This window comes from Sminthopsis crassicaudata, chromosome 3 (genome assembly GCF_048593235.1).
Source record: "Sminthopsis crassicaudata isolate SCR6 chromosome 3, ASM4859323v1, whole genome shotgun sequence".
Lineage (NCBI taxonomy): Eukaryota > Metazoa > Chordata > Mammalia > Dasyuromorphia > Dasyuridae > Sminthopsis > Sminthopsis crassicaudata.
The window spans coordinates 646,847,466-646,919,554 of NC_133619.1; the positions used below are offsets into that span (position 1 = coordinate 646,847,466).

The 72,089-nt window shown below is 38.3% G+C and overlaps 2 protein-coding genes across 3 annotated transcripts in view; one reads left to right on the top strand and one right to left on the bottom strand.

The window, feature by feature from the left end:
• VN1R1 (vomeronasal 1 receptor 1) overlaps positions 1-484 on the top strand; it is a 930-nt gene extending 446 nt beyond the window's left edge. The window contains exon 1 of the mRNA XM_074302634.1: positions 1-484. This exon is cut by the window's left edge and continues 446 nt beyond it. Coding sequence (XP_074158735.1) covers positions 1-484 — 484 coding nt within the window.
• A 12,871-nt stretch (positions 485-13,355) lies between these two features.
• On the bottom strand, positions 13,356-19,894 carry LOC141564564 (uncharacterized). 2 transcript variants are annotated; one of them, XM_074307174.1, is made up of 3 exons: positions 19,772-19,894; positions 18,765-18,833; positions 13,356-16,163 (listed from the first exon to the last, which is right to left on the bottom strand). In XM_074307174.1, the coding sequence occupies exons 1-3, from the start codon at positions 19,803-19,805 to the stop codon at positions 14,101-14,103; spliced, it is 2,166 nt and encodes a 721-aa protein (XP_074163275.1). In that variant the 5' UTR covers positions 19,806-19,894; the 3' UTR covers positions 13,356-14,100. The 2 variants fall into 2 exon arrangements, with proteins under 2 accessions (XP_074163275.1, XP_074163274.1); XM_074307173.1 differs by lacking the exon at positions 19,772-19,894 and having other exon boundaries at positions 18,765-18,908.
• Positions 19,895-72,089: the final 52,195 nt, after the last annotated feature.

A 72,089-nucleotide genomic window follows, 5' to 3' on the forward strand; every position in this document is an offset into this window, starting at 1 on the left:
ACTTGAAGGACCAAGGAGCACCAGAAATACTTCAGAAACAAATATATATGGATACTGCTCTGTGAATGCTGCAACTTCTATTAGTACCTCACTTCATGGAGTTGTGTTCTCCCTCCCTGATGCTGTGTGTATGACTTTCATTAGCTTTACCAGTGGCTACAAGGTTTATCTTCTACACAAGCATCACAAGAGAGTTCAACAGATTCACTCTAATAGCTGTTTTACTAGATCCTCCCCAGAAACCAGAGCAACCCAAATGATCCTCCTGCTAGTGAGCACTTTTGTCACTTTTTACTTACTTAATTCTATCTTGACTGCCTGCATGCACTCAATGACACCTAGACCCTGGCTGTTGCATAGCTCTGCCCTCTTGGCTTCCTGTTTTCCAATGCTTAGCCCTTTTGTGCTGATCAGCAGTGACTCACAAATCCTGAGGTATTACAGGGCTGTCCATGGAAGAAAAAGTTCTCAACCTGAGAAGTAACACCAGGGACCCAGTCCTTAACATCTTCCCAGACTCTTGTCAAAAAGAATAATTCCCTAAAAAACTGTACTTCAGAAAAAGATCCAGAATCCTCATGTAGCTATCTAGACTAGGTCCAATCACAGAAGTCTTTTGATTTTTTTGAATCATTCATATTTGTCATTACTTATTATATGATCACATCTCATTACATTCATATCTAAATGGATACTCTTACTATGTACTATGCTACCACAAAAAGGGTGAATATTTTGGCCTGTCATCCATGACCCAAATGAAAGCTCTTCTCACATTTGGATTTTAGTTCTGATTAAGTGGATCGGGATTCATTTGGAGGACAACCTGACCAAAGAAGAGAAATTCATGCTTTTTCTCTCATAATTCTGATTTACACCCAAACGAGACTAGAACTCCAGTGAATATATCTGAACATAAGATTTAGATGTGTCTCATGACTACAGTTTCCACAAAAGGAATCAGTATTTCCCTTCAAGAAAAGTACTCAGACATTTAGAGGCGGTATCAAATCTGGAACAGTTATTTTCTCCACCATAAAAACATATAACACAAAAGATCCATAAAAAATTAACGAATACTTAAAATATGAACAATATTGCACAATCATTGGGTTCAACTCACTCTCAAAAAGTTTTTGTGGGCATGCTGAGCAGCTATTCCACCCTTCCCTGACTTTTGTGATTAACCCATTTCTCAAATTGCATTGTTAAAACATAAGTAAGTGAATTTGGCACTAGCTATTAGAATCAAGAAGTAAAGGGATCAAATGGGGGAGGATTTTAGAGACTGGTGAACAAGAAAGGGAGTAGGAAGGAAGGAAAAATGACCATAATTTGACCATACAAAACATCAACAGGGCAATCAAGGACCCTGGAGTGGTTCAGAAAAGCAATTAATGAATGAAAAGAATACATAAAACATTAAGAACAGAATTTAGAGGTCTCTAGGAAGAAATGAGCATGTCTAACCAGAAACTATTGGTGTGCCACAGTTCTCTTTTATTGTCTTGACTCAATTTCTCTAATTATCCTGACTCAGTTTCCCTAAATTGTCCAGCCTCAGTTTCCCTGAATTGTGACCTAATTGTTCTGGTCAATCCTGCAATCACTCCTCCCTCTTAATCATCAGAATACTTGATAAGGGTAAATGATCTCATATTTTAGAATATCAGAATGCCTCTCCCCATTCCAATTTATCAGAATAACAGATACTGTCTTATCAAGATGCCTCTCCTCATCTGGGGGTTGCCTCCCCTCATTATGTCATCCCCATCTCTGGTGGCTCTCCTCACCCTGTCACAATTGTATTGTCCGAGTCCTATTCCCACTCTTAGCACCCTGACTCTTCCCTGCCTCCATCTACCCACTGTGTCTGAGCCATGTGCATATATGTCATTGAGAATTCACATTGTTTGTTGAATTCTTAGAGATGATAGTCTCCTTCAGCCCTGGGACCAAACCATGGATCCATTGGATCCCAGGAAATCTCTCCCTTTCAAATAAAATATTAAATACTTTCTAATCTCTATTTTGCCTCAGTTTCTCCAGCATTACACTACCAAAAAACAGGCAGTCTTTAATAGTAGATTTTCTGAAAAAGAAGGCAAGAGGGAAAATAATAGAACAAAATATTTGTTAAAGAGCACTTGAGAACCATACAGAGTTTTGGTCTTCCCTGAGTCTTCATATTTCTGGATCTCTCTGTAGCATTTCACACTTTTGGCCACCTTCTCATCTGGGACACTCCCTCTGAATTTTTGAGGCAATGCATCCTCTTAGTTCTACCTCTCTGACCATTCCTTCTCAACTGCTTTTACTTCCCCTAACTGTGTTTGTACCATTATCAAAGTTATGTCCTACACTCTCCTTATCTCTATATCCTCTCATATGAAAATCTCAGAAACATTATCTCTTTTTGAATGTCTTTCAGATCTATATATCTAGTTTTAATACAAAACTAGATGTCTTAAAGGCAAATGAAGTTCAATATGCCACAATGTAACTTCATTAGCTTTACACCAAAACTCAAAATCAAAGTCTGATTGTGAAGGGAATAAAGTTAAGAGTATTCTGGAGCCAGAGACAATTGTGTTTTTAGGAGGTTTTTGTCAGCATTTTTTTGTTTGTTTGTTTTTAGTTTTTATTGTCAGTATTTACACCTTGGAAGTCAGTAAATGCTACAAACTAAGGCTTGTTTTATGTGTTTGTTAATGGCCCAGGCTTAAGAAAATATTAATAATAGAGATTAATTGGAAACTAGAGAGAGCTAGAATATTCACAGGCATACTTCTAGGTAGGAATCATGGAAGACTTCAGAAATAAATGAGGTCTGAGATGTATGACTGGCTTGTATTTTTATATAGTCAATGGAGAGTAATTCAAAGTTTAGAAACAAGGGAGTGACCTACAAATGCTTGGTGGTACATTCAGAAGATTATTTTGGTAGAAGGAGAATACTGAAGAAGGGGAAGCCAGGCTCAGGTAAGAAATAATGAGGTTGGGGAAGAGACAAAATGAATGGAAAGAAGGTAAAAGTGACCCTGGCTAGTCTCCCTCTACCTCCTAGTCCCTCCCACAATTCTCTGTATACACTAAATGATTGGGCCAGCACAGGATAGTGGGAAGGGCCATTTTCCAAGCATACTCTAGAGAGTATTGTCCAATCGGTAATTCGCCTCAAGTGCGCGTTTGTCCAACCTCAATGCATTGACTCAAGAGTTTCAGCCCTTTACATGCCTCCATATCACTTCCTAAACATTTCTAAAGCATTTTTACTTCTCTTCCCACCTCCAACTCTTCTTTCTTTATGTTCTCTCTACTCCTCTTAAAATGAAAGCTCCTTGAGGGCAAGGGATTGTCTTCATTAAATTTGATTGCACTCCCAGCACTTACCTGAGTATCTGGTACATAGAAATCGCTTGATTAATATTTAAACATTCATTCCCAGGTAACATCCTTTACCTAAAGAAAGAGATGGTGTAACACATTTGAGGAGAAAACAGGTCTATCATATCCTTAATGGGAATTGTGAGGCTCATTTAGAGATGAAGACTATCCAAGAGAGCCAAAATGATTGGGGATTGTGTTTGTCTGGATAAGGCCCCAGAGTTGTGAGCTGCAGATTTTTAGTTCACTTACTAAACTATAGGAATTTAACTAATGGCCCAACACCCTTCTTTTGACTTACCATGGTGACCAAATCCAGACTGACAGAGGTGACAAATAAATGGAAAGACTTCAAAATATTTTTGTACCTCTACAGGAAGCATTTGTTCAATAGGAGCAGGTGACTATCTTCTGACCATTTAGAACCAATTTGTGATAGCTTGTGCTATTTCTTCCTTCCCAACCTGAGGAGAAGCCTGTCCATCTTGTATGGAGATGTTCCTTACTTCACCTAATTTGTAACCCTGCTGATATATTATTTTCCATATTTTGGTTTATGTGTCATATATCAATCTATGGAACTATTCTGTATTTGATATAACTGTTTTTCAATAACTGGATATCTAGCCCTATAAAAATAGGCCCCTTGAAGGAGGAAGCATCTCAAGTCATGAGAAAGATCTGAGAGTCACTTCATTAGAGCAGAACATGGACTCTAATAAAGTGCTATTGGCTCAGTGCTATTTCCTCCCCACAGGCTTTACATCAGATTAAATATGCAAGACTAGAGAGCTGAGATTAAATTAGGTCAAGATACAACTTCAATGTATACTATTCCAGGTATAAATTCATAATCTCAAATCATGACAGAAATATTGCCATATTATAAATAAACTTGTAAATCCCCCCCCCCACCACCATTGTAAAAGAATGTTTGTTTTAGAAGAAGAGATCCCATTTTTCTCAAACCAATTCACAAATTCTTTCCCAGGAATTATTGGATGTCCTGATCTTAACCAGATAGTCTCAAGAAATTTGGCAGGTTTATCAATAAAAAGATTTTACAAGGTCTTTTCTTTTGTACTTTCTCCCACACAGTAAGTAATTATTAATTTCCTTTTTTAATATATACCAATTAAACATTTAGGGTTTTAACATAATGGCAATGACCTCTAATAAATTAGTTAATAGTTTCACAGTAACCATGTCAAAAAAGTTTAAATTTTATTAATACAATTGTATTACATTCCTAATTGCATTTCTTATACAATATTTTCCCAGTGTGTATAATACCAGTTAGGGAAGTAATAATGTCAACAGTATCTTTAATTTAAAACATGAAAGAAAACTCATTCCTATTTCACACTTTGCTTATACTTTTTTCAAAGAGAAATCCTCAATCTCCAGTCCTTCCAGCTGAAAAAAAGTCTTCCTAATGGGTGCTCAAGAATTTGTTACCCAGGAGCTCAGATTAAGAATGAGCATCTCTCCCCCAATACTATTGCTGGAACCAATTGTTTCAATAAAGTTTAATTAATGTAAACAGAATTTGAATTAGATTTACATTTTTAATAAAACTTTTAAACTTTTTAGGTGTTTCTGATTTACATAAATTTGTCTCTTTTTTTATTAGCCAGAAAAGAGTTAATAACAAGCAAGTAGTTTCTAAAAGTCATTTAAAATTTAAAATGCATGGTGCGATCTATTTCTCTTTTACTTTGGAATTTCACTGCTACTTTGTTCAAACTACCTTCAGGAACTCACTAGAATATTTCAGCAATTTCTTTAGCATTTATTCAACATTTTAAAAAATATTCAAATCACAATTTGGAAATTCAAAGCAAAATGTACATTGTAGTCACAAACTGAATTTCTAATCAGTTTCTAATGTTATATATTTCTGCAAAATGGGGAAAAGATTGCATCTCTTATCTGTCTTCTAACTTAGCCATAATTAAAAGACAGAGAGATATGCTTTCTCAAGAAAAAGTTTTCATTTTGTTCTTAATCTTTGGGCTGATAATGACCCAGGTAAAAGCTTATTTGGCTTTCACAAGTTATATGATAAGAGAGACACAGAGAATTATTTACTGGCAAGGACTTCTTCCTTATCCCTCACTAGAGATTTATGAGTACTGAGTCCCTATTAACTGGTTGAGCTGTTTTAAAAGTCTATTGTTCCAAGTGTTCTGACCAAAAGCATTTAGACACAGACACATATACTAACATAGAGCTAACAAGAAGTGGATTGCTATTTTCAGATGGGTTACTAGATGATTTCAAAGACTATGCTACAAAATCAAAGAGATACCATTACAAATACATGGTATTCCTAAGAATGTAAGTATGACAAGAAAAAATGCTATCTGTTGGAGGAGATGTTGGAAAGCTGGGATGCTAATACATTGTTGGTGCAGTTGTGAACCATTCTGGAAAGCAATATGGAACTATGCCCAAAGTTCTCTCAAACTGTGGATATTCACAGACACAGTAGTATCTCTACTGGGTCTGTGTCCAAAAGAGATCATAAAAGGATAGAGGACCCACATGTGCAAATTGTTTATAGCAGTCATTTTTGTAGTGGCAAGGAACTGGAAACTTAGTGGATGCCCATCAGTTAGAGAATGGCTCAATAAGTTATGGCGTATGAATGTTATGGAATATTATTGTTCTATAAGAAACGGCCAGCAGGATGATTTCAGAGAGCCCTGGAGAGACTTAAATGAACTGATGCTGAGTGAAATGAGCAGAACCAGAAGATCATTGTACATAGCATCAGCAAGATTATACAATGATCAATTCTGACAGTCATGACTCCTTTCAATTGGGAGATGATTCAGGTCACTTCCAATCATCTTGTGATAGAGAGAGCCATCTGCATCCAGAAAGGACACAGGGACTGAATATGAATCACAGCATAGTATTTTTACAATTTCTCTCTCTCTCTCTCTCTCTCTCTCTCTCTCTCTCTCTCTCTCTCTCTCTCTCTCTCTCTCTCTCTCTCTCTCTCTCTCCCCCCCAAGGCAACTGGGTTGGAATACACGGGAGCTGTTGGAATACATGGGAACCACCTGACAGTGGCTGCTGTAGATCCAACCCAGAATGGATCTCTTCTTGTGAGACCATGATACAAGGAGACTGAGAGGCAGTTGCTGGTCTCTGACCTTTCTGACTGAGAGGCTGTTGCCTTGTCTGACCTCCCTCCTCTTCCCTCAGCCTCCAATTTATCTCATTCCCAGTCTACAACACCTGTGTCAGCAAAGGCTGCCTTGAAACTCCTTCAGATGTTATGATTCACAGCTGTGGAGGCTCTCAAAGAATTGACCTGTCCCTTAACAATAGGTGTTAAGTGACTTGCCCAGGGTCACACAGCTAAGAAGTGTTAAGTGTCTGGTACTCTATTCATGGCACCACCTAGCTGCCCCTTTTTCCTACTTTTTAATCTAATTTTTCTGGTGCAGCATCATAAATGTGGAAATATGTCTTCAAGGGTTGCACAGGTTTAACATATATTGGATTACTTGTCATCTAAAGAGTGGGGTGGGGGAAAGGAGGAAAAAAATTGGAATGCAAGGTTTTGCAAGGGTGAATGTTGAAAAGTATGCATATGTTTTGAAAAGAAAAAGCCAATTATGGGAACAATTCTTAATACCAGGAATTTCTAAAGGTGTGAATGTGTGAACTAAGATGTGAACTCCTCTAAAGGTGTACTAAGTACAAGCATTAGCATCTTGTTTCAAGTTCTGGCCCATAACACCAGACAATATTATATTTTAGAGAAGAACATTACAATTCTGGACTGCAACACAGCTGACAGACCTATGCTCACTGTTTATATAATGGCATACCACTAGAAGGATTGGTAGACACAGGTGCAGATGGTACAATCATTACAGGTGCTAACTAGTCCAGTCACTGGTCAAAGATTAAGAAACACCTATATGTCTGGCTTAGGAGGATCAATAGTAGCCGAAATTAATGCTAACCCTTTGAGATGAACATTTGAAGGTGAAACAGGAGTTGTTCTCCCTTCTATACTTGAAAACATCCCTATCAGTCTGTGGGGAAGAGACATTTGCAGCAGATAGGATTACAAATCAGTACTTGGCTTTTTAGGCAGGGCTGCTGTTGAAGGCCTACCTGCACTCTCACTGGTTCCTATTCAGTGGAAGACTGATTCACCAGTGTGGGTAGAACAGTGTGGGCCCTTAACAAGCGATAAAATTCAGGCCTTATTAGATATAGTGCAAGAGCAACTTGACCAAGGACACCTGTGACCTTCTCTAAGTCCTTGGAATTCCCCAGTATTTGTTGTAAAAAAGAAATCTGGAAAATGGAGGATGTTGACTGATCTAAGAAGAGTAAATGATCAGATGGAAACTATGGGAACTCTTCAGCCTGGACTTGCATCTCCTACTCAATTGCCTAGAGAATGGCCTCTTGGTTATAGACATAAATGATGGTTTCCATTCTATCCCTCTAGATAAGAGGATATGAAAAGATTTGCCTTTTCAGTGCCCAGGTTAGCTTAGGTGAGTCCTATAAAAGATATGGACAGTTTTGCCACAGGGAATAAAAAATAGCCCACTATGTTCAAATATATGGTGCTACTACTCTTACTCCAACAAGAAAAGCATTTCCAGAAGTATTATTATTACATTATATGGATGATATATTGAGATGTGCACCTGAGGAACAAATGCTAGAAGCATGTCTGCAAAATACCATGGAAACACTAAGGAACTACAAATTGCATGTGGCTCCAGAAAAAATTAAAAGACATGCTTCTTTTCAATATTTAGAATATAAAATATACCTCAAAGTGCTTATAATACAAATACTTTTCTAAAGAACAGAGAAGCTAAACACCTCAAATGAATTTCACAAAGGATGCGTCCAGTGTTAGCCTTGACTACCTATCAAATGCAACCATTATATGACATTTTAAGGGTAGACAGTGCTTTAAACGCACTATGCCAGCTTACAAAAGAAGCTAAAGAGGCTTTGAGAGAAGTCAAACTGGCTTTATCCAATGTGGTTGAGTCACTCAAAAACCCTTGGGAATAAAAGTTTTTGCTACAAAAGAGGCACCCACAGCAGTCCTTTATCAAGGAGACAGTGTGATAGAGTGGGTGAACCTCTCAGCACAAGCTGACCAAAGCCTTACATATTGCTTGTGATCAGAATTTTATTAAAGGCACTAAGCCAGCAGTACAATTATCTGGGATAAGACCTGACAAGACATACACCTTTTATACTAATGCACAAATTAATGTATGCTGTGAAACCATCCCAGAGAAGCAAATTTTATTGACCATGGCTCCAAATTTTATACATGGGTCTCCATTAAAGATAACCAGACTATTACATAATTGATGATGGATTCTTGAAGAAAAGTTTTCTAAAAGTCCTCTTAAAGGACCAACTACCTTTATAAATGCATCCAAACATAACATGTGCTGTGTTCTCTCGTGACTTAACTATAGAGTAGTCACAACTCCTTTTCAGTCCACTCAGCAGAATGAATTATATGCAATCATTCTAGCTCTTAATTATTATCCAGGAGATGTAAATATAATATCTAATTTGGACTATTCAGTAGGTGTGGTGCAAAGAATTGCCACAGCCCAAATAAAATTTGTAGCTTCCAATATATAACAGCTCTTTAAGGAACTTCAAGAGAAAGCATTCAGGTAAGACTTATATCTTGCATGTTCATTTTCATAGTGGACTTCCAGGTCCTATTTTTTGATGGAAGTTAAAAGGCAGAGAGCCTTCTAACCATGTTGGCCAATACTCCTTTATTTCAGGCAACTCAAAAATCTCATCCTAAATATCATCAGTTTGCTCCAGCTTTACATTTACAATTTGGGAAAACAAGAGAAAAAGCTAGGAACATAGTAAAAGCCTGTACAGCTTGCCTTCCTTTCCATGCTCTTACCCTCCCTCCAGGGAAGAACCCTTATGGTTTGAGACCCAATGAAATTTAGCAAATGGATGTGACCCATTATAAATCTTTTGGTCATCTGTCTTTTATCCATGCTGTAGTAGATACCTTTTCAGGATTCACTTTTGCAAGACCAACAGCCAAAGAGACAGCCTGAGTGGCCACAGAATTCCTTATATAAGCATTTGCAATTATGGATGTGCCACAAGCAATAAAAACAGATAATTGACCTGGATATACTTTTAAACATTTTGCACACTTTTGTGCACAGGATCAGATTTTACACACCACTGGCATACCTTTTAATCCTCAGGGACAGGCAGTATTAGATAGGAGAAACAGAGACATCAAGACACTCCTCCAAAAACAAAAGAAAGCAGGAGGCACAGGTAACTGTAAGGGCCCTTTAAATGGGCAGCGCCAGAGTGCAACAGGAGATTGAGGCCCGGAAATATTCTCTGTAGATATTAGGACTGCCCAGTGGGTGGGATCTTGGCCACATTGAGATAGCTTCGTAATGGGTGACTCTCTCGCTGATTGGCTGTGTGTGTGACCTCACAGAACCTTTATAAGCCCACTGCAGAGAGCAGTTGCTCTCTTTAACTTGGCGGTCTTTAACCTGGCTCCCTGAGACAAGCAGATGAATAGCCCAGAGAGGTACGGATTTTGGTAGTGAACACATGGGTCTTCTGACCAGGTGTTCACTCGGGAACAACAAGTCAGGGCATGAAGTCAGGGCATTATGTGAGTAGGTATAATAAAGGCTTTTAAGATTACACGTGGCTGTTCTTGAGTGTGCTACCGGTTATTAAGCTATAGATTTAAGAGATCATGGCTAGAGATCTTTGAAGGCCTCAGAGGAGGCTAGCCGGGTAGAGTTGACACTGCAAAGGTCAATGGTCAAAGGTACTCTATTGGGCCTAGGACAGACTAGTAATTGTAACTACCAGGAGTGCATGTTACAGGTAACTGTAGAGAATTTCTAATTTTAGCTCTTTATCCTATTAAGTTCTTGATTTTTGACAAAGATGCACTGGCTCTAGCAGACAGGTTTTATGTAATGTGCTGTTGTCTCCAGAAACTGTAGATTGCTCTCTGGGAGGAGATCTGCTGTCTCAACTGCCACCAACTCTGACTTCCTGTAGAGACTCTTTGTCAATCTCTCAAGTGCTGCCCTCTTTTATCCTCCCAGAGAATGGGCGTGGGATAACAAAAGGGCTTCTGGAAAAAAATACTTCAACCAATGAACTTGCTCCTGCTAAACATGTAAGCTCCTCCCCAGGAGTTCACAGGACTAAAACTTCCCTAAAGGCCAGAACTAGAGAATTGTTTAAGTACCGACTTAGCACTTAGTAAGAATTTAGTATCTCATTATCTCATTAGTACTTGGTAAGAACCTAACAGTTTTATAACCCAGGAGAAGGGCAGTGTTCAGTGTGAGCAGCTCCACTATTTTTAGATAATCACCAGGTGATGTGGGAAGATCCAGAAAGTGGTGAATGGAAGGGACCATATAGGTTAATTGCTTGGAGGAGAGGGTTTGCTTGTATCTCTACAGATGGAGAAAGAATCAGATGGGTGCCAATGAACCGTATTCACCTTGCCCATCAGAGACAGATGGAGAAGACCCTTAAAATGAAGAACACCCAAGAAACATTTCATGGTTCCATTGATGATTGTGCCCACAACTGAAAGAGCATGGCAGTAATGGCAATTGACTCATACACATCAAAATTTGATAAAGAGATTAATGCAGGATTTCAAATCCCTCAGAAATCATTGGAATCCCTGAGATATGATAAGACTATTTCAAGACTTCAAAATCTGCAGGAATCATTGCATTTCCTAACAGTGAAGCAATGGACAATAGATTGGTTTTGGACTATCTCTTGGCTGCTGAAGGAGGTGTATGTGTGATTGTTGTTTACATGCTGTCCTTCTAGGACTTCAGGACATCTTTTACAACATCATATTGTTTCATGTTATTTGTCATATTACTTCTTGCATGTGCAATTCATGTTTGTTATACCACATTGTGCCTACACCAGCTGTGGGGGGAGTCATTACTGCTAGCCTGTGCTTTATTGCTATGTGTATGTGCAATACCTCCCTTGTTGAAGGGTTCGTGTATATTTGTTTCTATTAAGACCCTGCAGCTCAGAAACCCACTAACAATATCTGGCTTGACTCCCCACTTCCATTTCGTGTTTTTTACCTCCTTTCCTGAGAAGTCAGGGGGGTGTGATCACATCCTTTTTGGTTTTCGCCTCCTTTCCTGAGAACTCAGGGAAGGCATGGTCACCTCCACATTGGGGGGTTCTCACCTCCCTGAGAGGTCAGGGAGGGCATGACCACCTTGGTTCTAAAACAAAAGCAAGCAGTAGATGTAGAGGGCTGAAACTCAAAAAAGATATGCTTGAATCAGACAACTAGCATGTAAGATTAGTCACCTGTTAGACATGAGACAATGGCTCTATTTGCATATGTTTGGATAAATGGCTCTTCTCACAAGTGGAGCTTGCTGAATGTTTGGTGTTAAGATAATTGTAGGCAATAATTGTAGAGAGCAGGATGAAAGAGGCCACAGTCACTTGGCAGCAGGATGAGAAGGAATGAAGCTGGGGATTCTGGACTCCAGAATCAAAGAGAGATTTTTGACAAGCTTCATGGCAGCTTGCCTAGGTCCTTCACTTCCCCTTAAAGACCAAGGGCTTTAATTAAAGACCAAGGACTTTAATTCATCCTGACTCTGGCTGACCCTGAATTTGGGAATGTGATTATCACTATTCCTTTATCTAGATAACTACTTACATATATTCCAACTCTTAACAACTGAACTATTAAGCAAATATTGAACAAGCTATAGGGTGCTGCATTCTGAAAATACTTCATGGGAAATTATTCAATTGTCTAAGATACAACATAAAGGAGGTGATTCTCAGATGGACGGTACTAATCCTCATGATATTGCAAACAGGTTGTGGAAGTGGATAAATCAAGGCAATCCTCTTAATAATGTATCAAGCTTGCTGTTGAATTTTCTGCCTTGAATAAGTTTTGTTACCCTGGCATGTTTCCTCCTACCCTGTTTTCTAAGACAAGCTCGCCACTCCTTAGATGAGCTTCAAGTATCCCTTCTGTATCTCAAGGTAGTACAGAAGAACAGGAAGAGGGCCAGCTCTGAGGAGGCAGAGGATTCAGACCAGCTCAGGTTTTCCCTAAAGCTTGATCCCTGTTCCATGGCTGTGAGAACTCAGAATGGTGGCTCACCACTCCTCTGTTTTGTCTCAAGGGAAAAGAATGTCCTTGGAGATTGCAAGGAAGGGAAGAAATTGTCTGGGTGATTTCATAGCTTATAGTCCCATGAGAAAAGACTAATATTCTCAGGAGGACACACTATTGGCTTTGTTTAAAGTGCACAGACACACACACACACATGCTTATCCTCAGATGAATAAATTTGCTCTTATCTCTGTGCTAGAATGTTTGAAAATTTACCTGTTTAACTGGTATATTTTCCTTTAAAATAATTTTTTTTAAACCAACCCATTCCACTTAACAGTAACTATACATTACAAAACTTTCTGATGTAGCAAATTTGTTTGTGCAAGATTAAGCAAAGTCTAAGGGGAAAAGTTTTTCTGGAAATATAGCCCTAAACTATGGAACTCTTCTGGGGGTCAAATTTCTGAAAAGGCCTAACATCCCCTCCAAACCACTCCACATAATTTAGCAAAAAAAAGGTCAAAATGGAGACCTAATTACAGATATTTTTTTTTTTTTTTGAGGCTGGGGTTAAGTGAGTTGAGATTCTACTGAAAGGAATAAATGCATGTGTGTATGTGTGTGTGTGTGTGTGTTTGTGCAGGCATACATGTGTGTGTGTGTGTGTGTGTGTGTGTGTGTGCGCGTGTGTGTGTGAGAGACCAGATTTGAACTCGGGTCCTCCTGACTTCAAGGTTGGCGCTCTATCTACTGCACCACCTAGCTGCCCTGCCACAGATATTTTAAAAGAAAATTAAAACATGTAACATATAATTTATTACACAGATGGAAAGCCAAAGAATTTAGGAATAAACAAGACAATGAAGAGGAAAATTAAGTAATAAAAACAATGTAAAATCAGATTTTAAAATCTCTTAATCATTCTTGATAGAGTAAAGAGATTAAAACAATTGGTTTCCCCCCCATTATAAAGACCCTTCTTTGGATAGCAATCTGGGGATTTCAGAGAAAAACTCACATCTTTTTTCTGACCTTTATACACAGTATAAAATTGCAATATCTAATGCAATCTGTGCTGTAGGAAGAGGCCTTCCCTCATTCATTATATTCACATGTTTCATCTGCTGCTAGATTTCTACACAAAGGATGAGATCCAGCCTTTCTGCAAATACATTTTGTATAATGTTTCTTTCCAGTGTGAATATTGTGACTTATAGTGACCTTTATGCTCCAAGTAAGGGCATGTCTTCCTTCAGCACATCTGTAACTCTTCCCTGCACTCCGTATACTCAGATATAAACCTGAGCTAAAGACCTTCCCATGCCAAGTCCATAGGAGACTTGTTTCCAAACAGAAAATCTCTGCTGATTAACAAGGTCTCTCCTCCACTTTTATGCCTTTATTTGGGATTTCAATCTTCTAGGAATTTTCTAGAGGCAATTCAGGGATGAAGTGAGCCTGAATGATTTTTCACATGGATTATATAAATGAGGTTTTACATCTAGTATGGCATCTCCTATGTCTAGTCAGAGACTAATATATTAAAAAACTTTACCATGATCCAGATAGTTAAAGTTTTTCTCTAATGTGCACTCTTTGTTGCTAAGCAAAATTTGACCTTTAGCTGAAGGTTTCTGTCCAATGTGGATTTTCTTATGTTTACCAAGACTTTCACGCCTTGTGAAAGCCTTTCCACAGTCATTACATTCATAAGGCTTCTCTCCAGTGTGGATTCTCTGATGCATAGCAAGATGGGAGCGATAGATGAAAGCCTTTCCACATTGATTACATTCATAAGGCTTCTCTCCAGTGTGCATTTTCTGATGGACAGCAAGATAGGGACGATCTAGGAAACCCTTTCCACATTCATTACATTTGTAAGGCTTCTCTCCAGTGTGGATTCTCTGATGTACGTCAAGGTAGGAGCGCCTTGTGAAAGCCTTTCCACATTCATTACATTTGTAAGGCTTCTCTCCAGTGTGAATTCTCTGATGTACTTCAAGGGAGGAGCTCCTTGTGAAAGCCTTTCCACATTCATTACATTGATAAGGCTTCTCTCCAGTATGGATTCTCTGATGTACTACAAGGTAGGAGCGATCTATGAAAGTCTTTCCACATTCATTACATTTATAAGGCTTCTCTCCAGTGTGGATTCTCTGATGGAAAGTAAGACTACTGCGCTGTGCGAAAGTCTTTCCACATTCATTACATTTGTAAGGCTTCTCTCCAGTGTGGATTCTCTGATGGGAAGTAAGACTGCTGCGCAGGGTGAAAGCCTTTCCACATTCATTACATTTATAAGGCTTTTCTGCAGTGTGGATTTTCTGATGTAAATCAAGGCAGTAGCCATTTGTGTAAGCTTTTCTACATTCTTTACATTCGTAAGTCTTCTCTCCAGTGTGGATTCCCTGATGGAAACTAAAACTGTTGCGCTGTGTGAAAGCTTTTCCACATTCATTACATTTATCAGGCTTTTCTGCAGTGTGGATTCTCTGATGGACAACAAGATGGGAGCGCTGTGTAAAACTCTTTCCACATTCATTACATTTGTAAGGCTTCTCTCCAGTGTGGATTCTCTGATGTGCTAAAAGGTAGGAGAGCTTTGTGAAAGCCTTTCCACATTCATTACATTCATAAAGCTTCTCTCCAGTGTGGATTCTCTGATGGATAGCAAGGTAGGAGCGATCTATAAAAGACTTTCCACATTGATTACATTTATAAGGTTTCTCTCCAGTGTGGATTCTCTCATGTAAAGCAAGACTGCCACTCTGTGTGAAAGCTTTTCCACATTGATTACATTTATAAGGCTTTTCTCCAGTGTGGATTCTCTGATGTTTATGAAGACAGGAGCTCTGTATGAAAGTCTTTCCACATTCTTTACACTCATAAGGCTTCTCTCCAGTGTGGATTCTCTTATGTGCATTAAGATAAGAGTGAAATGTGAAAGCCTTTCCACAGTCATTGCATTCATAAGGCTTCTCTCTAGTGTGGATTCTCTGATGTTCACGAAGATGGTCACTCCGTGTGAAGGTCTTTCCACATTCATTACATTTATAAGGCTTCTCTCCAGTGTGGATTCTCTGATGTTTAGCCAGACTGAAGCGATCTATGAAAGCCTTTCCACATTGGTTACATTTATAAGGCTTGTCTCCAGTGTGAATTCTCTGATGTTGAACCAATTTGGAATAACATTGGAAATCTTTTCCACATGGATTACATATGTAAGATAGTTGGTTTTCCATGTGAATTCTCTCATGTTTAGCAGGAGTAGATCTCTCTCTCAAAGCTTTTCCATGTTTCTTACATTCATGAGGCTTCTCTCCAGCAAGGATTCTCTGATGGGAAGAGAGTACAAAAAAAGCTTTATCACATTCATGGCACTCAGGTGTCTTCTCTTCAGGATGTATATTCTTATCTTTAGCAACAATGGAACTCTTTCTTAAAGCCTGGTTGTGTGTATTCCATTCACAATGTTCCTCTCCAATGTGGTTTCTTTTGTGTTTAGCAATAACAGCCCTGTATTCACGATATTGAAAAAGGTCTTTCCATGAGATCATTTTCAGATTTGCACTCATCTCCTTCATATCAAACTGTGTCTCTGCATCTGAAAGAAACAAACACACAAGTATATAAATATACCCTCTAATGCTGGCTGATAATAAAATGATTGACTTTTAATTTCTCCAGGCAAAGTTTTCAAATTGAAACGGAGAGATTCAATCATTTTTAAATGCTATTAGCTCACACCAATAAAGTGATTCAATTAACAGAGTTCCACTCACAGTATAATGACATGGGACACCCACAACAAAGCTGAGAAAAAGGCAAGGTTCTCATTATTTAGAAACAGGATATGTCCTCTGAATGGCTGAGTAACCTAATTCGAATCCCTGCAGGAGATTAGAACTAGAAACTAAAAACTGAGTATTCTCAATCCATTACACTAGACATGTTCTCCATTTTACTTCCAATCCTTTCTTTCAAACTCAATCTCAGGCACCACCTAGCTCTGCACCTTGAGAATGTGTTTCTTTGCCTCAGTTTTCCTGTAGAGTGAAGGTAATAATTGTACCCACTTCCGAGGTTGTTGTGTGCTTCAAAAGAGACAATATATTCGCACACAATAGGCATATATGCTTGTTAACTACTATTGTTGCACTATGATTTTGATTCTCTCCACCTCAACCCTTCCTTCATAAACTTCCCTTCCAACTTCTCTTTATATACATATGTCTGTTGAATGTGATCCATTTCAATAAAAACACTTTCCTGTGCCTGGATTAGCTAAGAAAAATTTCACAAGCTGCTGTTTACTCTCAAACCATCTCCAAGTTTATATGCTGGATTTAAAACTTCTTGACAAGTTCTCTTTGTATACCCAGGGCTCAATGCAATGTGTATACCAGAACAGGTGCTTATTCGAAGTGTATTGATTGGTTAACATTCCCAGGGCTGATCTAATGGCCTAACCCCACCTTAGTGCTTGCATGCTGGTCCCTCTGAGGGGCCAAATTTATGTTTCTATTTCTATCTCTTTCCTGCTCCCTCTCACCTATGAACAAATCCCATAGTGAAGATAACAAGGGCCTAAGGCTCTTGGTGCTGTTATGAAATAACCAGGAGTCTTTCCCTCCCATATCTCTAACCTAAGGGTAGCTGTCAGTTTTATACAGTGAGTTACTTGAATTTAAGTCAGGGAGGGCTGCCCAAGGTCACTGACCTCACTTTCCCCCACAGAGCCATCTACCTCTCCTGGCCAGTTACAGATCAAGATTATTGCAAATGGCTCTCGATGCAGATGGCCAGGGGAGAGCTGGGCCTTCTTAAGGTAAGGCCTCCAACATGTCTCCTGTGACTGAGGCTGCACCCATCCAGTGATTAAGGCTAGGGAGCAATGGAGGCAAAGAATCTCCTGTCTCACCTAGGCAAAAAGAAAACTCTCAATAAATAAAAAGGAATGAATGAGTGACTCTGGGAAGAACCTCAGGTTTCTGGTTAAAGCAGAAATGACTTCAATTTACACTCAATCTGAGTCAATCAGGACCCAAACAAAGACCAAATGTGGTTTAGCAAGGGAGGAATCGGTGCTCAATGAGAATCAGACTGATTTTGATTTAAGGTTTGTTCCTTAAGAAAGGAACTGGGGCATAGTGGATAGAGTACCAGTCCTGAAGCAAAGAGGAACTGAGTTCAAATCTAGCCTCAGACACTTAATACTTCCTAGCTGTGTGTGCCTAGGGAAGTCACTTAACCCCAATTGCCTCAGCAAAAAAAGAGAGAGAGAGAGAGGGAGGGAGGGAGGGAGAGAGAGAGATTATGCAGGGATGGTTCAGTGATGAAGAAAGGGGGGGAATAATTTTAAGAGCATTTGTAGGTAAGGGTATATGATATCCTAGCTAGACAGAGGGAAGGAAGGAAAGATGAAAAGAAAGAAGGAAACAGGCAATGAAGGAAGAAGAGAGTAGAGAGAGAGAAAAGGCAGGATTGGAGGGAAGAAGGCAGGTAAGGAAGATTCATTGATTCCAGCTTGCAGCCAGCTTTCCTCAGAAGTTGTTGCTTTTTCTATGTATCTGTGTTCAACTACAGCCTCCTTCGGGAAGTTGGCAGAGGATGAAGGGGGAGTGAGGGAAGGGAGAACAATAAAGTAAAAGTGCCCAGCAGAGAACAAAGGAACAACCACAGGAAAGCAAAAATCGATGAACGGTTCTGAATATAATGTCTTTCATTTATGGTTTATGAAAATTTATTATTACATATTTTGAATCCTCCCCTATGTTCTGCTGAACATAAAACATTTTTTAAAATTGTTCTTTTCTGTCTTTTTCTATTTTGTTTTTAGTTCTAAATAAATATCAAAAAAGTACAAATAAATGCTTTTTGGCTTAAGGAAGGTCTAAGAGAAGTCATATTAGACAGCCTGACCCCTCTTTCTTTGGTTGTAGATAGTTGCATGGCCCCAAATTTCCAATAAAGGCTTCCACTAGGACCACTGATTCTTTATTAGAAGGCAACTGAAAGGCCTTGGAGTCCAAAGCCCTCCTTTTACAGATGAAGTGACTGAAGTAGAGATTCAGAGAAGTGCTCAAGATCTCCCTATCACAAGAGTCTGAAATGGGATTCCAAGCCAGTTTACCCACCCCCAGGCCCATCACATCAAGAAGCTTCCTGGGATAGCAGCCTGCACCCCAGCTTGCAACTCACTCACCAGGGCAGGAGTTCCTCAGGCCGCCTCTCTCCACATGGGAGATGAAATCTGCTCTGGGAACTGGAAATCCTGGGGAGGGGGGAGATAGTGGGTGTGAGCCTGGAAACTTGTCATTATTCCTCATTGCAATAGGGCTGGGGTGGGAGGCCCATTGGAGGATTCCAAGGACAACTCAAAGATGGTTTTCAGGGTACTTATTTCCAGGGGAAGAGGGAGAGGGCAAAGGAGTCCACACAAGCAATCTGGAGTCAGAAGATCCTGATTTTGCTGCCTCCTTCTCAGCAGGGTGGACACATCCCACATCCTCCATTTTCTGGACATTAGAAGCAGCTGGTAGCATAGACAAGGGAGGACCAGGCCTATAGTCAGGAAGCCCCAAGTTCAAATTTGTATTTAGACACATCCTGGCTCTGTGACTTTGGGCAACTAATTTCATCTTTTTGCTTTAGTTTGCAGACTTGTAAAATGGGGATAGAGATGGTGCCCAAAACAAAGGATTGTGGTGGGAATCAAGTTCAATAATGCACATGAAGGAAGCTCTTGTGCACTAGGGCTGGATCCCAGCAAATGTATGGAAAGACCTCCTCCCTTCCCTTTCTCCCCCTGTATCTGTACAGACCTTTGGGGGATGTATGAAGGAACAGGGGCCCACTTGTTGTGCTGGGAATTTGAGTTACACCAGGGGCAGCAAGGTAAAAAGAACATGACAAAAACAAAATGGTTCCCACCAAGAGGAAGGGGGTTCCTTCCCCTATCACATGTTCAATGAAAAGGGGCAGGAGCAGTTTTCAGAAGCTTTGCAGACACAAGTGCTAGGTGCCCATCTTACAATGTAAAGACCTCCCATAGAAGAACAGGCAGCAGGAGGACCCTGTCTCTTGGGGACAGGAGGCTGCCCTTGGGCCTTTCTAAGAACTGATAAAAACCTGAAACTCTGCACCCCAGGGAGGGGATGGTGTCAGTCCTTTTGATGGCAGTTCCAGAGTTCCAAGGAAATTGCTCCTTACCCAGGGAGAGCAAGTTCTTGGCATTCTCCAGCATGACCTCCTTGTGCAGCTCTTTCTGATCCAGGTGCAACAGACCCCACTCCTCAGAGCTAAAGTCCACAGCCACATCCTTGAAGGTCACCAACTCCTAAAACACCAAGACCCAGAGCACTTCAGAGTTGAAACAAGCTTTAACTGTTCTGATCCAATGCTCCTCAATTTACAGAAGGGACCTGAAGCATGGAGGAGGGATCTGCCCAAAGGTGACAGCCCTTACAGGATTCTGAGCCTGCACTGAAACCAAAGTCCCCCAAAGACCAGTGGAATATAGAGAAACACATTTTATATGTTCAGTTGGAATAAAATGGAGAAATGTCTTACTAGGAAATTACTGCCTGTGCAATCAGAAAACTTATGGGTTCTATCAGAGAGAGAGGAGGACTCTTGGAGGTGAAATCAGACAGTGCTATGTTAAGAAAATGGCATGAAGTGTTTGTGCAAAGCCAGCAAGTATTATGTGCTGTAGAGCTAAAACATTTCCATGATCCATGAGGAGAAAAAAAGATCTTGTGAATTTTCCAAAGGCCAGAAATTAAGTTTTATCCAGATGAAAACACTATCCTTCCTCCCAATAATATTTTATTTTTCCAAATGCAAGTACAGATACTTTTCAACACTCATTTTTGTAAGGTTTGGCGTTCTAAATTTCAGCAGCACACACTTCTTAATGGATGTGGATCAATGGTCACCAATTTATAAAAGGAAACTGAAGCAGAGAAAAGGGATTTACCCAAAGGTCATATCCTCCATGAGAGCACTTGGAAGCACTGCCATGCAAAGGCCTCCCACCTATACTGTACACAGCTGGTGTGGACACAGCTGCTGATATGTTGTCTTCCATGTTAGAATGGAAGTTTCTTGAGGTCAGGGACCGATCTTTCTTTCTTTGCATCTCCTCTATATTCCCACAGAGCCTCTTCCCTTTCTAAATGCCTGTTGCTTTGACCCAAGCAATGGTAAAGGGAGAGAAAGGCTAAGTATGAGCCAAGTGTGATGGAGTGATTCTAGAAGTGCCTAATTGCAGCTGAGGGTTCTCAGGAGATAAAGAAAATAAAATGGAATAAAACAAAACCTACCAGGAAGCAAAGAAATGCTGGACAGCTCCTGACCCATATGTGACATATATTATGTGGGTTTCTTTTTATCCAATTTGCTCTTATGTTCTGCTGGTTACCTGAAATATTTTTTCTTTTCTTATTTTGTATTTTAAGGTTAAAGAAATTCTAATAGAGGCTGTTGGATGGGGCCAGTGGGATAGAGCACTGGCCCTGAAGTCAGGAGAACCTGAGTTCAAATCTGACCTCAGATACTTAATATTTCCTAGCTTGTGTGGACCCTGGGCAAAGTTAGTGACTCTAATTGCCTCAGAGAGAAAAAATGAAATATAAAATTACAATAATAACGGCAAAAATGGTAAAGAGAAGGGATTCAGAGAGATTTGGGAAGATCTGTATGACCTGAGACAATTGAGCAACAGCAGGGGGACAAATTCTAATCTGCTACCAGCCAGGGAAAGAATAACTGGGGAAGCTTCCAGGGTTCTGCTCCAGACCACAAGGTCAACGGTTGCCAGGAAAGTCAGTGGCTACAGGAGGGAGGTTGGTCACAGCACACAGAGAGTGGCTAGAAGGTGTAGGGGTGTGTGTGTGTGTGTGTGTGTGTGTGTGTGTGTGTGTGTGTGTGTGTGTTTGTGTGTGTGCGTGTGTGTGTGTGTGTGTAGTGGAGAGCTGGTTCTGGACTAAAACAAAGACATAATACCTACAGGACAGACACTAATGAGTGAAGTGGTCATCCTAGTCAGGGACTTATATTGAGGGAAAATTTAAACAAACATGTTTGGGCAGCAACTGGGGGAAGAGGGTTAGTGCTCAAGATGCCAAAGGGACAGTGAATCAGTCCAAAACTTAGGAGAGAGGAGGGCAGCCTTGTTATTACTGCATTCACTTTCCTGCCTATCTTTGTAAAGGATCCAATGATAAGAGAGATGGCCTGCCTCACAGACCACCTTCCAGATCCATGGAAATGGCCTCTTGTGCTGCCATCTGTAGGCAGAATACACTCACCTGGGGTGGGGCTCTGCAGTTCTCAGGGGCCATTCCCTCTGGCTTCAGGCTCCCTGCTTGGACAGGCCTTGGTCCTCTGCAGGCTGTGGGGGGGGGGGGAGGGATGATTGGGATGATTATAGCTGCACAGATATTGTTTCCTTCTTTTCCTGGACAGGGGGCTAGCCTACAGGAAATGACAGAGGATGAGGTTCCAGGGAAGTTACTCTGCCTGTAGAGCAGAGACCCCAACAAACAGGGGAAGAGAGGCTGAAAGGAGGGGCAGGTTGAAAAATGAAAACAGTGGAGTCAAGATGGGAGAGAAAAGGCAGGATATTGCCTCAACTCTCTCCAGTTTCCTATGAAGTAACTTTCATTTAAGAGTGGAGTGACAGGACCTACAAAAGGATGGTGAGAACAATTTCCAACCTTAGATAATTTAAAAAGACTGCAGGAAAGACCAGTTTCACTTGGTAAAAGAGGAACAGAGTCCCAGTCCAGATCAACAACTGAGGTCCTGTGGTCCCCAGCAAGTCAAGAGAGTCAAATAGTCAGAAGGATGAAGATTTTTCTATGGAAGAGAATTTAGAAATGCATTGATGTAATTTCACTGACAATTTTTCTCCATGTTTTAAAACAAAAACCTTATTTATATTATTGTTATATTTCTAGTTTTTCTTATATTGATATTTGGGGAAAACTAGAGTATAAAAAATACTAATCTAAAAAATGATTCTGAGAGTGTGATGTGATTACATATAACAGCTTAGTGCTCAGCTTGAAGCACTTTCCAAACACAGCACACAAGTTGCTAAAAAGGTAGATCTCAGAAAATTCCTTTCCTCATTGTCTGGATCACTCTCCCTATCCCCCAAAAGGCTCTGGGATCAGCATGACCAGCACATCCTGATTAAGCAACACATCTAGTCTGAAAGCTTCAAACAAATCTAGTCTCTATGATACACAAGGCAAAGTTCAAACATGGCAATCCCATTTTGTCAAAGCTTCTAAGTAAGTTTCAAGAAAAAATTGTTCACAAGGGTATCAGGAACACTGAAAGGTTCCCGTTAGAGTCAGACTGGCTCAGAGTGCTCTCCCAAGATTCTGAGGTTAGGCTTTCCACCAAAATCCAGAAATGAGGCAGGTCCAATGTGGGGGCTTTCCAGGTGTCAAAAGTTTGATCTAAGGGGAGGAGAAGATGCTGAACCTTAAATTGGGTATTAATCAAGGAATACATTCAACACAAAAAGCAACTGTAGAGTTCTGATCCTAGAGTGAAGTTTCAGATTCAGCCTCCAGCCCAGCCTAATAGCCTGTGGCAGAAAACTAGACTTTTATAGAAGGAAGGACCCTGAAGTTCTCTCAGTCTGGACCAATACAGGTTTAGCCCTTAACAAGGTAAGTTCCTTATTTGTCTATTAGAACACTCACTTAATCTTTAACAAAGTTTCCTTGTTACTCACAGTCATTTCTGTGTCAGAAAAACTTTTCCACTGGAATCAGGATCGTGTCTGTCCCTGTTCAGGCGCCAAATTGTGATGGTCCAGTCTAGCTCCTCTGAAGGGCTCAGAATAAGTCCTTAAATGTGAAGGTCTGGGCTAGCTCCTCTGAAGGGCTCAGAATAAGTCCTTGTCAGGATAACCAAAATCCTTGACCCACTTTGGGCGCCAGTATCTAAAGTTCTTGAATTGTGAGTATCTGGTCGTCTGCTCAATTATAATCCTTCTCTGTGCACAGAGGAAAATATTTTACAGATCTCCTCCCAGAGAAGGATTAAAATTGAGCAGACGACCGGACCCTCACAATTCAAGAACTTTACAGTGGAATAGGTTGGAAATGTTGGAACCTTGCTCTCCTCAGTGTTGAAGGGAAAACAGCCTTTAAATCCAAAAGTGAGTTTTGACATTATAGAGAGGTGGAAAACTGGGGAAAGGATAGTGGCAGGACTTTTAGAAAGGGTGGGGGAGAAGATTAGGGAGGAACTCCTAGTGGAGCAAGGGGGAGAGATAAGGTAACAGAGATAGGGTAAAAAGAAAGGCAGAGAATAGTGAGTAACAATAAGATGGAGGAAACATCACAAAGTATAATTATAAAAAAAATTAAATAGATGAATCATTGTTTAATTTGATTGAAAAAATATTGAGAAAAACACCAAATCACTAGAATCAAAAATGAAAAGGGTGCATATATCACTATGATGAAATCAAAGCAATCATAAGGAATATTTTGCCTAATTTTATGCCAGTAAATTTAACAATGTAAATGAAATGGAAGAATATTTACAAAATTGTAAACTACCAAGATTAGTAGAAGAGGAAATACAATGTTTAAAAAGAGGTATATTAGAGAGAAAAAAAAAAAAAAGAAATTGAACAAGACATAAATGAGTTCCTAAGAAAAAAGCAACAGGACCAGATGGAGTTGTAACTTGCCAACCCTCCATAATAAGATGGGACCCTGCAAGTGACTCAAATCTATACTCATTCTCAGCAAGTAGTTTCAGAAGATGAGATCACCCATGCCCTGCTCCCAGGTCCTTTGAGCCGCTTATTTAAAGAGGGGGAATTGGAATGTATTGATGAATGGACACCCAAATTATCCAGTCTCTGGACAGGTCTCCAGTTACAATATATTTGGGACTTAGAGTGGCACAAATTTTCACATCTCAGATATGGGATTCCATGATACTTTGAAGACCCTCAGAGGTATACTTTACAGTATGTTTAAAAATAACCACAGGTATTTCTAACTGTAGGAACTGTTTTTTTTTTGTTTTTTTTTTTTAACAGTTTTTTCTTCTTTTTTTTTATTAGTGTAACTTTTTATTGACAGTACATGTGCATGGGCAATTTTTTTTTTTAACAACATTATCCCTTGCACTCACTCCTGTTCCGATATTTCCCTTCCCTCCTTCCACCCACACCCCTAGATGACAAGCAGTCTTATACCTGTTAAATATGGTATGATATATCTTAGATACAGTATATGTGTGCAGAACCAAACAGTTCTCTTGTTGCAGAGGAAGAATTGGATTCAGAAGGTAAAAATAACCTGGACAGAAAAACAAAAATGCAAAGAGTTTACACTCATTTCTCAGTGTTTCTTCTCTGGGTGTGGCTGATTCTGTCCATCATTGATTAATTGGAACTGAATTAGACCTGGTGCCCCAGGTATTGCATTTTTATTACACATTATACTACACTTGCCCAGGGTCACACAGTCAGGAAGTGTTAATTGTCTGAGGCCACACTTGAACTCAAGTCCCCCTTACTTCAGGGCTAACTCTATCCACTGTGCCACCTAGCTGCTTCAGTTATTGTATTTTTATTACACATTCTACTACTCATTTTCTTTCCCTTGGATAGTCATTAGTGCACAATAAAGAGGTGTCCAAGACACATTTTCTAGTAAAATTCTTAGATGAATTTTAGGTGACTTTTTAGTTATTAAAAATTAATTTTGGTGTGTTTCTGTACAAATTTCTTAACATGATGAATTGCTATATAAGAGCCTGTTATCTTTTCTGTAAAACACCTTTAAATTTGTTTAAAATATTAAGCACTATAAATATTTTATCAAAAGTAAAAAAAATAAGAAATGGGATTAAAAAAGAAATATTCCCTAAAATCTGCAAAAAGGACTAAATATTATATGACCCTCTTGAGGAAAATGAAAAAAGAAAACATGTAAAGAAATATTAATGTTTCATAGTTAGGCTGAGCCAATATGATGGATAATTTATTAATTCATTTCCTTACCAAGAAATCAAAGGAGATATTCCCAATAGGTTCTTTTGTGTGGGATTGAAGAGATAATGTTCATAAATACCATTAATTTGTGTTTTCCTATGGATACTTCTTACTCTGATAACAATTTCCCTTCCCAGGACTCCAAGAATTGACCTCCTAATGTTATTATCCTAATCATTCTCTTCTCTCAGGAAGGAAGTAGGGTCCTTAGGAATCCCTTCCTTACTTGTCTCTTTATCTCTAAGTGTATCTTAATAGACATAAACTAAAACACAGATATGATTTTTGTTGTCCTTGGCCAATTTATTGGTGCTTCTTTCCAATAGCATCCCCCAAACAAGGGTGGTCTTGAATCTGAAGAATTTAACAGATGACATTAGCTGTAAAATTTTCTTCCTTCAGAATGGCTCATTGTTTGCCTCTAAGCATTATTTATGCTCAGAGTACCTTTCAGGTCATTACCATCAGCCCCAGTAACTTCATATAGGCAGAACTCAAAAACACAGTGCTGTGGGACTCTCCATCTGTTTTTAAATTTCATAATTTCTTGGAGAATTAATGGTCAACTCATAACAGAAACATTCCTGAGAGAGAGGATTACAAATATTGTTCACATTTAATTTCTTCTATACGTCAGGACTCCATTTTTGCAATCATTCTGTCCTTTCCTGATCTTGTGTATTTGGGAATCATGGTATTTTCCAGAACCAACATAGTATTTCATCTACACAGGCATCCCAAAAAATCCAGTAAATCCAAATTATCTGCATCTCTGCCAGAATTTCTCTTGAAAGAAACAAGAAAACTATCCTATTAGTGGTGATTACCTTTGTTTCCTCTTAATTTCCCTGTGACACCTTATATGTTTTTTTTAATCTCCTATCATAATTGAGATATGCCTCTGCCTTTTTACTTTCATATTTCCCAAGTATTAGCCCTTGTGTGTTGGTTAATAATTACCTAGGAGTTCCCAAGTACTACTGTGCTCTTTTCTGGGATGGAAAACTCAGATTTTGATCCTACTATCAAGCTAAAATACCTGACCAGACTGACTTCTGGAAGACTCTGATCAGAAGGAAAGAATACTCACATCCTATTAAATCTAAAGTATTGCAACCTAAATATTGAATGCATCTCTCCTTTTTTAGAAGCAGGGGTAGCTTTGAGGATATTCAAAGTAGGGACAAGAGAGTCAACTCAGGTTATGATTCCTAAAACTATTATTCTCATTGTCATGCAAAAAGTCTGAAGAGAACAGAAATGTGTTATGGGCCAGAACTCTGAACTTGAAACAAAGGATTCTTATAAGGTATGAAGTCAGTGGAATTGATATAGACAATAGTTATCTAATTTAGCATGGTTCAGTAGGATTGATTTAATCCTACAAGGAGATGTTATGGGCTAGAACTTGAAACAAGGTACTAAGCAGAATTGAGGAGACAATGTTGAATCTAATTTAGCATTGATTTAATCCTACAACAAATAATGATATAATGATATAATGACTGGTTTTTACTCAGTGTACAGCATATAAGCAAGAAGCTCTCAGGGTCAGAAGGGACAACTGCACTAGAAGCTCTGGGAGGCTGAGACAGATTCATTGCATCTTCCAACCTTTGGTTGGAGGCTGAAGCAGAAACCTTTGGATTTGGAGAGATTCAGAAGGTAGAGAAGGAAGCAGGAGCTCAAGCCCACGGAAGCAAGGAGAGAGATAGGCCTCTAAGAAAGCTAAACTGGCCCCAGGAAAGGAGACAAGACTTTGAAAGAGATAATAAAGGATTTGGACTTTAACACTTGGCTGCTCTCCTGTAGTGATTACTGAACTGAAATGAAGGCTTTCTTCAGAGACTCCAAGGAAACCTCAACAAAGAACTTTACATTTTAAAGAGAATATTACATGTCTACACTCCAAAATAATAAAAGAAAAAGAGTGAAAGGATCAGAACTATGGAAGAAAGAATTGGAATGGGAATTAACAACTTATCACAAAAAATACAAAACTTTCCTAGAGAAATATTTTAAAATTAGAATGAACAAAATAGAAGCCAATGGTTCCTTCAAAAAAACCAAAACAAATCAAAACAAAACATTAAACTCAGTTGACCAAAAACTATTAGGTGGTAACTTATATATATAATAAAGATACAAAAAAAAAAAAAAAAAAAAGAACCACCAGGCTTCCCAAATATTATGACCCGCTAGCTCCACATAAAAAAGCCTAAATAACTTATTTCAAGAAATATTAGGGGTGATTAGGTAGTGAAGTGGATAGAACACCAGCCCTGCAATCAGGAGGACCTGAGTTCAAATCTAGCCTCAGACATTTAACACTTCTTAGCTGTGTGACCCTGGGCAAGTCATTTAAACAAAATTGACTCAGAAAAAAAAAAAAGGAAAGAAAGAAAATGAATATTAAGGGAAAATTACCTATATGAGAAAACATGCTGTCAGGAAACTGCCATAAAATACTGATGAACTTTTCCAGGCAAAGAAATTTTGGCATGATTTTCCAAAAGCCCTCAGAACTGATGGTATTAAATATCACTGTCAGATTGACAAACATTCTGTACATTTTGCTCTTGTATTACTCCTGGAGGACTCAGGCAGCAAACACCATATCAATCATTTATGGGCCCTTTTTGAAGCACTACTGTCTCTTAAATAGATGATCACCTTCCAGGTGAAGGATCAATCTATTAAGCAGGACTATGGCAAAAATCTTACCACCAATAACTGGGAGATACCCCCACATACATATCCCTGTGATTTTTACATGACAATCTATTCCCTTTACCTTTATAAAGATTATAGAGTCCTTAAATTTTTGAGGAATAACTTGCTCTTGTCATATAAACCCAAAAATTTCAGTTGACTTTTATATAAGTAATGGCCTCCCTATCTTGTAAATCTCAGCTGGAATAGAATCAATATCCAGTGCTTAGTCATGGGAAAAAAAAGACAAATGGCAATTGAAACCTCTTCTTCACTTGGAATTCAGGCTAGAAAGAGATTGACTTCTATTTGAAATATATAATCACTGACTTCATCCATGAGATATACCATGGAAGGGTTCAGCCCATCTCTCTATTATCATGTCCTTATTATTAACCAAAGTTACTCCATCAGGACTGAGTAGTTGAGAACCTTGTAAGCACTTGTGAAAACACTGAATAGGAAAAAAACTCTCTGGAGGTACAATGGGTATATACAATGGGCCTAGGGCAATCAGAGAATGATTCCCAAACCCAATCCAGTGGACAGACACAGGTTCAGAGGCACTCACTTATCAAGTCTAATCACTGCCCCACCTTCATGTCCTCTTCTCCCTCAGCTGCTCCTGCTACTTTCTTGGCACGTTTCATATTTGTTGGTAATTGCTAAGAAGTATGATTAATCAACATTAATTGCTTTTCTGATTTGCACCTTGGGGATAGACAGTGTTCTGTGTTTTTCAGGAGACATGATTATTGCTGCTCTGGGGGCAGATCAGATCAGTGAATCAAGTCTTATAAAGACAGCCCTGGATGTATCCCCCATATATGCACAAACACAGAACCAAATCAAAGTCTACACTCCTTGCTGGAGTCCTCGCCGGGCCCAGAAATAGAGATAAAAGCAAGGTAAGTTCCTGTGTTTCAGGCTTAGCCACAAAGATTCTGTCCTCAGAGTCAAAAAGTTAAGGAGAAACACAGAAATGCCTGCAAGATGTTTGTATATTGCAGAGGAGTCTCTGCAACAGGGATTAATATTTTGTTCCTTCAGAATCTGAGAAATGTTGTTTCTACTAGGTGGTTCTTTTGCACCTCTAAATCCAGCTTACTTCTGTTTCCTCTCCTGTTCAAAGTCCTCTGAAGTTCCTGGCTCTTCCTTCTTCCCATTCTACATCTATTTTGTGCCATTTCTTATACTCTTGGTTCTTCTTTATGCCACTCTATTGGGTAGATAAATCTATATATCACAGGAAACAAGAAGAGAAAGTGGAAAGGTATGTTAAATAAATTGTCTGAACACCATCATAACCTATTACCTGTTTATCTACAGATCACTGCTGCTCTTGTACAGTATGATCTGACTCAGTGCTCTTTGGAGAGCTGTGGGAATGGCGGGAAAGAAGGATCATTAATTTCATGTAGCAGTGGATAGAGCACTGGACTTGCAGTCAGGCAGACTAAAGTTCAAATCCCATTTCAGATAGTTGCTAGCTCACTCAACATTTCTGTCCTAGTGTCCTGATGTAAAATGAGACAGCCACTAAGTTCTCTTTTAGCTCCAAGTCAATGGTTTTATGATTCTGTGATCATATATTGCCTATATTTAATAGCAATTGCTATCTAAATGGGTAATTTTGTTATAATCTAAATAGGAGACTGGAAGGGAAAAAATGAACCATTTCTGAATACAACTTATCAACCCATCATAAGGAGCTTTGTTGGAGGATATTTTATAAAACCAGCCAAGGTACTGAGCATATGAAAATGGGGGTTATTATGCTTCCTTGGGTATACATATTAAGTTGTGTGTCCAGAAGTAATGAGGGTACCACAGAACCTTTGTAGACTCTAATTAATCAGTGGGGTGATAGTGGGGACCAGAACACCACAAGATGGACTCTAAGTATAACAAGATGTAAGATGGGGTGATCGTCCTCAAAAATGACTCACTTAGATTTTTATATAGAAGACTTTCTACCTCTGATGACTGTCAGTGATGTTTCAGTGTTTAAGTTCTCAAAGACTGGCTACATTCGGTGGCCTGTGTGTTATCAGAACACACATTTTTATTCTCTCCTCCTGCAGAAATTTTTTGCCTTTAGTCCTAAGAATTAGAATGTTATAAGAGACTGGTCCATCTACCAAATCATTATTTTGTTTTTATATCTGCTTATATGCTGTTCATTTTCCAACTGAGTTTTTCTCTTCTGTATAACAGTTTCATTGGGCAACAAGAATGAAAAGAAAACCTATGTGCCAATGGCCTTCAATTTCTCACCTCATAATTTTTGAAAACCTTTCTCAGCTTCATTTGTGCCAAAGTGAGTTATCAGAAATAAATTGTGATAATCCACTTCAGTACATCCTGGTTATAATTTGGCTATGTGCCTCAGGAAGATAATAAACACCAATTCTACTGTTATCAGGTTGAGAAGTAACTACCTCTATGCTCTTGGGAAAGGATTCACTAGCTATAACTATTGGTTTTGCTTCTGACTCTTACAGAATAATTTATTACCTGACAACTTCTCTGGAGGGGAAAGCCTGAGGAAAGGGGGCTGCAAGTGGGAAGACAACAACCATCTATTAAACACCCACTATTTGCTGGGAACTGTGCCAAGTGCTTTCCTGATATTAACTCACTTTATTCCATAATAGTCCTGAAAAGGTAAGTACTGTTATTATCCTCATTTTACAGTTGAGGAAACTGAGGCAAGCAGTGACTTAACAAGGATCGCACAGCTAGTGTTTGAGATCAGTTTTGAATTTAGGAATTCCTGAGTTCCAGCACACTATCTATTATATCACCAAGCTACTTTTAGGATAATGATCCTCCTCAACAACATTTTCATTCCAAAGGTCTATAAAACTGTGCATTCCCTTTGATCCACTAATACCACTGCTAAGTCTGTATTCCAAAAAGACATACCCAAAAAAGGGATGTAAATGTACAAGCATATTTATAACAGCTCTTTTTGTGGTGACAAAGAATGCACATTGAAGGGATGCCCATCAACGAGGGAATGGCTGAACACATATTATTAGATGATGCCATAAGAAATGATAAGCAGGATGATTTCAAAAACATCTTGAAAGACTTATCTAACCCAATAGAAAGTGAGCAGAACTATAAAAACATTGTATTCCATAACAGAAATATCATAGCAGGAAGTATTGTGGATGACTTAAGTATTCTCAGGAATATAGTGATCCAAGACAATGCAAACAAATGATGATGCTATGTCCTTTCTTCCTCCCTCCTTCCTTCCTTCCTTCCTTCCTTCCTTCCTTCCTTCCTTCCTTCCTTCCTTCCTTCCTTCCTTCCTTCCTTCCTTCCTTCCTTTTCCTTCCTTCTCCTTCCTTCTTTCTCCTTCCTTCCTTCCTTCCTTCCTTCCTTCCTTCCTTCCTTCCTTCCTTCCTTCCTCACTTCCTTCCTTCCTTCCTTCCTGTCTTTCGTTTGATTGGAGTTTTCTTGCAAGAAGAAATACTAACATAGAAATGCTTTACATGATTGTGAGCATAACCTATAATATATTGCTAACTAGCTCAATGTGGGCAAGCAGGAAGAAAAGTAAAAGACAAATAGAATTTGAAACTCAAAACTTTTTTTAGGAAGTATTAAGTATCTGAGACCAGATTTGCACTCAGGTCCTCCTGAATCTAGGGCTGGTACTCTATTCACTACACCACCCAGCTGCCCCTCTTTTAAAAATGTTTTTTAAATGTTTAACCTCCAATTGGGGTTAAAAAATGAAATATTTTTAAAAGAATATTTTCATGAATATATGACATGGGTATTACAAGTTTTCACCTGACATGCTACAGCACAGAATAATATCAATAAATATTAGTAGAGCACACAACCACATCATTTAAGGAATGTAATGGTGTAAAAATAGAAAATAACATGTGGCGAATAAACCTAGAGACTGAATACTAACAACCTGAGTGATTATTGAGTCAAAGCAGAAAGCATAAAAACAATAACTATGTATAAAAAGCTGGTAACAATTATACATCTTACCCAAATTTCCTTGATGCAGCAAATCATTAGTCAGAAGAAAAGTGCCATTTCTGAAAACAAGTATTAGGAGAATAGAAAAAAGAAAATAGAAAATATCCAATTGGTGAACTTAAATGCAGTTGTAAAATTAGGAAGCCTACAAATAAATACAGCCAAAATAGACACCAAAAGGGCATTTTGAAAATTAAAGAAAGTATATTTAAAAGATCAGACAAGGATATTACTAAACTGAATTGCCTCTGACATTCTAAATTTTGCAATCAGCCTCAGCAACCTTCTCATTTTTGAATATTCCTCTGCCCCCATAGTCTCTATTTTCCATTCATTAATTTTCCCAGGACTTCCATTTTCTTTTCATAGTTTTGAAGGTATTCTCCTTTATCTGTCCTGTTTTCTATTGTGTTAGACTATGGTTGTGTATAATTTGTTTTTAATATTCCTTTTTCTTTGGATTTTGTTGTGATTTTACCTTATTCATTTGCTATTTTATTGAGTTGATTTTCTGCTGTTCTTTTAAATTAGATTATCTAAGTGTTTATGAATTTCATTAGTTATTTTTTTTAAGAAATCTGATTTTAATCTTATTTATCTATTTATGGTGGGGTTCCAATGTATCTGTTTCCCTTCTAATCTTTTATTTCTCCTGTTTTGTGTTTATTTTAGTTTTATTTGTTGATTATATAATTTAATGCATATTCAGTTCCTTGAGCTTCTCTTTTTTTTTTAATTTGGTTAATGTATGATTGTAAGAATATTATTTTTCCCTGAGTGACTGAATGAACTTCATCCCAGCAAATTCGGCATGTTGTTTATGATTTTCTTTTTCATGGTTGTTGATTATTACATAGAAAAAAAAAATAGATTTTCTCTTTGACCCATCCATAATTTAAGATTTCATTACGTCTACTTTTAGATCTCTATCTTTTGTTTTTCATTCCTGAAATAATTTCTATTCTGAATTTATTATGATTTCTAACGCATATATTCATTATGTTTGTCCTATTAGAGTTGTTTGCAATATCCTTATGCCCTAGTGTATGGTCAATATTGTAAAAATTTCATATGCTGCAGAACAAATACAATCTTTTGATGTCCTATTTAGAAGATGCCAAAAGTTTTATTAACTCTAGTTCCACTTTTTTCCCCTTTTGTTTATCTTTCTGATAGACTTAGGCAAAACTGATTGGTTGTTGTCCATTTTCCAGGAAGACCAAAATGACATCATTAGGGTGGGGTCAAGTTACACTGCATCCTACTATGTCTGATCAGACCAATACAAGCTCAGAATACTGCAACATATTGGACACAAATAGTCCATATGATCAATTAGAGTTTAAATGCCTCTAAATTTGTACATCTCACCTTTATTTTGAGCGCCTGAAATTTCTACTTTGTCCATAGAACAAAGTGTCTTCTTTGATATGAGCATGTTGTACTCAGAAATCCTGTGTCAGTGTCTCCTAGATCTCAATTTATTCCAAATTCCTCTACAGAGACCTTGAAACTGTCCTTGTATTACTTCTTCTATTGTCTAAATAAGTGCTTGCCTTGTTTGAGTTCTCTAAAAAACAATCTTTTAAGCATTCAAACAGCAGTAACAGACCATCATAGTGGTCATCTTTGCTGTGGAAGTTGGCATTCCAGCTTGACAAAAATCCTCATTGTTCAACTCTTCAGAATTTTCCTAAGGTAATTCAAATGGAAATGATTCTGCTTTCTGACATGGTGCTGATAGACTGTCCAGATTTCATAGTCATACAATGTGGTCAGCACATAGATCTTCAGTTTAGTAGACATCTAATACCTCTTCTCCTCCACTTTCCTTCAGAGCCTCCTAGAAACCAAGCCAGCTCTTATTAAAGTCTCCTCTCACATAACATTCTGTTACTGTTTATGTCTTCTTGAAGCTCAATTTCATTTATAAATTTTAAAATGCTAAGACATTTGGAGTGCACACATTTATTACTGATATTGTTTTGTCATATCAGCCTAAAATAGTTTACTTATTTATTTTTATTGTATTTTGATATCTTTAATGTTTATTTTGCTGATGTTTGATAACATAGTGGCAATCTCTGATTTCTTTTCTTTTTAATTCATTAGGATGCATAATATTATTCCATCGCCACAGTTTTTATTTTGTGTACATCTTTGTTGTTTAAATGTGTTTCTTGTTAACATCAGATGGTAGGATTTTGTTTTCTTATCCAATCTATCATGACTTTTCATTTTATTGGATTGTTTAATCTATCTAATTTCAAGTTGTAAGAGCTGGGTTTACAATTTGATTCAGCTGTCTCTAAATTGAGGGGTGGGGGAAGAAGGTATCAGGTTATTATTTTTCCCTCTTCTGTTGTAAAAACAGTATTAAGTTTTTCTTGTTACTTGAATCTATTTTTAGGTGGACTGTTCTCAATGACTAACTTTCTCTTACTTTAGATTCCCTCTTCTCAACAGTTAGTCCCTTTCTTTTAGAGTTTAGTGTATTAGTTTCTCTCTCTTGCTTTTATCTACTGATACATTTTCCCGTTCTTAGTCAAATAAATTCTTTCTTCCTCATTTTCTACTTAACTAGTCCAGTTCATTAGTGTGTTGTTAATTAATAAAGTATAGTATTCATCAGTGCTTTAAAAAGAAAACCTTCAAAGCATAGGGTTAAAATAAGACATTTTTATTATAATAGAAAAAAATAGTCTAAAACTCAATTTAACAGTATTTTTTTAAAGCAAAAACACTAACAGAGTATTTTTTTTAAAAGAATGTTCTTTTTGTCTACTTTTTTTTCCTATGGTTCTAGAAGTGCTAACAGCAAAAGGAGGAAAGATAGAAATTAACAGCACCAAAAAAAGACAAAGAGAGGCAAAAATTCTCTGTGTTTGCTGATGACATGAAACCTTATTTGGATGATCCCAGATAATTAGCAAAGAAACTTATTAAGACAATAAGTATAATGTAGGAGCTGGATCTAGAATAAATTCATAAGATCTTTCTGGAATAAAACACTAACAATTCTTTGGGGTCTGTTCTGAAGACAACTGCTCTTCTATCTCTCCTTCAGGCTCTCCAGATTTCACCACCATGCTCCTGAGAAGACATACCCTCTAAAATTTATCCTTGTTATGCCACATCTGGACTTGCTGCTATTCAAAGTGATACGCTACACAGTGTCCAGAAAAGGTTGCTTCCATATGTACAACCAATGTTTATTTTCTAGAATTTCATATATGTTCATCAGTTCTTTGTTCACAAGCTCTGTGTGTGTGTCTGTGTGTGTGTGTGTGTATGCATGCATTCTCCCTTATTATAAACTGTGGGAAAGTATACTTATAGAAATAGGCAAGAATCTTTTCTTGGCAATCAATTTTTATGCCAGTGGATATAATATCTTTTTTTCCCCCCTGAGGCTGGGGTTAAGTGACTTGCCCAGGGTCACACAGCTAGGAAGTGTTAAGTGTCTGAGACCAGATTTGAACTCTGTTCCTCCTGAATTCAAGGCTGGTGCTCTATCCACTGGGCCACCTAGCTCCCCCGATATAATATCTTTTTAAAAGTTAATCTGTCCATGGGATGGTTGGTAAAAGTAACTACTCTGGTGGGGACTAAAAAGCCATGATTTTGTGGGGATGCTAACTCCCACCACACCTACCCCCAATCCCTGTGCCTTGAAAAATGAGTAGAGGAATCTTTGGGAGGAGCAACTTTTGCATGAAGGAATTCCAAAGCTGCTTTATATTTTTCCTATTAAATTTGCTTTTTTCTTTTACTCAGCCCAGCTTTCTAATTTGTAGAGCTCTTTCTAAATTCATTGGGTTGAATCTAATAAGATGAAATTAAATATAAATTCTTAGACCTGGGATCTAAAACTATATTACATTAATGTAGGAAGGAGTATGAAACAAGTGTGTCTAGAAAGAAAGGACTGTGATTAAGAAAGATCTGTGGAGTAGAATAGACTGGAAGTTCACAATGAGTTGGCAGAGTAATAGTAACCAGATGAGAAAAATGTCAAGTAAGGACTTTGAGCCAGAGCAGTTAACAAGCAACTAGGCTAGTTTCCTTAAGTGAGCTCAGGGAAAACAGAAAGCTAAGCCTGGAACAAAATGTGAAATGATTCATGGCATAAATACAGATAATGAAACTGAGCCTACTAACACCTGAGCTGAAAAATAAATGATTCCCCAAAACATTAATGTATAAATGACAGGTATCCTTTGTCATCTGTAACATGTATCATGTAACTAGTTTTCCTTAGATTGGAATGAGATGGCATAAAGTCCTTGTGTTTCTCTCCAGGGCCCTCAGGCTCGGATTGAAGTTCTTTATCTCACCACACCAAGAACATGATTCCTATGAACATACTCCTGAGTATTGCCTTCTTCTCCCAGACAGGAATTGGGATTCAGGGAAATCTCTTCCTACTTTATCTCTTCAGCTTTCTTTTCTTCACTGGTCAGAATCTGAGGCTCATAGATCTGATTCTCAGCCAGCTGGCTTTGGCTAATTCCTTGGTGCTTCTCTCCAAAGGATTCCTTCAGGGATTGGCAGCTTTGGGTCTGAAAAACTTACTGGATGACATTGGTTGTAAAATTGTCTTTTACCTTCACAGAGTAGGTCGAGGGCTTTCCCTCTGCATAACCTGTCTTCTGAGTGGTTTTCAGGCCATCAATATCAGTCCCCTGAACTCCAGGTTCATGAAGCTTAAAACCAGACTCCCAAGATACATTATGCCCTCTATTCTTCTCTGCTGGATTTTCCCCCTGCTGCAAAATATTGCTATTCTTGAGAAACTTAAAGGACCAAGGAGCACCAGAAATACTTCAAAAACAAATATATATGGATACTGCTCTGTGAATGCTGCAACTTCTATTAGTAACTCACTTCATGGAGTTGTGTTCTCCCTCCCTGATGCTGTGTGTATGACTTTCATTAGCTTTACCAGTGGCTACAAGGTTTATCTTCTACACAAGCACCACAAGAGAGTTCAACAGCTTCACTCTAATAGCTTTTTTCCTAGTTCCTCCCCAGAAACCAGAGCCACCCAAATGATCCTCCTGCTAGTGAGCACTTTTGTCACTTTTTACTTACTTAATTCTATCTTGACTGCCTGCATGCACTCAATGACACCTAGACCCTGGCTGTTGCATAGCTCTGCCCTCTTGGCTTCCTGTTTTCCAATGCTTAGCCCTTTTCTGCTGATCAGCAGTGACTCACAAATCTTGAGGTATTACAGGGCTGTCCATGGAAGAAAAAGTTCTCAACCTGAGAAGTAAAACCAGGGACCCAGTCCTTAACATCTTCCCAGACTCTTGTCAAAAAGAATAATTCCCTAAAAAACTGTACTTCAAAAAAAAGATCCAGAATCCTCATGTAGCTATCTAGACTAGATCCAATCACAGAAGTCTTTTGATTTTTTTTTGAATCGTCATATTTGTCATTTCTTATCATATGATCACATCTCATTACATTCATATCTAAATGGATACTCTTACTATGTACTATGCTACCACAAAAAGGGTGAATATTTTGGCCTCTCATCCATGACCCAAATGAAAGCTCTTCTCACATTTGGATTTTAGGTCTGATCAAGTGGATCCGGATTCATTTGGAGGACAACCTGACCATAGAAGGGAAATTCATGCTTTTTCTCTCATAATTCTGATTTACACCCAAACGAGACTAGAACTCCAAGCGACTATATCTGAACATAAGGTTTAGATGTGTCTCATGACTACAGTTTCCACAAGGAATCAGTATTTCCCTTCAAGAAAAGTACTAAGACATTTAGAGTGGGTATCTAATCTGGAACAGTTATTTTCTCCACCAGAAAAACATATAACACAAAACATCCATAAAATTTATTGTTATTATTATTATTATTTTATAATTATAATTTTTGACAGTATATATGTATGAGTAATTTTTTAATAACATTATTCCTTGTATTCATTTTTCCAAATTTTCCCCTACCTCCCTCTACTCCCTCCCCTAGATGACAGGCAATCCCATGCATTTTACATGTGTAACAGTATAACCTAGATACAATATATGTGTGTAAATCCAATTTTCTTATTGCACTTTAAGTATTAGATTCCCAAGGTACAAGTAACCTGGGTAGATAGACAGTAGTGCTAACAATTTACATTCACTTCCCAGTGTTCCTTCTCTGGGTGTAGTTGTTTCTGTCCATCATTGATCAACTGGAAGTGGGTTGGATCTTCTTTATGTTGAAGATATCTACTTCCATCAGAATACATCTTCTTACTGCATTTTTGTTGAAGTATACAGCGATCTTCTGGTTCTGTTCATTTCACTCAGCATCAGTTCATGTAAGTCTCTCCAAACCTTTCTGAATTCATCCTGCTGATCATTTCTTACAGAGCAATAATATTCCATAACCTTCTTATACCATAATTTACCCAACCATTCTCCAATTGATGGACATCCATTCATCTTCCAGTTTCTAGCCACTATGAAAAGGGCTGCCACAAACAGTTTGGCACATGCAGGTCCTTTCCCCCTCTTTAGTATTTCTTTGGGATATAAGCCCAATAACAGCAATGCTGGATCAAAGGGTATGCACAGTTTGATAACTTTTTGGAAATAGTTCCAAATTGCTCTCCAGGATGGCCGGATTCTTTCACAGCTCCACCAACAATCTATTAGTGTCCCAGTTTTCCCACATCCCCTCCCACATTCATCATTATTTGTTCCTGTCATCTTAGCCAATCTGACAGGTGTGTAGTGGTATCTCAGAGCTGTCTTAATTTGCATTTCTCTGACTGATAGTGATTTGGAACACTCTTTCATATGAGTGGATATAATTTCAATTTCATCATTTGAGAATTGTCTGTTCATATCCTTTGACCATTTATCAATTGGAGAATGGTTTGGTTTCCTATAAATCAGGGTCAGTTCTCTATATATTTTAGAAATGAGACCTTTATCAGAACCTTTAACTGTAAAAATATTTTCCCAATTTGTTACTTCCCTTCTAATCTTGTTTGCATTAGTATTGTTTGTACAGAAATTTTTAGTTTGATGTAATCAAAATCTTCTATTTTGTGATCAATAATGATCTCTAGTTCTCCTCTGGTTATAAATTCCTTCCTCCTCCACAGGTCTGAGAGGTAGACTATCCTCTGTTCCTCTAATCTATTTATGATCTCATTCTTTATGCCTAAATCATGGACCCATTTTGATCTTATCTTGGTATATAATGTTAAGTGTGATCCATAAATAATTAACAAGTACTTAAAATTTGAACAATATTTCACAATCATTGGGTTCAACTCACTCTCAAAAAGTTTTTGTGGGCATGCTGAGCAGCTGTTCCACCCTTCCTTGATTTTCGTGATTAATTCACTGCTCCTATTACAGTGATAAAACATAAGTAAGTGAATTTGGCACTAGCTATTAGAATCAAGAAGTAAAGGGATCAAGTGGGGAGGATTTTAAAGACTGAGTGAACAAGAAAAGGAGTAGGAAGGAAGGAAAAATGACCATAATTTGACCATACAAAACATCAACAGGGCAATCAAGGACCCTGGAGTGGTTCAGAAAAGCAATTAATGAATGAAAAGAATACATAAAACATTAAGAACAGAATTTAGAGGTCTCTAGGAAGAAATGAGCATGTCTAACGAGAAACTATTGGTGTGCCACAGTTGTTTTTTATTGTCCTGACTCAATTTCTCTAATTATCCTGACTCAGTTTCCCTAAACTGTCCTGCCTCAGTTTCCTTGAATTATTACCTAATTTTTCTGGTCAATCCTGCAATCACCCCTCCCTCTTAATCATCAGAATACTTGATAAGGATAAATGATCTCATATTTTAGAATATCAGAATGCCTCTCCCCATTCCAATTTATCAGAATAACAGATACTGTCTTATCAAGATGCCTCTCCCCATCTGGCGGGGGGGGTGCCTCCCCTCATCATGTCATCCCCATCTCCGGTGGCTCTCCTCACCCTGTCACAATTGTATTGTCCGAGTCCCATTCCCACTCTTAGCACCCTGACTCTGCCCTGCCTCCATCTACCCACTGTGTCTGAGCCATGTGCATATGTGTCATTGAGAATTCACATTGTTTGTTGAATTCTTAGAGATGATAGTCTCCTTCAGCCCTGGGACCAAACCATGGATCCATTGGATCCCAGGAAATCTCTCCCTTTCAAATAAAACATTAAATACTTTCTAATCTCTATTTTGCCTCAGTTTCTCCAGCATTACACTACCAAAAAACAGGCAGTCTTTAATAGTAGATTTTCTGAAAAAGAAGGCAAGAGGGAAAATAATAGAACAAAATATTTGTTAAAGAGCACTTGAGAACCATACAGAGTTTTGGTCTTCCCTGAGTCTTCATATTTCTGGATCTCTCTGTAGTATTTCACACTTTTGGCCACCTTCTCATTTGGGACACTCCCTCGGAATTTTTGAGGCAATGCATCTTCTTAGTTCTACCTCTCTGACCATTCCTTTTCAGCTGCTTTTACTTCCCCTAACTGTGTTTGTACCATTATCAAAGTTATGTCCTACACTCTCCTTATCTCTATATCCTCTCATTTGATCATCTCAGAAACATTATCTCTTTTTGGATGTCTTTCAGATCTATATATCTAGTTTTAATATAAAACTAGATGTCTTAAAGGCAAATGAAGTTCAATATGCCACAATCTAACTTCATTAGCTTTACACCAAAACTCAAAATCAAAGTCTGATTGTGAAGGGAAATAAGGTAAGAGTATTCTGGAGCCAGAGACAATTGTGTTTTTAGGAGGTTTTTGTCAGCATTTTTTTTTACGTTTTTATTGTCAGTATTTACACCTCGGAAGTCAGCAAATGCTACAAACTAAGGCTTGTTTTATGTGTTTGTTAATGGCCCAGGCTTAAGAAAATATTAATAATAGAGATTAATTGGAAACTAGAGAGAACTGGAATATTCATAGGCATACTTCTAGGTAGGAATCATGGAAGACTTCAGAAATAAATGAGGTCTGAGATGTATGACTGGCTTGTATTTTTATATAGTCAATGGAGAGTAATTCAAAGTTTAGAAACAAGGGAGTGACCTACAAATGCTTGGTGGTACATTCAGAAGATTATTTTGGTAGAAGGAGAATACTGAAGAAGGGGAAGCCAGGCCCAGGTAAGAAATAATGAGGTTGGGGAAGAGACAAAATGAATGGAAAGAAGGTAACAGATTAAGAGATATTGTGGGCTGAAATCACCTGAATTCTGTTCCTGGATTCCTAATGTTTTTGCTTTCACCTTATCTTGCATCTGTGGCAAACACATTAGCACCCTGGAACCTTCAAATCAGCCAGAGTCAGGCTGAGCAAAAGTCTTTATTCTTGGTCTTTAGTGGTAGAGTGGATGTGTAGGATGTCTTTGACCTCACCTCCTTGTCTCTCTCAAAGAAGTGACCCTGACTAGTCTCCCTCTACCTCCTAATCCCTCCCACAATTCTCTGTATACACTAAATGATTGGGCCAGCACAGGATAGTGGGAAGGGCCATTTTCCAAGCAATTCTGGAGGGGGGGGAATAATATTAAGAGCATTTATAGGTAAGGGTATATGATATCCTAGCTAGACAGAGGGAAGGAAGGAAAGAAGAAAAGAAAGAAGAAAACAGGCAATGAAGAAAGAAGAGAGTAGAGAGAGAGAAAAGGCAGGAATGGAGGGAAGAAGGCAGGTAAGGAATCTTCCAACTCATTGATTCCAGCTTGCAGCCAGCTTTCCTTAGAAGTTGTTGCTTTTTCTATGTATCTGTGTTCAACTACAGCCTCCTTCGGGAAGTTAGCAGAGGATGAAGGGGGAGTGAGGGGGGGAGAACAATAAAGTAAAAGTGCCCAGCAGAGAACAAAGGAACAACCACAGGAAAGCAAAAATCGATGAACGCTTCTGAATATAATGTCTTTCATTTATGGTTTATGAAAATTTATTATTACATATTTTGAATCCTCCCTTATGTTCTGCTGAACATAAAACATTTTTTAAAATTGTTCTTTTCTGTCTTTTTCTACTTTGTTTTTAGTTTTAAATAAATATCAAAAAAGTACAAATAAATACTTTTTGCCTTAAGGAAGGTCTAAGAGAAGTCATATTAGACAGCCTGACCCCTCTTTCTTTGGTTGTAGATAGTTGCATGGCCCCAAATTTCCAATAAAGGCTTCCACTAGGATCATTGATTCTTTATTAGAAGGCAACTGAAAGGCCTTGGAGTCCAAAGCCCTCCTTTTACAGATGAAGTGACTGAAGTTGAGAGATTCAGAGAAGTGCTCAAGATCTCCCTATCACAAGAGTCTGAAATGGGATTCCAAGCCAGTTTACCCACCCCCAGGCCCATCACATCAAGAAGCTTCCTGGGATAGCAGCCTGCACCCCAGCTTGCAACTCACTCACCAGGACATCCTCTCTCCACATGGGAGATGACATCTTCTCTGGGAACTGGAAATCCTGGGGAGGGGGGAGATAGTGGGTGTGAGCCTGGAAACTTGTCATTATTCCTCATTGCAATAGGGCTGGGGTGGGAGGCCCATTGGAGGATTCCAAGGACAACTCAAAGATGGTTTTCAGGGTACTTATTTCCAGGGGAAGAGGGAGAGGGCAAAGGAGTCCACACAAGCAATCTGGAGTCAGAAGATCCTGATTTTGCTGCCTCCTTCTCAGCAGGGTGGACACATCCCACATCCTCCATTTTCTGGACATTAGAAGCAGCTGGTAGCATAGACAAGGGAGGACCAGGCCTATAGTCAGGAAGCCCCAAGTTCAAATTTGTATTTAGACACATCCTGGCTCTGTGACTTTGGGCAACTAATTTCATCTTTTTGCTTTAGTTTGCAGACTTGTAAAATGGGGATAGAGATGGTGCCCAAAACAAAGGATTGTGGTGGGAATCAAGTTCAATAATGCACATGAAGGAAGCTCTTGTGCACTAGGGCTGGATCCCAGCAAATGTATGGAAAGACCTCCTCCCTTCCCTTTCTCCCCCTGTATCTGTACAGACCTTTGGGGGATGTATGAAGGAACAGGGGCCCACTTGTTGTGCTGGGAATTTGAGTTACACCAGGGGCAGCAAGGTAAAAAGAACATGACAAAAACAAAATGGTTCCCACCAAGAGGAAGGGGGTTCCTTCCCCTATCACATGTTCAATGAAAAGGGGCAGGAGCAGTTTTCAGAAGCTTTGCAGACACAAGTGCTAGGTGCCCATCTTACAATGTAAAGACCTCCCATAGAAGAACAGGCAGCAGGAGGACCCTGTCTCTTGGGGACAGGAGGCTGCCCTTGGGCCTTTCTAAGAACTGATAAAAACCTGAAACTCTGCACCCCAGGGAGGGGATGGTGTCAGTCCTTTTGATGGCAGTTCCAGAGTTCCAAGGAAATTGCTCCTTACCCAGGGAGAGCAAGTTCTTGGCATTCTCCAGCATGACCTCCTTGTGCAGCTCTTTCTGATCCAGGTGCAACAGACCCCACTCCTCAGAGCTAAAGTCCACAGCCACATCCTTGAAGGTCACCAACTCCTAAAACACCAAGACCCAGAGCACTTCAGAGTTGAAACAAGCTTTAACTGTTCTGATCCAATGCTCCTCAATTTACAGAAGGGACCTGAAGCATGGAGGAGGGATCTGCCCAAAGGTGACAGCCCTTACAGGATTCTGAGCCTGCACTGAAACCAAAGTCCCCCAAAGACCAGTGGAATATAGAGAAACACATTTTATATGTTCAGTTGGAATAAAATGGAGAAATGTCTTACTAGGAAATTACTGCCTGTGCAATCAGAAAACTTATGGGTTCTATCAGAGAGAGAGGAGGACTCTTGGAGGTGAAATCAGACAGTGCTATGTTAAGAAAATGGCATGAAGTGTTTGTGCAAAGCCAGCAAGTATTATGTGCTGTAGAGCTAAAACATTTCCATGATCCATGAGGAGAAAAAAAGATCTTGTGAATTTTCCAAAGGCCAGAAATTAAGTTTTATCCAGATGAAAACACTATCCTTCCTCCCAATAATATTTTATTTTTCCAAATGCAAGTACAGATACTTTTCAACACTCATTTTTGTAAGGTTTGGCGTTCTAAATTTCAGCAGCACACACTTCTTAATGGATGTGGATCAATGGTCACCAATTTATAAAAGGAAACTGAAGCAGAGAAAAGGGATTTACCCAAAGGTCACATCCTCCATGAGAGCACTTGGAAGCACTGCCATGCAAAGGCCTCCCACCTATACTGTACACAGCTGGTGTGGACACAGCTGCTGATATGTTGTCTTCCATGTTAGAATGGAAGTTTCTTGAGGTCAGGGACCGATCTTTCTTTCTTTGCATCTCCTCTATATTCCCACAGAGCCTCTTCCCTTTCTAAATGCCTGTTGCTTTGACCCAAGCAATGGTAAAGGGAGAGAAAGGCTAAGTATGAGCCAAGTGTGATGGAGTGATTCTAGAAGTGCCTAATTGCAGCTGAGGGTTCTCAGGAGATAAAGAAAATAAAATGGAATAAAACAAAACCTACCAGGAAGCAAAGAAATGCTGGACAGCTCCTGACCCATATGTGACATATATTATGTGGGTTTGTTTTATCGAATTTGCTCTTATGTTCTGCTGGTTACCTGAAATATTCTTTCTTTTCTTATTTTGTATTTAAGGTTAAAAGAAATTCTAATAGAGGCTGCTGGGTGAAGCAGTGGATAGAGCACTGGCCCTGAAGTCAGGAGAACCTGAGTTCAAATCTGACCTCAGATACTTAATATTTCCTAACTGTGTGACCCTGGGCAAAGTTAGTGACTCTAATTGCCTCAGGAGAAAAAATGAAATAAAATTACAATAATAACGGCAAAAATGGTAAAGAGAAGGGATTCAGAGAGATTTGGGAAGATCTGTATGACCTGAGACAATTGAGCAACAGCAGGGGGACAAATTCTAATCTGCTACCAGCCAGGGAAAGAATAACTGGGGAAGCTTCCAGGGTTCTGCTACATACCACAAGGTCAGCGGTTGCCAGGAAAGTCAATTGCTACAGGAGGGAGGTTGGTCACAGCACACAGAGAGTGGCTAGAAGGTGTAGGGGTGTGTGTGTGTGTGTGTGTGTGTGTGTGTGTGTGTGTGTGTTTGTGTGTGTGTGTGTGTGTGTGTGTGTGTGTGTGTGTGTGTGTGTGTGTGTGTAGTGGGGAGCTGGTTCTGGACTAAAACAAAGACATAATACCTACAGGACAGACACTAATGAGTGAAGTGGTCATCCTAGTCAGGGACTTATATTGAGGGGAAATTTAAACAAACATGTTTGGGCAGCAACTGGGGGAAGAGAGTTAGTGCTCAAGATGCCAAAGGGACAGTGAATCAGTCCAAAACTTAGGAGAGAGGAGGGCAGCCTTGTTATTACTGCATTCACTTTCCTGCCTATCTTTGTAAAGGATCCAATGATAAGAGAGATGGCCTGCCTCACAGACCACCTTCCAGATCCATGGAAATGGCCTCTTGTGCTGATGTGGCCACATCTGTAGGCAGAATACACTCACCTGGGGTGGGGCTCTGCAATTCTCAGGGGCCATTCCCTCTGGCTTCAGGCTCCCTGCTTGGACAGGCCTTGGTCCTCTGCAGGCTGTGGGGGGGGGGGGGAGGGATGATTGGGATGATTATAGCTGCACAGATATTGTTTCCTTCTTTTCCTGGACAGGGGGCTAGCCTACAGGAAATTACAGAGGATGAGGTTCTAGGGAAGTTACTCTGCCTGTAGAGCAGAGACCCCAACAAACAGGGGAAGAGAGGCTGAAAGGAGGGGCAGGCTGAAAAATGAAAATGGTGGAGTCAAGATGGGAGAGAAAAGGCAGGATATTGCCTCAATTCTCTCCAGTTTCCTATGAAGTAACTTTCATTTAAGAGTGGAGTGACAGGACCTATAAAAGGATGGTGAGAACAATTTCCAACCTTAGATAATTTAAAAATACTACAGGAAAGACCAGTCTCACTTGGGTAAAAGAGGAACAGAGTCCCAGACCAGATCAACAACTGAGGTCCTGTGGTCCCCAGCAAGTCAAGAGAGTCAAATAGTCAGAAGGATGAAGATTTTTCTATGGAAGAGATTTAGAAATGCATTCATGTAATTTCACTGACAATTTTTCTCCATGTTTTAAAACAAAAACCTTTTTTATATTATTGTTATATTTCTAGTTTTTCTTGTATTGGGATTTGGGGAAACTAGAGTATAAAAAATACTAATCTAAAAAATGATTCTGAGAGTGTGATGTGATTACATATAACAGCTTAGTGCTCAGCTTGAAGCAGTTTCCAAATACAGCACACAAGTTTCTAAAAAGGTAGATCTCAGAAAATTCCTTTCCTCATTGTCTGGATCACTCTCCCTGTCCCCCAAAAGGCTCTGGGATCAGCGTGACCAGCACATCCTGATTAAGCAACACATCTAGTCTGAAAGCTTCAAACAAATCTAGTCTCTATGATACACAAGGCAAAGTTCAAACATGGCAATCCCATTTTGTCAAAGCTTTTAAATAAGTTTCAAGAAAAAAATTGTTCACAAGGGTATCAGGAACACTGAAAGGTTCCTGTTAGAGTCAGACTGGCTAAGAGTGCTCTCCCAAGATTCTGAGGTTAGGCTTTCCACCAAAATCCAGAAATGAGGCAGGTCCAAAGTGGGGGCTTTCCAGGTGTCAAAAGTTTGATCTAAGGGGAGGAGAAGATTCTGAACCTTAAATTGGGTATTAATCAAGGAATACATTCAACACAAAAAGCAACTGTAGAGTTCTGATCCTAGAGTGAAGTTTCAGATCCAACCTCCAGCCCAGCCTAATGCTTGTAGCAGAAAACTAGACTTTTATACAAGAAAGGACCCTGAGGTTTTCTCAGTAGGGACCAATACAGTTTTCTAGCTGGGTTAAAGAGACTGAATGCATCAATATTCTTCTGAAACCTCACATGGGGGAAATCCATACAAGTACAAAAAGAAGTCAGGATTTTGAGAACCACAATAAGAAAGAGAAGAGGAAATGACACCATTTACAGAGCACTGAAAGATTGAAGGACCCCAGCAAAAGTTTTGTTTTGTTTGTTTGATTGTTTTGTTTGTGTTTTAGTTTTTTTATATCCTGGGAAATTTCAAAACTCCTTACACCAAGAAAGAGCCATAAGAATATCCTGGACATTTCCTGTATATATGGAGAGAGCTAAGTCTTTGGTCAGAAAGGAACCTGGAAGAATAAGTAGACAGTAAGTAATAGCACCACAAATATTATGTTGGGGACACAGTTAAACCTGGAAGAAATTAACTCCAAACACCCTAAGTTTGCCTATATACACAAATGCCGTCAGAATTCTTTAAGCTGTCATCATTACTGAGAAGTTTGAAAGAAAGGTGAGAGCTGAGTTGTATATGATGGAGTGCTTCTGAAAAACAAAACTGGTTACAAAAGGGTAAAACGGAGCAATCACCTCATAAATTTGAGTGTGAAAGAAGGAACTGCACAGAGGCTGAAGGTGGGATGTTAGGATTACAAGGTGAGAACTCAGGTTGTCTGCACAGTGACAAGGTGAGAATTCAGGTTGTCTGGACAGTGACAAGGTGAGAACTCAGGTTGACTTGACAGTTCTCTGGCTCAGACGTTTGGTTCGGGCCTTTAAAAGGACTTTATACCTTAGGAATTCTAAGAGGAGCAAGTTAATTGGTGGAAGTATTTCCCCACGCCCCCTTTGAGTTCTCACATACCTATTCTCTGGGAGATCTGTAAAATCTTTATCTCTGTGCCCAGGTTTCTTGGGAGCTCTGAATCTCCTCCAGCTCTTATTCTTCCCCAAATCAGACTGGTCTCCTTTCAGCCTGCCTGGCATCAAAACTCTATCCCAGAGTCGATTCTCTCACACCCAATGCTGCCCTTCTTTTATCCTCCCAGAGAATAGGCATGTGAGAACTCAGCGGGGCGTGGGGAAATACTTCCACCAATGAACTTGACCCTCTTAGAATTCCTAAGGTGTAAACTCCCTTTAAAGGCCCGAACCAAAGGTCTGAGCCAGAGAACTGTCAAGTCAACCTGAGTTCTCACCTTGTCACTGTCCAGACAACCTGAGTTCTCACCTTGTAATCCCAACATCTCCCCCTTTCTCTTGATTTAGAACATAGGGTATTCATGACCTTGAAACATAAATCCATCACTATGGGAGGTAGTAGACATAATTACATAAATTACGTGAACACATAGTAACATAGTGTAACATAGTAACATAGTACATACTAGAAGTATGTAACAAATAACATGATCAAATAATCATAAATTGACAATTTATAAATGTCCAGAAGTCTACTGTCCATTAGTCTCATCTTGTGTTAGGAAATCCAATGATTCCTGCTGGTTTTAAAGTTCTTTCCCAGTCTTCTTATTAGCCATGCTCTTTCAGTGTCAGATGTTTCTTAGATTTTCTCCTTTGTTTTGAGGTCTTTCTCTTTTTCTGTCTCTCTCTGATGGACAAGGAGAATATGACTCGTTGGCACCCATCTGATTCCTTCTCCATCTGAAGAAATACAAGCAAACCCTCTCCCCCAGGTAGTTAACCTATCTGGTCCCTTCCATTCACCACTTTTTGGGTCTCTCCACATCACCTAGCAATTATCTAAGGACAATGGAGCTGCTCGCACTGGACACTGCCCTTCTGGTGGGTTATCAAACCTGTCTGGCAGAGCCTGTGCATCTTTGTCAAAAATTAGAAAATTAATGGTATAGAGAACTAAATTTAGAAGTTGTCTAGGGCTACCTGTGGCTTCCCCTTTCTTTTGTTTTTGGAGGAGTGTCTTAATGTCTCTGTTACTTCTCTCTACTATTGCCTGACCTTGTGGATTAAAAGGTATTCAAGTAGAGTGTAAAATCTTATACTGCACACAGAAGTGCTCAAAATGTTTAGAATTATATGCAGGTCCATTGTTTGATTTTATTGCTTGTGGCACACCCATAATTGCAAATGCTTGAATACGGAATTCAGTGACCAGTCGGGCTGTCTCTTTTGCTGTTGGCACTGCAAAAGTGAATCCTGAAAAGGTATCTACTACCACGTGGATGAAAGACAGACGACCAAAAGATTTATAATGGGTCACATCCATTTGCCAGATTTCATTAGGTTCTTCCTGAAGGGAGTGTAGGAGCATGGAAAGGAAGGCAAGCTGTACAGCTTTTTACTATGCTTCTAGCTTCTTCTTTTGTTATTCCAAATTGTAAACATAAAGCTCAAGCAGCCTGATGATATTTAGAATGAGATTCTTGTGCTTACTGAAATAAAGGACTACTGGCTAACATGGTTAGAAGGCTATCTGCCTTTGAATTTCCATCAAAAATAGGACCTGGAAGTCCACTATGTGAGTGGACATGTAAGATATAAATCTTGCCTGGATGCTTTTTCACTTGCTCTTGAAGTTCCTTCAAGAGCTGATATATATTGGAGGCTACCAATTTTATTTGGGCAGTGGCAATTCTTTGTACTACACCTACTAAATAGGCTGAATCAGTAATTATATTTACGTCTCCATGGTAATAAGTAAGAGCTAGCATGATAGCAAATAATTCATTCTGTTGAGTAGACAGAAAAGGAGTCCTGACTACTCTCTCTATGGTTAAATCATGAGAGTATACAGCACAAATATTTTCTTTGGAGGCATCTGTAAAGATTGTTAGTCCTTTAAGAGGAACCTTAGAAACCTTTTCTTCAAAAATCCATTGCCAATTATGTAGTAGCTGGGTTATCTTTAATGGAGACCCATGTGCAAAATTTGGAGCTGTGGCCAATAAAATTTGCCATTCTGGGATGGTCTCACAGCATAAATTAATTTGTGCATTAGTATAGAATGTGTATATTTTTTCAGGACTTATTCCAGATAATTGTATTACTCTCTTAATAGCCTTTAATAAAATCCTAGCCACAAGCACTGGGTAAGGAGTAAGCCTTTGTTCTGGTTGTGCTGGGAGGTTCACCCACTCAATCACACTGTCTCCTTGATTAAGGACTGCTGTGGGTGCCTCTTTTGTAACAAACTGATATTTCCAAGGGTTTTTGAGTGACTCTTTATCATTGGATAAAGCCAGTTCAACTTCCCTCAAAGCCTCTTGTGCTTCTTTTGTAAGCTGGTGTGGTAAATTTAAAGCACTGTCTCCCCTTAAAATGTCACATAGAGGTTGCAGTTGATTGGTAGTTAGGCCTAACACTGGACACATCCATTGGATATCTCCTATTAATTTTTGGAAATCATTTAAGATGTCCAACTTCTCTGTTCTTAAAGCTTTTGTACTGTGAGTGTCTTAGGATATACTGCTTATCCTAAATATTGAAAAGGAGCATGTCTTTGAATTTTTTTCTGTAGCTATATGCAGTTTGTAGTACTTTAGTGTTGTTTAGATTTTAATTGTTTAGTGTTTAGGGTCTGTTGTAGACATGCTTCTAACATTTGTTCCTCAGGTGCACATCCCAAAATATCATCCATATAATGTAACAATATTACTTTTGGAAATGCTTTTCTTACTGGAGCAAGAGCAGTAGCAAAATACATTTGGCACATAGTAGGACTGTTTTTCATTTCCTGTGGCAAAACTGTCCATTCATATCTTTTATAAGGCTCAGCCAAATTAACACTAGGCACTGAAAAAGCAAATCTGTTCATATCCTCCTTATCTAAAGGGACAGAATAGAAACAGTCCTTAATGTCTATAACCCAAAGAGGCCATTCTCTTGGCAACTGAGTAGGAGATGGAAGTCCAGGCTGAAGAGTTCCCATAGTTTCCATCTGTTCATTTACTCTTCTTAGATCAGTTAACATCCTCCATTTTCCAGATTTCTTTTTCACCACAAATACTGGGGAATTCCAAGGACTTAGAGAAGGCCGCAAGTGTCCTTGGTCAAGTTGTTCTTGCACTATGTCTAATAAGGCCTGGATTGTACCACTTGTTAAGGGCCACTGTCCTACTCACACTGATGAATCAGTCTTCCACTGAATAGGAACTGATGAAAGTGCAGGTAAGCCTTCAACAGCAGCCCTGCCTAAAAAGCCAAAGTGCTTATTTATAATCCTATCTGCTGTAAAATGTCTCCTCCCCACAAAAGGGATTTTTTCAACCACAAAAGGAGTAAAAACTCCTGTTTCACCTTCAAATATCCATCTCAAAGGCCTAGCACTAACTTGTGCTGCAATTGATCCTCCTACCCCAGACATGTAGGTGTCTACCTTAATCTTTGGCCAGTGACTGGGCCAATTGGCACCTCTAATAACTGTACAATCTGCACCCGTGTCTACCAATCCTTAAAATGGTATTCCATTTCTATAAATAGTAAGGACAGGTTGGTCAGCTGTCACAGCTGCTGTCCAATATATTCCTAGATTTTCTTGATTGGAGTCAGTATCTAGGTGACTATTACCAGGTTGCTTATTAGGGGTACATAACAATAAGTCTGATGCTATTACTTCTCCTGGTTGACAAATCACCTGTTGTCTACCTGTGTTAGTGACTGGGATATTAGTTACACGTTCTCCAGTTTCCCACATCAGTGTATGGATGGACACTGTTTTGTAGGCACTCTCAGAAAGTGAAATGGTCAAGCCTTCTGTGCCTGGAGGCAAAAGATCCATAGGCTCAACAGGAATAGGTTTCACTTCTCCAGGGAATATCTCAGTAGTCTCTACTGCATACAACTCTGTTTTTCCTAATTTCAATCCATTCTTCCATCTGATAGCCTTTTGGCTGATTGATCATGTCTTAAATTTCTCTGGATGTAACCTTGGCTGCCATCACACTTCACCTGGGGGGCTGGAGCTAAGCCCCACCTCTCATTTCCCTTGGTCAATCTACATTCAGAGGCCCAGTGGAAGCGCTTGTGACATTTTGGACATGGAGTTTTAGTTTTTCTCTCACCCTGTCTTCTCACTATATCTCCATATCTATGTTGAGCTCTTAGATGCCCAATTTTTCCACATTGGAAACATCGATGAGTTTCTCTAGAAGGTCCTTGCCAGGAGGGACCCTGTCTTTCCATGTTCGTCATAGTCTGGGTGTAGAAAGCATTTGTTTCTACTGTAGCACATCATCTTATGATCTCCTCTAAAGGATCATCTTTGTCTAATCACCATATAATTCTTTTGCAAATCTCATTGGCATTTTCCTTAGCCAGATATCTGGTCATTATTTCTGTAGCTGCATTTTCTCCAATAGTTCTTTTGACAGCAGTTTGCAAACATCCCACAAAATCTGCCAAAGGATCGTTGGGATCTTGCTCTATTTTAGTGAAAGCCTCTCCCTGATCTTTCTGTCCAGTGAGGATACCCCAAGCTATTATTGCAGCTTTAGCAATATGATCATATATTGTCATGGTATAATCAATCTGTTCTGAATTCTCTCCATAGTGAACTTCACCAGGTAATTGCTCAAAAGTGAATTGTGTGTTAACTCCTATTTCCAAATTGCATCTGACTTGGATTTTATATAATTCATGAAACTCCGCAAACCATAACAAATTTTGTCCAGGTTCTAGACATGTCCTTGCTATGGATTTCCAATCATTCAGGGTTAGGACTTCATAAGCAAACCATCTAGTAACATTTTAACATAAGCTGATGGAGCCCCATAAAGCGTACAACCTTTTTTCAAATCTTTAATTTTATTCAAATCTAAAGGTGCATATCTTCTCCTTTTTGACCTACAGAGTCAATCTCTTTAATCACAGGATATGCATGTATAAAATCACTTATATCCTGTCCTTCTCTCTTAGCTTTAACCAATGCTTTTTCTAATCTTGTCATAGGCTTAGGCTGCTTCACAGGCAATTCTGTTTGTGTTTCTGCCTCTTCCCTTCCTCCTTCTTCCTCCACCTCTGAAGGTGGAGTTGATGTGGGCCTGTCAATAATCTGCTCTCTAGGTGGGGTTGAAGCTTCTTCAAGAGAATTAGAGTCATCACTCCCTAATTCCTCATTTAAATCCCTTTGCTCTTGGGCAAGAGCTTGATCTTTCCTTTTTTCCTCACACTTCCTCTTCTGTTCATTTTAAAAACTTTTCCTTCTCCTACAACTTGCTCCATAGTTTAAGGCTAATTGAATTATGTTGTAGATATTAAAAACTCTGCAGAAATTGAACGAGGCCCATTTTTTTTGCATGAAATTCTTTCATTTCAAATCCCACTAGCTTCCAGTTATCTACTTCTATCTTTTCTTCCTCTAAGAACCAAGGGGACGTGCATCTTAATGCAGCCAAGAGTTTAGTACTCTGTACCCAGTTTACAAGTAAACTCTGTTCCTCAATTATCTTAATTATACTCTCTATAGTACCACTCCTGATTGGGGGTGGAGCTGAGGCTGCCTCTGGGGCTGGGGCTGAGTTTGCTAAGGTCAAGGGAATATTCTTAGCTAACATGTGCCCCATTTCAGCTATAAGAGATTGCTGGTTTAGCCTTTAACAAGGTAAGTTCCTTATTTGTCTATTAGAACACTCACTTAATCTTTAACAAAGTTTCCTTGTTACTCATGGTTATTTCTATGTCAGAAAGTCTTTTCCACTGGAATCTGAATCGGAGGCGAAATTTTCCACTGGAATCAGGATCGTGTCTGTCCCTGTTCAGGCACAAAATTGCAATGGTCCAGTCTAGCTCTTCTGAAGGGCTCAGAATAAGTCCTTAAATGTGAAGGTCTGGGCTAGCTCCTCTGAAGGGCTCAGAATAAGTCCTTGACAGGATAACCAAAAGTCCTTGTCCCACTTTGGGCGCCAGTATCTAAAGTTCTTGAATTGTGAGTATCTGGTCGTCTGCTCAATTATAATCCTTCTCTGTGCACAGAGGAATACATTTTTCAGATCTCCTCACAGACAAGGATTAAAATTGAGCAGATGACTGGATCCTCACAATTCAACAACTTTACAGTGGGATATGTTGGAAATATTAGAATCTTGCTCTCCTCAGAGTTGAAGGGAAAACAGCCTGAAAATCCAAATGTGAGTTCTGATATTCTAGAGAGGTGGAAAACTGGGGAAAGGATAATGGCAGGGCTTTTAGAAAGGGTGGGGGAGAAAATAAGGGAGGAACTCCTAGTGGAACAAGGGGGAGACCTAAGGTAACCGAGATAGGTTAAAAAGAAAGGCAGAGAATAGTGAGTAACAATAAAATGGAGGAAACTTCACAAAGTATAATCATAAAAAATTAAATAGATAAATCATTGTTTAATTTGATTGAAAAAATATTGAGAAAAAAACCAAATCATAGAATCAAAAATGAAAAGGGTATATATATCACTATGATGTAATCAAAGCAATCATAAGGAATATTTTGCCTAATTTTATACCAATAAATTTAACAACTTAAATGAAATGGAAGAATATTTACAAAATTGTAAACTACCAAGATTAGTAGAAGAGGAAATACAATGTTTAAAAAGAGGTATATTAGAGAGAAAAAAAAATTGAATTGAACAAGACGTAAATGAGTTCCTAAGAAAAAAACACCATGACCAGATGGATTTGTAACTTGCCAACCCTCCATAATAAGATGAGACCCTTCAAGTGACTCAAATCTATACTCATTCTGAGCAAGTAGTTTCAGAAGATGAGATCACCCATGCCCTGCTCCCTGGTCCTTTGAGCCGCTTATTTAAAGAGGGGGAATTGGAATTTATTGGTGAATGAAGACCCACATTATCCAGTCTCTGGATGGGTCTCCAGTTGCAATGTATTTGGGACTTAGAGTGGCATAAATTTTCACATCAACAATATGGGATTCCATGATATTTTGAAGACCCTCAGAGGTATACTTTACAGTATGTTTAAAAATAACCACAAGTATTTCTAACTGCAGGAACTATTGGGTTTTTTTAAAGTTTTTTTCTTTTTTTTTATTATTGTAACTTTTTATTGACAGTACATGTGCATGGGCAATTTTTTTTTTACAACATTATCCCTTGCACTCACTTCTGTTCTGATTTTTCCCTTCCCTCCTTCCACCCACTCCCCTAGATGACAAGCAGTCTTATACCTGTTAAATATGTTATACTATATCTTAGATACAGTATATGTGTGCGGAACCAAACAGTTCTCTTGTTGCAGAGGAAGAATTGGATTCAGAAGGTAAAAGTAACCTGGACAGAAAAACAAAAATGCAAAGAGTTTACACTCATTTCTCAGTGTTTCTTCTCTGGGTGTGGCTGATTCTGTCCATCATTGATTAATTGGAACTGAATTAGACCTGGTGCCCCAAGTATTGTATTTTTATTACACATTATAGTACACTTGCCGAGGATCACACAGTCAGGAAGTGTTAAGTGTCTGAGGCCACACTTGAACTCAAGTCCCCCTGACTTCAGGGCTAACTCTATCCACTGTGCGACCTAGCTGCCCCAGTTATTGTATTTTTATTAAACATTATACTACTCATTTTCTTTCCCTTGGATAGTCATTAGTGCACAATAAAGAGGTGTCCAAGACACATTTTCTAGTAAAATTCTAAGATGAATTTTAGGTGACTTTTTAGTTATTAAAAATTAATTTCGGTGTATTTCTGTTCAAATTCCTTAACATGATGAATTGCTATATAAGAGCCTGTTATCTTTTCTGTAAAACACCTTTAAATTTGTTTAAAATATTAAGCACTATAAATATTTTATCAAAAGTAAAAAAAAATAAGAAATGGGATTAAAAAAGAAATATTCCCTAAAATCTGCAAAAAGGACTAAATATTATGTGACCCTCTTGAGGAAAATGAAAAAAGAAAACATGTAAAGAAATATTAATGTTTCATAGTTAGGCTGAGCCAATATAATGGAAATGATAAGACTTTATAAATTTATTAATTCATTTCCTTATCAAGAAATCAAAGGAGATATTCTCAATAGGTTCTTTTGTGTGGGATTGAAGAGATAATGTTCATAAATACCATTAATTTGTGTTTTCCTATGGATAAAACTTACTCTGATAACAATTTCCCTTCCCAGGACTCCAAGAATTGATCTTCTAATGTTATTATCCTAATCATTCTCTTCTCTCAGGAAGGAAGTAGGGTCCTTAGGAATCCCTTCCTTACTTGTCTCTTTATCTCTAAGTGTATCTTAATAGACATAAACTAAAACACAGATATGATTTTTGTTATCCTTGGCCAATTTATTGGTGCTTCTTTCCAAGAGCATCCCCCAAACAAGGATGATCTTGAATCTGAAGAATTTCACAGATGTCATTAGCTGTAAATTTTTCTTCCTTCAGAATGGCTCAGTGTTTTCCTCTAAGCATTATTTATGCTCAGAGTACCTTTTAGGTCATTACCATCAGCCCCAGTAACTTCATATAGGCAGAACTCAAAAACACAGTCCTTCTAGTATCTTCTGTGGGACTCTCCATCTGTTTTTAAATTTCATAATTTCTTGGAGAATTAATGGTCAACTCATAACAGAAACATTCCTGAGAGAGAGGATTACAAATATTGTTCCCATTTAATTTCTTCTATATGTCAGGACTCCATTTTTGCAATCATTCTGTCCTTTCCTGATTCTGTGTATTTGGGAATCATGGTATTTTCCAGAACCAACATAGTATTTCATCTACACAGGCATCCCAAAAAATCCAGTAAATCCAAATTATCTGCATCTCTGCCAGAATTTCTCTTGAAAGAAACAAGAAAACTATCCGATTAGTGGTGATTACCTTTGTTTCCTCTTAATTCCCCTGTGACACCTTATATGTTTTTATTAATCTCCTATCATAATTGAGATATGCCTCTGCCTTTCTATTTTCATGTTTCCCAAGTATTAGCCCTTGTGTGTTGGTTAATAATTACCTAGGAGTTCCCAAGTACTACTGTGCTCTTTTCTGGGATGGAAAACTCAGATTTTGATCCTACTATCAAGCTAAAATACCTGACCAGACTGACTTCTGGAAGACTCTGATCAGAAGGAAAGAATACTCACATCCTATTAAATCTAAAGTATTGCAACCTAAATATTGAATGCATCTCTCCTTTTTTAGAAGCAGGGGTAGCTTTGAGGATATTCAAAGTAGGGTCAAGAGAGTCAACTCAGGTTATGATTCCTAAAACTATTATTCTCATTGTCATGCATAAAGTCTGAAGAGAACAGAAATGTGTTATGGGCCAGAACTCTGAACTTGAAACAAAGGATTCTTACAAGGTATGAAGTCAATGGAATTGATATAGACAATAGTTATCTAATTTAGCATGGTTCAGTAGGATTGATTTAATCCTACAAGGAGATGTTATGGGCTAGAACTTGAAACAAGGTACTAAGCAGAATTGAGGAGACAATGTTGAATCTAGTTTATCATTGATTTAATCTTACAACAAATAATGATTTCCTAGTGATGTAATGACTGGTTTTTACTCAGTGTACAGCATATAAGCAAGAAGCTCTCAGGGTCAGAAAGGACAACTGCACTAGAAGCTCTGGGAGGCTGAGACAGATTCATTGCATCTTCCAACCTTTGGTTGGAGGCTGAAGCAGAAACCTTTGGATTTGGAGAGATTCAGAAGGTAGAGAAGGAAGCAGGAGCTCAAGCCCACGGAAGCAAGGAGAGAGATAGGCCTCTAAGAAAGCTAAACTGGGCCCAGGAAAGGAGACAAGACTTTGAAAGAGATAATAAAGGATTTGGACTTTAACACTTGGCTGCTCTCCTGTAGTGATTACTGAACTGAAATGAAGGCTTTCTTCAGAGACCCCAAGGAAACCTCAACAAAGAACTTTACATTTTAAAGAGAATATTACATGTCTACACTCCAAAATAATAAAAGAAAAAGAGTGAAAGGATCAGAACTATGGAAGAAAGAATTGGAATGGGAATTAACAACTTATCACAAAAAATACAAAACTTTCCTAGAGAAATATTTTAAAATTAGAATGAACAAAATAGAAGCCAATGATTCCTTCAAAAAAAAACAAAACAAATCAAAACAAAACATTAAACTCAGTTGACCAAAAACTATTAGGTGGTAACTTATATATATAATAAAGATACAAAAAAAAAAAAAAAAAAAAAAAGAACCACCAGGCTTCCCAAATATTATGACCCTCCAGCTCCACATAAAAAAGCCTAAATATCTTATTTCAAGAAATATTAGGGGTGATTAGGTAGTGCAGTGGATAGAACACCAGCCCTGCAATCAGGAGGACCTGAGTTCAAATCTAGCCTCAGACATTTAACACTTCTTCGCTGTGTGACCCTGGGCAAGTAATTTAAACAAAATTGACTCAGAAAAAAAAAAAGGAAAGAAAGAAAATGAATATTAAGGGAAAATTACCTATATGAGAAAACATGCTGTCAGGAAACTGACATAAAATACTGATGAACTTTTCCAGGCAAACAAATTTTGGCATGATTTTCCAAAAGCCCTCAGAACTGATGGTATTAAATACCACTGTCAGATTGACAAACATTCTGTACATTTTGCTCTTGTATTACTCCTGGAGGACTCAGGCAGCAAACACCATATCAACCATTTATGGGCCCTTTTTGAAGCACTACTGTCTCTTAAATAGATGATCACCTTCCAGGTGAAGGATCAATCTATTAAGCAGGACTATGGCAAAAATCTTACCACCAATAACTGGGAGATACCTCCACATACATATCCCTGTGATTTTTACATGACAATCTATTCCCTTTACCTTTATAAAGATTATAGAGTCCTTAAATTCTTGAGGAATAACTTGCTCTTGTCATATAAACCCAAAAATTTCAGTTGACTTTTACATAAGTAATGGCCTCCCTATCTTGTAAATCTCAGCTGGAATAGAATCAATATCCAGTGCTTAGTCATGGGAAAAAAAAAGACAAATGGCAATTGAAACCTCTTCTTCATTTGGAATTCAGGCTAGAAAGAGATTGACTTCTATTTGAAATATATAATCACTGACTTCATCCCTGAGATATACCATGGAAGGGTTCAGCCCATCTCTCTATTATCATGTCCTTATTATTAACCAAAGTTACTCCATCAGGACTGAGTAGTTGAGAACCCTGTAAGCACTTGTGAAAACACTGAATAGGAAAAAAAAAAACTCTCTGGAGGTACAATGGGTATATACAATGGGCCTAGGGCACTCAGAGAATGATTCCCAAACCCAATCCAGTGGACAGACACAGGTTCAGAGGCCCTCACTTATCAAGTCTAATCACTGCCCCACCTTCATGTCCTCTTCTCCCTCAGCTGCTCCTGCTACTTTCTTGGCACTTTTCATATTTGTTGGTAATTGCTAAGAAGTATGATTAATCAACATTAATTGCTTTTCTGATTTGCACCTTGGGGATAGACAGTGTTCTGTGTTTTTCAGGAGACATGATTATTGCTGCTCTGGGGGCAGATCAGATCAGTGAATCAAGTCTTATAAAGATAGCCCTGGATGTATCCCCCATATATGCACAAACACAGAACCAAATCAAAGTCTACACTCCTTGCTGGAGTCATCGTCGGTCCCAGAAACAGAGATAAAAGCAAGGTGAGTTCTTGTGTTTCAGGCTTAGCCAGAAAGATTCTGTCCTCAGAGTCAAAAAGTTAAGGAGAAACACAGAAATGCCTGCAAGATGTTTGTGTATTACAGAAAGTAAAGTCTCTGCAAAAGGGATTGGTATTTTGTTCCTTCAGAATCTGAGAAATGTTGTTTCTACTAGGTGGTTCTTTTGCACCTCTAAATCCAGCTTACTTCTGTTTCCTCTCCTGTTCAAAGTCCTCTGAAGTTCCTGGCTCTTCCTTCTTCCCATTCTATATCTATTTTGTGCCATTTCTTATACTCTTGGTTCTTCTTTATGGCACTCTATTGTGTAGATAAATCTATATATCACAGGAAACAAGAAGACAAAATGGAAAGGTATGTTAAATAAATTGTCTGAACACCATCATAACCTATTACCTGTTTATCTACAGATCACTGCTGGTCTTGTACAGTATGATCAGACTCAGTGCTCTTTGGAGAGCTGTGGGAATGGCTGGAAAGAAGGATCATTAATTTCATGTAGCAGTGGATAGAGCACTGGACTTGCAGTCAGGCAGACTAAAGTTCAAATCCCATTTCAGATAGTTGCTAGCTCATGCAACATTTCTGTCCTAGTTTCCTGATGTAAAATAAGACAGCCACTAAGTTCTCTTTTAGCTCCAAGTCAATGGTTTTATGATTCCGTGATCATATATTGCCTATATTTAATAGCAATTGCTATCTAAATGGGTAATTTTTTAATAATCTAAATAGGAGACTGGAAGGGAAAAAATGAACCATTTCTGAATAAAACTTATCAACCCATCATAAGGAGCTTTGTTGGAGGATATTTTATAAAACCAGCCAAGGTACTGAGCATATGAAAATGGGGGTTATTATGCTTTCTTGGGTATACATATTAAGTTGTGTGTCCAGAAGTAATGAGGGTACCACAGAAACTTTGTAGACTCTAATTAATCAGTGGGGTGAAAGTGGGGACCAGAACACCACAAGATGGACTCTAAGTATAACAAGATGTAAGATGGGGTGATCGTCCTCAAAAATGACTCACTTAGATTTTTATATAGAAGACTTTCTACCTCTGATGACTGTCAGTGATGTTTCAGTGTTTAAGTTCTCAAAGACTGGCTACATTCGGTGGCCTGTATGTTATCAGAACACACATTTTTATTCTCTCCTCCTGCAGAAATTTTTTGCCTTTAGTTCTAAGAATTAGAATGTTATAAGAGACTGGTCCATCTACCAAATCATTATTTTGTTTTTATATCTGCTTATATGCTGTTCATTTTCCAACTGAGTTTTTCTCTTCTGTATAACATTTTCATTGGGCAACAAGAATGAAAAGAAAACCTATGTGCCAATGGCCTTCAATTTCTCACCTCATAATTTTTGAAAACCTTTCTCAGCTTCCTTCTGACAATGCCATTTGTGCCAAAGTGAGTTATCAGAAATAAATTGTGATAATCCACTTCAGTACCTCCTGGTTATAATTTGGCTATGTGCCTCAGGAAGATAATAAACACCAATTCTACTGTTATCAGGTTGAGAAATAACTACCTCTATGCTCTTGGGAAAGGATTCACTAGCTATAACTATTGGTTTTGCCTCTGACTCTTACAGAATAATTTATTACCTGACAACTTCTCTGGAGGGAAAGCCTGAGGAAAGGGGGCTGCAGGTGGAAAGACCACAACCATCTATTAAACACCCACTATTTGCTGGGAACTGTGCCAAGTACTTTCCTGATATTAACTCACTTTATTCCATAATAGTCCTGAAAAGGTAAGTACTGTTATTATCCTCATTTTACAGTTGAGGAAACTGAGGCAAGCAGTGACTTAACAAGGATCGCACAGCTAGTGTTTGAGATCAGTTTTGAATTTAGAAATTCCTGAGTTCCAGCACACTATCTACTATATCACCAAGCTACTTTTAGGATAATGATCCTCCTCAACAACATTTTCATTCCAAAGGGCTATAAAACTGTGTATTCCCTTTGATCCACTAATACCACTGCTAAGTCTGTATTCCAAAAAGACATACCCAAAAAAGGGATGTAAATGTACAAGCATATTTATAACAGCTCTTTTTGTGGTGACAAAGAATGCACATTGAAGGGATGCCCATCAACGAGGGAATGGCTGAACACATTTTACTAGATGATGCCATAAGAAATGATAAGCAGGATGATTTCAAAAACATCTTGAAAGACTTATCTAACCCAGTAGAAAGTGAGCAGAACTATAAAAACATTGTATTCAATAACAGAAATATCATAGCAGGAAGTATTGTGGATGACTTAAGTATTCTCAGGAATATAGTGATCCAAGACAATGCAAACAGACTAATGATGATGCTATGTCTTTTCTTCCTTCCTTCCTTCCTTCCTTCCTTCCTTCCTTCCTTCCTTCCTTCCTTCCTTCCTTCCTTCCTTCCTTCCTTCCTTCCTTCCTTCCTTCCTTCCTTCCTTCCTTCCTGTGTTTCATTTGATTGGAGTTTTCTTGCAAGAAGAAATGCTAACATAGAAATGCTTTACATGATTGTGCGCATAACCTATAATATATTGCTAACTAGCTCAATGTGGGCAAGCAGGAAGAAAAGTAAAAGACAGATAGAATTTGAAACTCAAAACTCTTTTTAGGAAGTATTAAGTATCTGAGACCAGATTTGCACTCAGGTCCTCCTGAATCTAGGGCTGGTACTCTATTCACTGCACCACCTAGTTGCCCCTCTTTTTAAAATGTTTTTTAAATGTTTAACCTGCAATTGGGGTTAAAAAATGAAATATTTTTAAAAGAATATTTTCATGAGTATATGACATGGGTATTACAAGTTTTCACCTGACATGCTACAGCACAGAATAATATTAATAAATATTAGTAGAGCACACAACCACATCATTTAAGGAATGTAATGCTGTAAAAATAGAAAATAACATGTGGCGAATAAACCTAAATAGAGACTGAATACTAACAACCTGAGTGATTATTGAGTCAAAGCAGAAAGCATAAAAACAATAACTATGTATAAAAAGCTGGTAACAATTATACATCTTACCCAAATTTCCTTGATGCAACAAATCATTAGTCAGAAGAAAAGTGCCATTTCTGAAAATAAGTATTAGGAGAATAGAAAAAAGAAAACAGAAAATATCCAATTGGTGAACTTAAATGCAGTTGCAAAATTAGCAAAGCCCACAAATAAATACAACCAAAATAGACACCAAAAGGACATTTTGAAAATTAAAGAAAGTATATTTAAAAGATCAGACAAGGAGACTACTAAACTGAATTGCCTCTGACATTCTAGATTTTGCAATAAGCCTCAGCAACCTTTTCACTTTTGAATATTCCTCTGCCCCCATAGTCCCTATTTTCCATTCATTAATTTTCCCAGGACTTCCATTTTCTTTTCATAGTTTTGAAGGTATTCTCCTATATCTGTCCTACTTTCTATTGTGTTAGACTATGGTTGTGTATAATTTGTTTTTAATATTCCTTTTTCTTTGGATTTTGTTGTGATTTTACCTTATTCATTTGCTATTTTATTGAGTTGATTTTGTGCTGTTCTTTTTAATTAGATTATCTAAGTGTTTATGAATTTCATTAGTTTTTTTTAAGAAATCTGATTTTGATCTTATTTATCTATTTATGGTTGCGTTCCAATTTATCTGTTTCCCTTCTAATCTTTTATTTCTTCTGTTTTGTGCTTATTTTAGTTTATTTGTTGATTATATAATTTTAATGCATATTCAGTTCCTTGAAGCTTCTCTTTTTAAAATTTCGTTAATGTATGATTGTAAGAATATTATTTTTCCCTGAGTGACTGAATTAACTTCATCCCAGAAAATTCGGCATGTTGTTTATGATTTTCTTTTTCATGGTTGTTGATTATTACATAGAAAAACATAGATTTTCTCTTTGACCCATCCATAATTTAAGATTACATTATGTCTACTTTTAGAGCTGTATCTTTTGTTTTTCATTCCTGAAATAATTTCTATTCTGAATTTATTATGATCTGTAACGCATATATTCATTATGTTTGTCCTATTAGAGTTGTTTGCAATATCCTTATGCCCTAGTGTATGGTCAATATTTGTAAAAATTTCATATGCTGCAGAACAAATACAATCTTTTGATGTCCTATTTAGAAGATGCCAAAAGTTTTATTAACTCTAGTTTCTCCAGAAATCAGTTCAGTTCCACTTTTTTCCCCTTTTGTTTATATTTCTGATAGACTTAGGCAAAACTGATTGGTTGTTGTCCATTTTCCAGGAAGACCAAAATGACATCATTAGGGTGGGGTCAAGGTACACTGCATCCTACTATGTCTGATCAGACCAATACAAGCTCAGAATACTGCAACATATTGGACACAAATAGTCCATATGATCAATTAGAGTTTAAATGCCTCTAAATTTGTACATCTCGTCTTTATTTTGAGTGCCTGCAATTTCTACTTTGTTCAGAGAACAAAGTGTCTTCTTTGATATGAGCATGCTGTATTCAGAAATCCTGTGTCAGTGTCTCCTAGATCTCAATTTATTCCAAATTTCTCTACAGAGACCTTGAAACTGTCCTGGTATTATTTCTTCTATTGTCTAAATAAGTGCTTGCCTTGTTTGAGTTCTCTAAAAAACAATCTTTTAAGCATTCAAACAGCAGTAACAGACCATCATAGTGGTCATCTTTGCTGTGGAAGTTGGCATTCCAGCTTGACAAAAATCCTCATTGTTCAACTCTTCAGAATTTTACTAAGGTAATTCAAATGGAAATGATTCTGCTTTCTGACATGGTGCTGATAGACTGTCCAGATTTCATAGTCATACAATGTGGTCAGCACATAGATCTTCAGTTTAATAGACATCTAATACCTCTTCTCCTCCACTTTCCTTCAGAGCCTCCTAGAAACCAAGCCAGCTTTTATTAAAGTCTCCTCTCACATAACATTCTGTTACTGTTTATGTCTTCTTGAAGTTCAATTTCATTTATAAATTTTAAAATGCTAAGACATTTGGAGTGCATACATTTATTACTGATATTGTTTTGTCATATCAGCCTAAAATAGTTTACTTATTTATTTTTATTGTATTTTAATATCTTTAATGTTTATTTTGCTGATGTTTGATAACATAGTGGCAATCTCTGATTTCTTTTTTTTAATTCATTAGGATGCATAATATTATTCCATCGCCACAGTTTTTATTTTGTGTACATCTTTGTTGTTTAAATGTGTTTCTTGTTAACATCAGATAGTAGGGTTTTGTTTTCTTATCCTATCTATCACAACTTTTCATTTTATTTGGATTGTTTAATCTATTTAATTTCAAGTTGTAAGAGCTGGGTTTACAATTTTCTTCAGCTGTCTCTAAATTGAGGGGTGGGGGAAGAAGGTATCAGGTTATTATTTTTCCCTCTTCTGTTGTAAAAACAGTATTAAGTTTTTCTTGTTACTTGAATCTATTTTTAGGTGGACTGTTCTCAATGACTAACTTTCTCTTACTTTAGATTCCCTCTTCTCAACAGTTAGTCCCTTTCTTTTAGAGTTTAGTGTATTAGTTTCTCTCTCTTGCTTTTATCTACTGATACATTTTCCCGTTCTTAGTCAAATAAATTCTTTCTTCCTCATTTTCTACTTAACTAGTCCAGTTCATTAGTGTGTTGTTAATTAATAAAGTATAGTATTCATCAGTGCTTTAAAAAGAAAACCTTCAAAGCTCAGGGTTAAAATAAGACATTTTTATTATAATAGAAAAAAAGTCTAAAACTCAACTCAACAGTATTTTTTTTAAGCAAAAACACTAATAGAGTATTTTTTTTTAAAGAATGTTCTTTTTGTCTACTTTTGTTTCCTATGGTTCTAGAAGTGCTAACAGCAAAAGGAGGAAAGATAGAAATTAACAGCACCAAAAAAAGATAAAGAGAGGCAAAAATTCTCTGTGTTTGCTGATGACATGAAACCTTATTTGGATGATCCCAGATAATTAGCAAAGAAACTAATTAAGACAATAATTATAATGTAGGAGCTGGATCTAGAATAAATTCTTATGAATTTCATAAGATCTTTCTGGAATAATACGCTAACAACTCTTTGGGGTCTGTTCTGAAGACAAGTGCTCTTCTATCTCTCCTTCAGGCTCTCCAGATTTCACCACCATGCTCCTGAGAAGACATACCCTCTAAAATTTATCCTTGTTATGCCACATCTGGACTTACTGCTATTCAAAGTGATAAGCTACACAGTGTCCAGAAAAGGTTGCTTCCATATGTACAACCAATGTTTATTTCCTAGAATTTCATATATGTTCATCAGTTCTTTGTTCACAAGCTCTGTGTGTGTGTCTGTGTGTGTGTGTGTGTATGCATGCATTCTCCCTTATTATAAACTGTGGGAAAGTATACTTATAGAAATAGGCAAGAATCTTTTCTTGGCAATCAATTTTTATGCCAGTGGATATAATATCTTTTTTTCCCCCCTGAGGCTGGGGTTAAGTGACTTGCCCAGGGTCACACAGCTAGGAAGTGTTAAGTGTCTGAGACCAGATTTGAACTCTGTTCCTCCTGAATTCAAGGCTGGTGCTCTATCCACTGGGCCACCTAGCTCCCCCGATATAATATCTTTTTAAAAGTTAATCTGTCCATGGGATGGTTGGTAAAAGTAACTACTCTGGTGGGGACTAAAAAGCCATGATTTTGTGGGGATGCTAACTCCCACCACACCTACCCCCAATCCCTGTGCCTTGAAAAATGAGTAGAGGAATCTTTGGGAGGAGCAACTTTTGCATGAAGGAATTCCAAAGCTGCTTTATATTTTTCCTATTAAATTTGCTTTTTTTCTTTTACTCAGCCCAGCTTTCTAATTTGTAGAGCTCTTTCTAAATTCATTGGGTTGAATCTAATAAGATGAAATTAAATATAAATTCTTAGACCTGGGATCTAAAACTATATTACATTAATGTAGGAAGGAGTATGAAACAAGTGTGTCTAGAAAGAAAGGACTGTGATTAAGAAAGATCTGTGGAGTAGAATAGACTGGAAGTTCACAATGAGTTGGCAGAGTAATAGTAACCAGATGAGAAAAATGTCAAGTAAGGACTTTGAGCCAGAGCAGTTAACAAGCAACTAGGCTAGTTTCCTTAAGTGAGCTCAGGGAAAACAGAAAGCTAAGCCTGGAACAAAATGTGAAATGATTCATGGCATAAATACAGATAATGAAACTGAGCCTACTAACACCTGAGCTGAAAAATAAATGATTCCCCAAAACATTAATGTATAAATGACAGGTATCCTTTGTCATCTGTAGCATGTATCATGTAACTAGTTTTCCTTAGATTGGAATGAGATGGCATAAAGTCCTTGTGTTTCTCTCCAGGGTCCTCAGGCTCAGATTGAAGTTCTTCATCTCACCACACCAAGAACATGATTCCTATGAACATACTCCTGAGTATTGCCTTCTTCTCCCAGACAGGAATTGGGATTCAGGGAAATCTCTTCCTACTTTATCTCTTCAGCTTTCTTTTCTTCACTGGTCAGAATCTGAGGCTCATAGATCTGATTCTCAGCCAGCTGGCTTTGGCTAATTCCTTGGTGCTTCTCTCCAAGGGATTCCTTCAGGGATTGGCAGCTTTGGGTCTGAAAAACTTACTGGATGACATTGGTTGTAAAATTGTCTTTTACCTTCACAGAGTAGGTCGAGGGCTTTCCCTCTGCATAACCTGTCTTCTGAGTGGTTTTCAGGCCATCAATATCAGTCCCCAGAACTCCAGGTTCATGAAGCTTAAAACCAGACTCCCAAAATATATTATGCCCTCTATTCTTCTCTGCTGGATTTTCCCCCTACTACAAAATATTGCTATTCTTGAGAAACTTGAAGGACCAAGGAGCACCAGAAATACTTCAGAAACAAATATATATGGATACTGCTCTGTAAATACTTCAATTTCTATTAGTACCTCACTTCATGGAGTTGTGTTCTCCCTCCCTGATGCTGTGTGTATGACTTTCATTAGCTTTACCAGTGGCTACAAGGTTTATCTTCTACACAAGCATCACAAGAGAGTTCAACAGATTCACTCTAATAGCTGTTTTACTAGATCCTCCCCAGAAACCAGAGCCACCCAAATGATCCTCCTGCTAGTGAGCACTTTTGTCACTTTTTACTTACTTAATTCTATCTTGACTGCCTGCATGCACTCAATGACACCTAGACCCTGGCTGTTGCATAGCTCTGCCCTCTTGGCTTCCTGTTTTCCAATGCTTAGCCCTTTTGTGCTGATCAGCAGTGACTCACAAATCCTGAGGTATTACAGGGCTGTCCATGGAAGAAAAAGTTCTCAACCTGAGAAGTAACACCAGGGACCCAGTCCTTAACATCTTCCCAGACTCTTGTCAAAAAGAATAATTCCCTAAAAAACTGTACTTCAGAAAAAGATCCAGAATCCTCATGTAGCTATCTAGACTAGGTCCAATCACAGAAGTCTTTTGATTTTTTTGAATCATTCATATTTGTCATTTCTTATTATATGATCACATCTCATTACATTCATATCTAAATGGATACTCTTACTATGTACTATGCTACCACAAAAAGGGTGAATATTTTGGCCTCTCATCCATGACCCAAATGAAAGCTCTTCTCACATTTGGATTTTAGTTCTGATTAAGTGGATCGGGATTCATTTGGAGGACAACCTGACCAAAGAAGAGAAATTCATGCTTTTTCTCTCATAATTCTGATTTACACCCAAACGAGACTAGAACTCCAAGCGACTATATCTGAACATAAGATTTAGATGTGTCTCATGACTACAGTTTCCACAAAAGGAATCAGTATTTCCCTTCAAAAAAAAGTACTCAGACATTTAGAGGCGGTATCAAATCTGGAACAGTTATTTTCTCCACCATAAAAACATATAACACAAAAGATCCATAAAAAATTAACGAATACTTAAAATATGAACAATATTGCACAATCATTGGGTTCAACTCACTCTCAAAAAGTTTTTGTGGGCATGCTGAGCAGCTATTCCACCCTTCCCTGACTTTTGTGATTAACCCATTTCTCAAATTGCAGTGTTAAAACATAAGTAAGTGAATTTGGCACTAGCTATTAGAATCAAGAAGTAAAGGGATCAAATGGGGAGGATTTTAGAGACTGGTGAACAAGAAAGGGAGTAGGAAGGAAGGAAAAATGACCATAATTTGACCATACAAAACATCAACAGGGCAATCAAGGACCCTGGAGTGGTTCAGAAAAGCAATTAATGAATGAAAAGAATACATAAAACATTAAGAACAGAATTTAGAGGTCTCTAGGAAGAAATGAGCATGTCTAACCAGAAACTATTGGTGTGCCACAGTTCTCTTTTATTGTCTTGACTCAATTTCTCTAATTATCCTGACTCAGTTTCCCTAAATTGTCCAGCCTCAGTTTCCCTGAATTGTGACCTAATTGTTCTGGTCAATCCTGCAATCACCCCTCCCTCTTAATCATCAGAATACTTGATAAGGGTAAATGATCTCATATTTTAGAATATCAGAATGCCTCTCCCCATTCCAATTTATCAGAATAACAGATACTGTCTTATCAAGATGACTCTCCCCATCTGGCGGGGGGGGGGGGGGGGGGGTGCCTCCTCTCATTATGTCATCCCCATCTCCCGTGGCTCTCCTCACCCTGTCACAATTGTATTGTCCGAGTCCTATTCCCACTCTTAGCACCCTGACTCTGCCCTGCCTCCATCTACCCACTATGTCTGAGCCATGTGCATATATGTCATTGAGAATTCACATTGTTTGTTGAATTCTTAGAGATGATAGTCTCCTTCAGCCCTGGGACCAAACCATGGATCCATTGGATCCCAGGAAATCTCTCCCTTTCAAATAAAATATTAAATACTTTCTAATCTCTATTTTGCCTCAGTTTCTCCAGCATTACACTACCAAAAAACAGGCAGTCTTTAATAGTAGATTTTCTGAAAAAGAAGGCAAGAGGGAAAATAATAGAACAAAATATTTGTTAAAGAGCACTTGAGAACCATACAGAGTTTTGGTCTTCCCTGAGTCTTCATATTTCTGGATCTCTCTGTAGCATTTCACACTTTTGGCCACCTTCTCATCTGGGACACTCCCTCGGAATTTTTGAGGCAATGCAGCCTCTTAGTTCTACCTCTCTGACCATTCCTTTTCAGCTGCTTTTACTTCCCCTAACTGTGTTTGTACCATTATCAAAATTATGTCCTACACTCTCCTTATCTCTATATCCTCTCATTTGATCATCTCAGAAACATTATCTCTTTTTGGATGTCTTTCAGATCTATATATCTAGTTTTAATATAAAACTAGATGTCTTAAAGGCAAATGAAGTTCAATATGCCACAATCTAACTTCATTAGCTTTACACCAAAACTCAAAATCAAAGTCTGATTGTGAAGGGAAATAAGGTAAGAGTATTCTGGAGCCAGAGACAATTGTGTTTTTAGGAGGTTTTTGTCAGCATTTTTTTGTTTGTTTGTTTTTAGTTTTTATTGTCAGTATTTACACCTTGGAAGTCAGTAAATGCTACAAACTAAGGCTTGTTTTATGTGTTTGTTAATGGCCCAGGCTTAAGAAAATATTAATAATAGAGATTAATTGGAAACTAGAGAGAGCTGGAATATTCATAGGCATACTTCTAGATAGGAATCATGGAAGACTTCAGAAATAAATGAGGTCTGAGATGTATGACTGGCTTGTATTTTTATATAGTCAATGGAGAGTAATTCAAAGTTTAGAAACAAGGGAGTGACCTACAAATGCTTGGTGGTACATTCAGAAGATTATTTTGGTAGAAGGAGAATACTGAAGAAGGGGAAGCCAGGCCCAGGTAAGAAATAATGAGGTTGGGGAAGAGACAAAATGAATGGAAAGAAGGTAACAGATTAAGAGATATTGTGGGCTGAAATCACCTGAATTCTGTTCCTGGATTCCTAATATTTTTGCTTTCACCTTATCTTGCATCTGTGGCAAACACATTAGCACCCTGGAACCTTCAAATCAGCCAGAGTCAGGCTGAGCAAAAGTCTTTATTCTTGGTCTTTAGCGGTAGAGTGGACATGTAGGATGTCTTTGACCTCACCTCGTCTCTCTCTCGAAGTGACCCTGGCTAGTCTCCCTCTACCTCCTAGTCCCTCCCACAATTCTCTGTGTACACTAAATGATTGGGCCAGCACAGGATAGTGGGAAGGGCCATTTTCCAAGCATACTCTAGAGAGTATTGTCCAATTGGTAATTCGCCTCAAGTGAGCGATTGTCCAACCTCAATGCATTGACTCAAGAGTTTCAGCCCTTTACATGCCTCCATATCACTTCCTAAACATTTCTAAAGCATTTTTACTTCTCTTCCCACCTCCAACTCTTCTTTCTTTATGTTCTCTCTACTCCTCTTAAAATGAAAGCTCCTTGAGGGCAAGGTATTGTCTTCATTAAATTTGATTGCACTCCCAGCACTTACCTGAGTATCTGTTACATAGAAATCGCTTGATTAATATTTAAACATTCATTCCCAGGTAACATCCTTTACCTAAAGAAAGAGATGGTGTAACACATTTGAGGAGAAAACAGGTCTATCATATCCTTAATGGGAATTGTGAGGCTCATTCAGAGATGAAGACTATCCAAGAGAGCCAAAATGATTGGGGATTGTGTTTGTCCTATCTCAAGACTAACAAATATCAGATATCAAATCTCTAAATACATATTATTAACCCCTGTGAGAGATGATTTATTTGGACCCCTACTCTATTCCAATCAATATTTGATGGAATTTGATAAAATTATTTCTGTGGATAAGGCCCCAGAGTTGTGAGCTGCAGATTTTTAGTTCACTTACTAAACTATAGGAATTTAACTAATGGCCCAACACCCTTCTTTTGACTTACCATGGTGACCAAATCCAGACTGACAGAGGTGACAAATAAATGGAAAGACTTCAAAATATTTTTGTACCTCTACAGGAAGCATTTGTTCAATAGGAGCAGGTGACTATCTTCTGACCATTTAGAACCAATTTGTGATAGCTTGTGCTATTTCTTCCTTCCCAACCTGAGGAGAAGCCTGTCCATCTTGTATGGAGATGTTCCTTACTTCACCTAATTTGTAACCCTGCTGATATATTATTTTCCATATTTTGGTTTATGTGTCATATATCAATCTATGGAACTATTCTGTATTTGATATAACTGTTTTTCAATAACTGGATATCTAGCCCTATAAAAATAGGCCCCTTGAAGGAGGAAGCATCTCAAGTCATGAGAAAGATCTGAGAGC

Excerpts from the sequence above, each read along its gene's own strand:
- LOC141564564 (XM_074307173.1), bottom strand. The coding sequence starts at position 18,888 with ATGAGGAATAATGACAAGTTTCCAGGCTCACACCCACTATCTCCCCCC. Across the intron at positions 16,164-18,764 it reads CCTGAGGAACTCCTGCCCTG|ATGCAGAGACACAGTTTGAT; the intron begins GTGAGTGAGTTG and ends TGTTTCTTTCAG.